At 39.6% G+C, this 58,869-nt stretch overlaps 6 protein-coding genes and 2 non-coding genes across 9 annotated transcripts; 1 reads left to right on the top strand and 7 right to left on the bottom strand.

Annotated features, from left to right (window-relative positions):
* The first annotated feature begins 4,969 nt into the window (after positions 1-4,969).
* abhd11 (abhydrolase domain containing 11) lies at positions 4,970-13,754 on the top strand. The gene is made up of 6 exons (XM_022219835.2): positions 4,970-5,244; positions 7,301-7,436; positions 7,798-7,971; positions 8,182-8,352; positions 8,894-9,075; positions 11,716-13,754. The coding sequence occupies exons 1-6, from the start codon at positions 5,117-5,119 to the stop codon at positions 11,849-11,851; spliced, it is 927 nt and encodes a 308-aa protein (XP_022075527.1). The 5' UTR covers positions 4,970-5,116; the 3' UTR covers positions 11,852-13,754.
* Positions 13,755-13,824: 70 nt separating this feature from the next.
* bicdl2l (bicaudal-D-related protein 2-like) lies at positions 13,825-21,321 on the bottom strand. Its single transcript, XM_022219839.2, has 7 exons — positions 21,206-21,321; positions 20,525-21,102; positions 19,794-19,913; positions 19,545-19,703; positions 18,260-18,339; positions 18,023-18,143; positions 13,825-16,655 (listed from the first exon to the last, which is right to left on the bottom strand). Exons 1-7 carry the CDS (start codon positions 21,267-21,269, stop codon positions 16,338-16,340), a joined length of 1,440 nt encoding a protein of 479 aa, XP_022075531.2. The 5' UTR covers positions 21,270-21,321; the 3' UTR covers positions 13,825-16,337.
* Positions 21,322-29,511: 8,190 nt separating this feature from the next.
* On the bottom strand, positions 29,512-35,375 carry sumf2 (sulfatase modifying factor 2). Of its 2 annotated transcripts, none has more exons than XM_022219841.2 (9): positions 35,190-35,375; positions 34,960-35,116; positions 34,763-34,877; positions 32,277-32,321; positions 31,715-31,865; positions 30,738-30,793; positions 30,244-30,328; positions 29,904-30,045; positions 29,512-29,802 (listed from the first exon to the last, which is right to left on the bottom strand). In XM_022219841.2, exons 1-9 carry the CDS (start codon positions 35,242-35,244, stop codon positions 29,700-29,702), a joined length of 909 nt encoding a protein of 302 aa, XP_022075533.1. In that variant the 5' UTR covers positions 35,245-35,375; the 3' UTR covers positions 29,512-29,699. The 2 variants fall into 2 exon arrangements, with proteins under 2 accessions (XP_022075533.1, XP_051793135.1); XM_051937175.1 differs by having other exon boundaries at positions 34,960-35,107.
* Positions 35,376-36,731: 1,356 nt separating this feature from the next.
* Positions 36,732-44,454, bottom strand: cct6a (chaperonin containing TCP1, subunit 6A (zeta 1)). The gene is made up of 13 exons (XM_022219837.2): positions 44,210-44,454; positions 43,449-43,512; positions 42,776-42,910; positions 42,434-42,607; positions 42,215-42,318; positions 41,862-42,132; positions 40,763-40,845; positions 39,194-39,290; positions 38,948-39,095; positions 38,045-38,178; positions 37,385-37,487; positions 37,209-37,281; positions 36,732-37,120 (listed from the first exon to the last, which is right to left on the bottom strand). The coding sequence occupies exons 1-13, from the start codon at positions 44,344-44,346 to the stop codon at positions 37,048-37,050; spliced, it is 1,596 nt and encodes a 531-aa protein (XP_022075529.1). The 5' UTR covers positions 44,347-44,454; the 3' UTR covers positions 36,732-37,047.
* On the bottom strand, positions 38,282-38,417 carry LOC127530721 (small nucleolar RNA SNORA22). Its single transcript, XR_007937398.1, has one exon. It is a non-coding gene; the product is annotated as a small nucleolar RNA SNORA22 (small nucleolar RNA).
* Positions 40,940-41,076, bottom strand: LOC127530720 (small nucleolar RNA SNORA22). Its single transcript, XR_007937397.1, has one exon. It is a non-coding gene; the product is annotated as a small nucleolar RNA SNORA22 (small nucleolar RNA).
* A 1,260-nt stretch (positions 44,455-45,714) lies between the features above and the next one.
* LOC110969697 (protein NipSnap homolog 2-like) lies at positions 45,715-55,159 on the bottom strand. Its single transcript, XM_051937176.1, has 10 exons — positions 54,976-55,159; positions 52,586-52,713; positions 52,446-52,491; positions 52,239-52,333; positions 50,916-50,986; positions 49,145-49,285; positions 49,006-49,037; positions 48,357-48,451; positions 47,505-47,588; positions 45,715-47,054 (listed from the first exon to the last, which is right to left on the bottom strand). The coding sequence occupies exons 1-10, from the start codon at positions 55,065-55,067 to the stop codon at positions 46,990-46,992; spliced, it is 849 nt and encodes a 282-aa protein (XP_051793136.1). The 5' UTR covers positions 55,068-55,159; the 3' UTR covers positions 45,715-46,989.
* A 739-nt stretch (positions 55,160-55,898) lies between these two features.
* On the bottom strand, positions 55,899-58,046 carry mrps17 (mitochondrial ribosomal protein S17). Its single transcript, XM_022222479.2, has 3 exons — positions 57,945-58,046; positions 57,429-57,570; positions 55,899-56,531 (listed from the first exon to the last, which is right to left on the bottom strand). Exons 2-3 carry the CDS (start codon positions 57,549-57,551, stop codon positions 56,214-56,216), a joined length of 441 nt encoding a protein of 146 aa, XP_022078171.1. The 5' UTR covers positions 57,552-57,570; positions 57,945-58,046; the 3' UTR covers positions 55,899-56,213.
* Between the last annotated feature and the right edge of the window lie 823 nt (positions 58,047-58,869).

The following is a 58,869-nucleotide window of genomic DNA, read 5'->3' as shown; positions in this document are numbered from 1 at the left end:
ACCTGGCGATCGCTCTTTGTTGTGGTCTGTATCCAAATCTCAGGACGCTAGAAATCAAATCTCGTTCCGAAATTGCGCGAGAGCTCGCGCCAAAACACCGCGGTTTTGGTGGGGGGCCAGCTGCCCCATACTTTTTGCTAGCTGAGCTGCTAAGCTGCCTGCCTGGCTAAATACTGGAGCTATGTCGAAAATTCATTTCTCCATCACTCACATGTATGAAATTACATATGGAAACAGACCCCAGGTTGAAAAAAACCGAAGTTCCCCTTTAAAGGAAAAGTCATTCTATTTGCTGATAATTATTTCAGTAGACTGGGTAAGCCTGTGGAGGCAAACTTGGTTTCAGGGTAGTAATTTATGAACGTTAATGCCTTATGCTAAGATTTTTGAGAAATTTAAAAGCAATATATTACAAGAACTTTGCATATTAAAGCTTGACATCAGTTATGTGAAAAATCTAATTGAAGGGATTTTTTTCCTCCCATTGTCTATGATGCTAGACCTAGTGTAATGGATTTATGCTACCATATCAGCAACAACAACTTAAGTCCCAGAGGAATTGTTTTTGAGATGTGATTATTAAATACAGTTTACAAGTTCAAAGGTTTGTTGTGTTACGTCATAATTTTTAGTACCAACCAAGACTCTGTTGAAAAGGTCAGGGGCGTGCGGGGGGGTCGATTGCGATTGCACAGGTGGGCTGGTCTGGTCCAAAAACTCCCGGGCCGAATTCGACTCCCAATCAAGCCCTGATCATGGTGCACCAGTAAAAGCAGAAGTATCCATAAAGCAGAAGTTAAAATATCCCCATAAGCAGAAATCTGTTTCTGATTATTTATGTCAGCATGTTTCTGGAACCATCAGCATTAAACATTTCCTCAGTAGAAAACCTGATCTGGTTGTTTATTCAAAATGTACTCGCTGTAGCGTATTATTTGTTTAAATGAGTACTTTCATTTTTGAGGCACAGAGCTCAATTTTGATGCTAAAAATGTGTTTTTATCCCTGAAACTTTATGTGATGCTATTATGAAGTTACAAAAGCTCAAAATTACTTCAAAGGACAAAAATGTTTCCTGAAATTTATCTTGCAGTCTCACTAACTTGCATAGAATTGATGTGTACTTTGAAGAAATAACAAATGAAAGCACTTTATTTTAAATTCAATGCAGAGCAATCTATTGTAGTTGTTTCACTGTGATATTTCTGCCATGTAAATAAACTAAATCTGCTCGTGTTTCAGTTCTCAACATCATTGCTTGAACTTGAATTATTTGAAAACAATGCAGCAGAAAATGCAATAATTTCCCCATGTAAAATGGTGACTAAAGAATGTTTATGAGTCAATTAGCATCAGAAACACTTGTTCCACATAAAACCTGTATGTCGTGACACAGTGGTGAATAGAATTAAAAATGCACAATCATCAGCCTCTTCCCTTTTCCTCGCCTCCCTGAAACATGTGCTCCCCTGGGCCTCGGTCTCATGCCATCACTATGGTGACAGCTCGCAGCGTGTTTTGTCCCAGAAGACTCATCCCCCATAGCAATGAATGTTCAGAGACGCAGCTCTCCAAACCCTGCGTTGTTGTGTATGACACACAAATACGACGACAAACATGAACTGCACTGATTGTAAACTAGAGTAATGGTAAGAAAGCAGCACAACAAAGACAGAGGTGAAAAAAACACAAAGAAACACAGCAGTGAATTGTAAATTGGAAGCAGAATAAACACAAGAGTGCTTCAGATTCGTTAAGATGTTGTAAATATTGAGTTATGTATGCATGAACAGGCGAGTAAATCTGATTAAAAAAAAATTAGGTTGAACCTCTGAATTTCGGGATATTGAGATTTTTAAAAAATACAATAAACCAGTGGAAATCTGTGAAAATTAATGGTTTTATTTAATAACCCACATGCCACAAAGTATAAAATTGTTGGATAAATACATGTAAGAAAAATAAAATCAAAATACCCAACTCAGCTACTGAAACACTATAATTTTTGCTGTAACACAAAGCAGTCAAATAATGCGGATATCCACAAATCAAAACAGAAACAGTTCTTCTTTGTGAATATGTATCTACTAGACAATGAGTAACCTGTTCAGTCACTGAATGTCAAATCTTCCTGAGAAGCAGCTAAATCATCCTGTTGATAGTCAAGTTTAGCTCACATAGTGACGTTGTGGTGCCACCTAGTGGCTTCACAAAGCAGTGTGTATGTTTGCCTTTGGGTTGGTTCGTTTTAGCTCCTGCTGTATTGAACAAATGCAGTTCAATTTCAAACTAGAATCGTGTTAGTTAGAATGAAAGATTTCAGTGCATGTAGTCATGTGGAAAAAAGAGGAAAAAACTAACGAGTAGAGTCAACGGTTTTTAAAATTAAGAGTTGACTTTTTTTTTTTACCCTGTTACATTTAAACACATAAATTCAGTGTGTGGTTCCTTCTGTTAGTCCTATTGTACAAACACGTGAAGGAACCTGTTTTCTACAATAACAACTTATCAATGTTTTTTTCTGATGGCATCGGCTCTGGCACACTTTTTATGAAGTGGGACATATATAATCAACAAAAACCTAACTATTTTAATAAATTCTATCCTTTATTTTTAACATAGTAGAATAAATATTTGCCGTTCCAACACATAAATGCATGAACGTAATCGATAATGGTCTGATGGTAAGAGCAAGTCAGTAGCAAATCACACGTCTGAGATGCTAATGAGGTTGTCGATATTCTTCCAGAAGGCCTTGGTGAAGTTGTTGGACATTTTGGAGGACAGAATAACAGGGTCGGACACGTCCATCCAGAGCTGTTTGAAACAATTTCTTAGATGGCAAACAGTGGAACTGTGGACCTTCAGATATCTGGGTACAGTCTTGACATGCCAAGAGCCAGTTCTTGTCTTTCTTTCGTCGTCACTGGCATCATATCATTAGAATAAACCTGCATTTTAAGGTGGGCTTTTCTAGTCGCTGGTCAAAGGACTCTCTGTGTGGTGATCACACCATCTGATCATTGTCCTTTAAAGCCACACATGACCAGGGTATGCATTAAAAATTCCTCACCAGTTGAACATCTCAAAGACTTTTTGTGCACAAACTGGCTAAATTTAACCCTTTTTTGAAATATAACCAGAGGAAGATTAGAGTGTTAACTTCTTCTCTCAATGAGAAAGGAAGATAGTACGCTGCATTTATATTTCTGTTCAGTATATGTACAGAATTATTATTTATTTTTACATTGAAGTCTGCTATGTGGGATCGAAGAAAAGATTATATTCTATGTTCCTGTGTTTTGGGTTGTAAACATCCTATTCGTAATATTTACCCACAGACAGCACAGCTGCTTAAAACAGTATTTTATATCTACAGCAGCATGGAGTTTGCATGTTCTCCCTGTGCATGCGTGGGTTTTCTCCGGGCACTCCGGCTTCCTCCCACAATCCAAAAATATGCTGAGGTTAACTGATAACTCTAAATTGCCCGTATGTGTGAATGTGAGTGTGATCGTTTGTCTGTATATGTAGCCCTGCGACAGACTGGCGACCTGTCCAGGGTGTCCCCTGCCTTCACCCGAGTCAGCTGGGATAGGCTCCAGCCCCCCCCCCCCCCCCCCGCGACCCTAGTGAGGATAAAGCGGTGTACAGAGAATGGATGGATGGATATCTACAGCAGAAGTGGCTGCAGTTTCAGAACGGCAACTGTAGGACCATCGTTTGTCACAACAGCGCCACCTGGCAAACTGGATGATCATTTAGCAGATTTGGTCCACCCAAGATTTTCTTTTGGTTTTGAAGCTTTATTACACTCAAATATATCATTCTAACTAATGACTTGTGGTTTTAAAGGTTTATTCCACCCAAAATGCTGCTTACTGTTTTAAACGTTTGTTCCACCCAAATTATGAGTAACAATTTTAAAGATCTGTTCCACCCAAAACACTACGTATTATTTTAAAGGTTTGTTAAATGCAAAATACTGCTTGGTTTGTTCCACCCAAATTGTATTTTCTAACTAATTAATCATAGTTTTAAAGGTTTATTCCACCCAAAATACTGTGTATTGTTTGCTTCAACCTCATAGTACTTTCTAACTAATAAGTCATGGTTTATAAGATTTTTGAGTAAAAGTGTCTGTTTTTCCCCCAAAATACTGCTAACAGTTTTAAAGGCTTGATCCACCCAAAATTCTTCTTACTGGTTTAAAGGCTTGTTCCACCCAGTTACAACTTTCGTCCAAGTTATTATCGCTTTAAAGGTTTATTCCACCCAAAACATTAATAACAATTTTAAAGGCGTGTTACACCCAAAATAGTACTTGCAGTTTTAAAGGTTTGTTCCACTCGAATTGTACTTGCTAGCTAATCAATCACGGTTTTAAAGGTTTATTCCACCCAAACAGTAATTTCTGACTAATGAGTCATGGTTTTAAAGGTTTATTCCGCCCAAATTAGTACTAACAGTTTTAAAGGCTTGTTCCATCCAAAGCACTACTTATAGTTTTAAAGGCTTATTCTACCCAAACAGCACAGGTTTAAAGTTTTTTTTTCTTGTCAGAACTGTACATAACTCTTATTTTTAGCCAGTGTCTGTGCACTAGAAAACGAGGACCCCTCTGAAGTAAGCAAGTGGAGTTCAGAAAAGGTAAGGGTTCTAGACATGCAGCCTCCTCTTCTGCAAACACATGAAACCATAGATATGAAGAGGCGATACGCCAGCCCGCTGTAGCAGCCGGCTAAGGCAGTGGTTCTCAACCCTGTTCCTCAGGACCCCATGTCCTGCATGTTTTAGATGCTTCCCTGCTCCAACACACCTGACTCAAATGATCAGCTCGTCATCAGGCTTCTGCAGAGGCTTGATGTATATGAAATATTTCTATGAACATCCCAACTTAAGGTCAGGATCCTGACAGACCAAACTCAGGGACCCCACTCCGTCCCTTCCTGTGCGTCTGACGTCATGACGCAGCATCAGCTGTTGACACTCCTCCGTGTCGACCTCCGGGCTGCTCCGCTCTGCATGTTCACCCTCCGGCTCTCCGCTGTCACCGTGGCCGTTTCGACACGCACATGCTGGTTGTCCACCGCCCGGTAACGGACCGTGTGCTGCCATGAGCGCTTTGTGTCGCCTGATTCAGAGAGGGCTGCTGAGCGGCCGGCCGTCGTGCCGTTTGTTCGCCGGACAGCAGGATGTGTGCTGCGGGGTGGCTCCCCTGGTCCGGGCAGCCAGCTCATCCAGGTACCGCTGCTAGCTGCCCGGCTAACTGATGCCCTCTGTCCGCTGAGCTGTAGCGAGGCGCTGTGCCGTTCGGTGTCAATGTGTCTATTGTGAAACGAAAGAACTAGTAGTTTAACCTTTACAAATTGTCACCTTGTCGTGTTTTTGTATTTTATTGTATTTTTACTGAAAACTCTTTACGTAAATGACATTCAGGCGGCTGGTTAGCAAAGCGATTAATCAGCTCCTGAGCAGATTTCAGATAGCAGCTCTGCTCTGTATCTCATATTTATTTATATAATCTGGTTCTGCAGCTAAATAAGACGAGCATTGCTGTCATATTGGGTGTAGGATATGTTGTGCTACGTGTAAGCTCAGTTGTGTTAATCAGTAAGCCTAACTACAATTAATGCTTTACAAGTAGACCTGCAACAATTAATGATTAATCGTATCTGTTTTGGCAATGAATCATCGGTTAGATTTTTTTTTAGTATAAAATATCAGATTGCAGTTTTCAAAATGCAAATCTTTTCTATTTTTTATCTTCAGTGACAGTAAAATTAATCTTTAGGTTGTGAAATAAACAAAACATTTGTTAGCTTATTGGGCTTTGGGAAACACTATTTTCAGACATATACATCAAGCAGCTACTAGTGAGAATAAACAACACATAATTCAAAAAAATTGTTACTTGCAGCCCTGTTTACCATATGATACTTCATTACAAAGTCCTGATTAATAGTTTTTGTTGAAACCCTGTTAGACTAGCAGTGGGGGTGTAGATTTCTTTATGTTTTCAAATTGCGAAATTTTGAAGAAAAAATAAATGTAAGACATAAACTATCGAGCCCCTAGAATATTCTTGAATGTAGTCATTTTTCAAGCAAATCTGAGAAATATTTGCTGGTTCTGGCTATTTAATTGTAAATATTTGGGGGATTTCTCTGATTTACATATTTCTTTTTCTGATTTGAGGGCTTTTGAAAGAGATCCCCTCTGACTCTGAGACCTTACAAAGTGTGTTTTTCACATTTTATGGACTGAATAACCAAATTAATAATTTAACAAATGATAAACAGACGAGTCAATGATTGAATTAATGTAGGCCCGCGGTAGCCTTTCTGTCTCTGAATGCAATGACTTCACAAGGCCTGAATCAGGGCTATTGTGTTGCATTGTTTGATTGTGTAGAGGGTCCTGAAAGTGTTTCCTCTTGTGTCGCACCTGCAGTAGTACTGAACCGTTAATTGATTTCAAAATTAAATGTGAAAGAAAGAAATTAGACAAACTCAACGGCTGCAACAACAGATATATGTTAAGCAGCATGTCTGATAAAGGTTTTAAACTGTTGTTTCAATGGATTTAGAAATTCTTGCCATGCTCCTTGTGTGACAGTCATGGCTTTGATTGTAAGTTGTGTAGCAATGCCCCGTCACATATTTTAGATCCACGATACAGTGAATATCGAACTGTAGGTCAGAAAGATCCCCGTTAGATATTCACCCAAATTGTTACGCCCTAATGACAACAGCTGTTTTCTTGCCTTTATTGAGAAGTTTAAATCATAAAAACATATCAAAACATCTTTCCATCTGCAATTTTACATTAGTTATGGTACAATTTAAAATCACACTGCAATAAAATGATTACCAATTACTTTTTTATGAACACATTTGTATAATACCAAGTAAAATGTTGTGTTTTTACATCAAAGGTGACTTAAACTTAGTGTATTTTTGCCTTTATGTCGCCTGTGCTGTACCAGCAGGTGGAAGCACAACAGTTTCCACCCAGTAAGTCACAAATTACTGAACGATGCTGCCTCTGCATTCTCCTCTTTGAATAATATCCCCTGAAATCCTGTTTGAACGGGGCATATGTCAGATTAGAAAAACTAGATGCTCTGCAAATTCTTTTTCTCTGTGAGTTGAAGCATTTCTGCTCCCTGATAGTCTAATCAGTTGGAGTTTTATCTCTTAGATTTACCGTTCCTGTCTGAGTAGAGACATTATTCTTGGCGGAAATGTAGCTGAGGAGGTTGTTACTAATCAACATGAATGTTTTTTTTTTCCTGCAGCCCGGTCAGCTTGACCTATGATGTCTTTGACGGGAAGGGAGAGAGCACTCCCTTGGTGTTTCTACACGGGCTTTTTGGCAGTAAATCTAACTTCCACTCGATAGCGAAGTCCTTGGTGCAGCGTACAGGCCGAAAGGTAATGCAACGATGAAGAAATCACACCTGTCTGCTGCTACATTACAGATAATTCATCCCTGTTTCTTGCAGTCTGCAGCCTGACAATAACTGTCCTACAAAAGCAGGCTTGGGAATGTACAATCAGCTCTGTGTTCCCTGTCATTTGATAGACTTATTCAACAATCCGTACTGTTGTAATAAACACTGTTAGACAATCTGCCCCTGGGAGTGTTTTGAAGAAACTCATCACCTTGCCTGCACAGTAGAGCCTTTGTCTGTTCTGTCACCTTCCAAACGATAAAGCTGACATACAAGTTTGTTGTTTTTTGTTGCCTTCTTTTCCCCGTTCCAAGTGTCCTAACTGTCCTTTGTCCAGTTAGGTGCTGACTGTAGATGCCCGTAACCATGGTAACAGCCCTCACAGTCCCGTGCTGACCTATGAAGCGATGACCAGCGATTTAAAACACCTCCTCGCCCAGCTGCGCATCGAGAAGTGCGTCCTCATCGGCCACAGTATGGGAGGAAAGACAGCCATGACGACGGCTCTGATGCAGGTCAGCCTCCGCCAAATGTCACCATGAATTTATCATGACCATATAGTCTCCTCACTGGGCGTCACCTGACCTTTCTCACTGTGCATTTCAGTCCTGTTAATCATCCTCCTCTGACTCTCATGCTGCAGCTCGTCGTGTTTCCATGTTGTCATTGGGCTCTTATTGTACATCTTCTCCGACCTGCTCACCTCAGTCTGTCTCTGTTTGCAGCCTGGTTTAGTGGAGGGGTTGGTGGTCGTGGACATCAGTCCAGCCCAGACCTCCGCACGCACCAACTTCTACCAGTACATCCAGGCAATGCAGGACGTGAAGATCTCCGTTGACATCCCTCGGTCTACTGCCAGGCGGATGGCTGAGGATCAGCTGCGCAGTTTGGTCAAGGTCAGCAGTGCTTTCTGATATTAAACCATTTAGTATCTCTAAATAAAGAAAACCATTTTTTTCAGAAAATCCATTAGTTTGTCATGAGTTTGCTTCATTTTTTTGTCATGTAGGTTCCTGTAGCTGATATTAAACTTGCAATAGCTGATCTTTTGGGCCACTTGAGGCAGCAATAATGCTTTAAAAAGTTAATGTGGCAAACTTGTTAGCTACCAGCTACCTTTTTGGACCATTTAAAGTTATTTAAAGTTTCTAGTTGTGTTTCTGGACCCTTGATGAACGCCTAGGTAGTGACTCTCTTTTAGCTCTGTTTTGGTCTCAACCTCTCATCCAACCTTAAGGAAACTGACTCCCTAGCTGCTACAGACTCAGTGTCAGAAATGATGCAGTCAGTTATTTTGAGTTTTTTGCTGATATATTGCTTCCTTCTGTCTGTAAATGGCTCTACGGAGTGAACAATAATTCCCTTCCCATATGAGCAGTCAGTAGTTAAACTTGAATTTAAATTAGTGTGGTCATCTTATGTCCGTCCTTCCCTCAGGAGCACTCAGTGCGTCAGTTCCTTCTGACTAACCTGGTGGAGCAGAACGGACACTACGCCTGGAGAGTCAACTTGGAGGCCATCTCAGCGCACCTTGATGACATCATGAGTTTCCCCAACTTTGACAGCGCCTATGAGGGACCTACGCTGTTTTTGGGTGGAGCCAGTTCTGCTTATATCAGGTATAACAACAGACCTCCAGTGATTGTTTCTGTAGAGACAGGAACATGAGCCTAAAACACTCAGCTTCTTATTATAGCATTAATATACTTTTGAATTTGCAGTACTTGCCAGTAAATTTCCTTTAAAAAAATAATAATGGAGAATAATTTTCTGTAGTCATCTATAATTATTCCCAGGGTGGGTGAACGACAAATAATTCCCGGATGCTTGGAATAATCCTGTAGTATTATAGGATTAATCTAGTTCTCTCATCATTTGATTGAAACCTGGTGGCTGTGGAGATGATGTGAGTGAAAACATTTTCCTGTTCAGTAAACCAGTCTGAGGTGAGTTGAGCTATGTAATATGATGTGTTTTCCTGCTGAAAGTAGCCATTAGAACGAGATGGTCCACTGTGTTCATAAAGGGACGGACATGGGCAGCAGCAGTACTCAGGTCTGTGGTGTTTATTGACTGATTTGGCATTAAGAGGTCCAAAGTGTGCCAAGAAAATATCCCCCACCGCCGCCTCCAGCCTGGATTGTTGGTACGAGGCAGGATGGATCCACGGTTTCATGCTGTTTACACCAGATCCTGACCATCTGAATGTCACAGTGCAAATCCAGACTCAGACCAGGCCATCTCTAGCTGGAGCTCATCTACTTCTTGAAGCTTGAACCAGTCTGAGGATTCTTTGGAAACTCGAGAGATGGTTGTGCTTGAAAATTCTTGCAGATCAGTGGTTTCTGAAATACTCAAACCATGTCCAAAGTGGATTATTTCTTTATTTGGTAGGGACGTTGCACATTAATGAACGCCCATTTGTTCAGAAATGGGCGTAAATATGCCAGATTATAGCACAAAGTCACTTTAATCATCTTTCTTTCCCATTCTCATGGTTGGTTTGATCTTCAGATCTCTGTTGCCATGCTTACACTGACTGAATGTATTATTTTTTTTGTTTGCCTGATTAGATATTTGCTTTAACAAACACTTGAACAGTTGTCACTTTGACCTCTTGTGGAACACAATGTACATAGTCTTATCTCATTTTTGATTATGGCCATTGCACTTAAACAGATTTGTTCTGTGCAAATGGCCTTCAGTTAATATTATTATGTTGTTACGTACTCACATACCTCATGAGAACCGAGGAAAAGAAAGTGCCTTTCAATTGAACTTTTTTTTGTGTGATTTCCTGCCTTTTTGGAGCTAAAGTAACAGCCCATAACTTAGAATTATATATACATATATATTTTACTAAAAATCCACTGTAGTTGACAACAGAACGATTTTACCGTAAAAAAACGAAAACAGAACAGGAAAACTTTGAAATCAGAATAAGCTGACAAGAAAACAAAATGTCAATCCGTTTTCTCATGAAATTTTAAGAGACTAAACAAAATAACAATAGTGTTAAATTTAAGAGGTTGAAGGAAATATAGTTTGAAATTAATTACTTTACATAGAAAATACATTCAGCATGTTAATGACCCCACAAAGAAATGTGTTTTGGGCCAGAAATTCGAATGTAGACAAAGAACTAGCATGCTAGTTAGCTATTAGCTAGCCCCATTAAATCGTTCTCGTGCCCATTACAGTTGACATTTACAAAGGGGGCTATTATTTTTCCTGACAAACAATTTAACTGACCTCTGACTCCAATTTAGAATTCCCAGCATGTGCTTAAACAAGAAAATATATGATTGTCATAAGTAAAACAACGACCTCTTATTTGATTCAACTTTTCTCCTTTCCTGGCAGTCTCATTTTTTCTCGGCACGAAAACAAAGTTCCCCTCTTCCCATCCAATTACATGAGACATTATTAGAAAGATCAGGACATCCTGTACTGAGCACATCAGGATTTAGTGGGGTAGCTCAAATTAGTCAACAATACAGATCAGAAACAAATGCCCATTAGAGGACATAAATAAATGGACTGGACCTGACCTGATGAGCCATAACCCTGAGCCTGAGGTTTACATTAAGTTTACTGTATTCTGTTAGTTTCTGTTTCTATGCAGCATTTCACTCAATTAAAAATATTTCAAACACAAGCAGCGCTAACATTGCATATATACATGTGTCAATCTGCAGCAGGTGAATGAACTACAAACATATGGTGAAGTGAACATTAATCACACGTGTCCACATCTGGAATGCAAACTAATGTGATGTATATTTACAGAGAAGCATGAGGGGAGAAAAAAAATGTTTTTTTAAAATGAATCAGTCTGCTGAATTGAATTTAAAAATTAAATTTTTTTGGCAAAAAAATAGCTAAATTAAATAAATATGAAAGAAGATGAAAACACATTTGTGAAAATGTATATTGTGTTAACCCATGATATGACAGTTTTTTAAATATATACTCAATGGACAGATTTTTTTTGCCTTTGTTTAAGAGGATGCAGTGAAGACGGACAAATGCGGGAAATTGAATGACGGGTGAAAAATTTCCAGAGTTGATCAGAGGATGTTGATCTTACATGGCTTTAAACTCAATTAAATGCGCCCATGAAGAATTATTTTAGCCTTTAAAATCCATTTTGATCAACATTGAGCAATCTTTAATATCGCATGTGTGTATGATTTTGTTTTTTCCGCGTCTTTTGCCCTATTTAACCCTCTTTCTCCTCGTCTTCGTTCCTGGTCCAGCTCTGAGGATTACCCAGAAATCCAGAGGCTGTTCCCCAACGCTGACATCCAGTACATCCCAGACGCGAGCCACTGGATTCATGCAGACAAACCCTTAGATTTCATCAGCTCCATCATCTCCTTCCTTCAGTCCTAGCTGCCTCCAGCCTTCGCCTCAGAACTTTTTTTTCCAAAGCTCAGCACCTCTGAGCGTTTGCAAGTCGAAAACCGAAGGTGAGAATTCAGCAGCTTCAGCGAGAACGAGCGGAGTCATTAGTGATGCTAATATTTGCCAACACTGGACCAAACTCACCCTTTTACAGCAGTCAGTTCTTACCTTTTAGCAGTATCAGCTTTAGTGTAGTGTAGGTGAACTTTTGTTTTGTTTAGTCTCTCTGCCAGACAGGTAGTGTTACTAGATTGGCTGGTTTGTAGATGTGAATATTAAGTAGATGGTAGCAACGACAATATCTCCAGTTTAACATAACGGGGCTGTTTTTGGAGGCGACATACTAATCCAAAGAAACTCTGATTTGCACAGTGCTTTCTTTATGTTGACACATTTATGCCAGTATAGTAGAAAAATGGCTTTAGGTCAAGTACAATCAGGCTGCTGAAGTGAACCAGCATCGAGATCGCTGTTTAGATATGAAAGTTGTGACAGCGCTGCAATGAAACGAAGCTGTTTATCTGAGGAGTTCTTCTTGGAGACGAATGTGCAAAGCAGAAATCGTGTCAGGAGTTTGGAGCTCTGCGCTGAGGCTGCAATACAGACTTGATGTGTACAGATGGCTTGCCGTAGGAGGTTATTTTAATATTTATAATAGTGGTATATTCAGTATTGTGGGCAGGAAAGCGCCCTCTCCTCTGTATCTGCTGTATGTCATTAAGGAGGTTGGTTACAGTGTCACTACTCCAGCTCATCAGGAGCGCTGGTTATATTTTTATGCCAATAAAATCATGTATCAAAACCAAGCTGAAACTTTCATGCAGTATCAGCACAAACTGTTTCCTGACAGTCTCAGGTTACAACTGGATATGCTAGTTATTATACACTTATCCTATTCTTTTGTCTGTCTGGCAACAAGCCGTAGTATCGTCGTTGTGTCTTTGTATTTGGTCAGTCCGGTTAGTGTTTTGATGAAACAATGTTTTACCAGTTTATTATCTGTGTCTCACTTACTCTTTACAAATATGGCGCAAGGCTCTATGGGTATCTCACAAATATATGCTGCAACACTGTATGTTGTTCTCTAACCGTAATAGTGTTAATATCCTTTTTGTTTCAATGGGTTACAAAAGTACGGTCCAGTAGTGAAACTGCCATCTGTGTGAACAAGCAGGGTGTTGTTGATTTGTATGTGCCTCTTTTACTGAGAGCTCTTTTCCATTTCTGTAAACCTTTATAACAAAAAAAGAAACTTAGAACTATCTGTAGACTTTAGATTGGCAGCTGGGTTGCCAGTTCTGAATTTTCTCACAAGGAGGCTTAACAGTTGAGGCGCTAGATGTTTACTACAGTCAGTGTTTTTTGTTCGTTTGATGTCCATACAGAAGTCTAAAAAGGCTTTAAATAATAAGATTCCAGTTGCGTGAGACTCTCTTTTTATAAAACGGAGAGTCGCCCCTTCATCCTCCTTCAACCGCAAGACGGATCCGTCTTGTTGCACAATGTGAATAAATTGTCGGGGGCTCGGGTTGTGCTGACGTTTGAATGCAGGTGGTTCTTCTGCACTGCTGCAGAAAATTATAAGCAAAAGGAGACACTGTCGACAGTATAGAAAAAGTTGTTTTAAGACTGTAATCATCTGTCAGGATTGTATATTGTTTCACTATGAGCATGCCTTTTCTTGTCATCAGGTGCGACTTTGCTGTGCTACGTATGTCTGTTTGTTAAACATGTTGCTGCAGTGGTGGCACTCATCCTAGATAATGGCATATGTATAAAAAAATATATATATATACATTTTAAATGTGTGCGAGATGCATATAAAAGTGGAATATATATTGTTGAAAATGATATTATACAATAAAATAGCCAAACGATGCAACAAAGTTTATTTTTCTTTCTTTTGTGGTGATGTGAACGTCACAAAATCCACTACAGTCTGACTCAGAGATTTAAAAGAGTTTGTGTATAAGAATTCCATTTATTTACAAGTAACAAATATTAAGGTCAATAAGTCATTTAAGTGTTACAATTTTAAACATTTACGTGGTATATTCACAATCCATTATACTTCATACATACATGAAGTATGTTTCCCAAGAAAATATATAACATTTCCTCCCGACATGTTTTCAAATATGAAAAATACTCTGCTTTAACCCTCCTGTTGTCTTTGTTTACAGGCACCAAAAAATATTGTTTCCTTGTCTGAAAAAAATCCAAAAATTTAGCAAAACAATTCCCCAAATTTCAGAATATTTGCAAAACCTTCAGGACGAAAATTCCAATAATTCATGAAAAGTTTTATTTTTTAAAAAATCACCCAAATTTGGCAAGAAAATTCATATATTTTCAAAAAAATTAGTAAAAATCTTCCAAAAAAAATCCTACAAATATTTAAAGTGATTACATATATATCAGTAAAACTTCTAATATTTTCTTTAAGAACATTCACAAAAAATCAAATTTTGCTAGATTTTGGTTGATTTTTTTTGTGTGAATATTTCTTAAGAAATATTTTTAACATTTCTTTTTCCACCAAAAAATGTTCAAAGATTTTGCAAAAGTGTTGAAAATGTGGACATTAGAAGCTTGACTGTGGAAATATTTTTTCTTTTTCCACATTTTCAAACTTTAAACCGGGTCAATTTGGACTAGCAGGACAACAGGAGGGTTAGTAATATTGTGCGTGATACGGTTTTTCCACAAAGGAAGTTCAGTTACTTTATTAAAATGGCATCTTTGCCTCGCTCCGCACTGAGACATCCAGAATCTATGAATATGCAAATATAGTTTATTGTACAAGTGTGACCGCCAGACACAAGAAGTCTCCTAATCCAATGAAAAGTTCCTTGTTACCTCCGCCAAGGAGGTTATGTGACACCCGGCGTTTGTGTGTCTGTCTGTCTGTCTGTCTGTTAACAAGATAACTCAAAAATGCATGCTCAGATTCAAATGAAATTTTCAGGGGATGTAGACTATGATAAGAGGAAGAGCTGATTTATTTTTGGTGGCAATCCGGAAAGGATCCTGGATTCTGGATCACTTTGAATTTTTTAGTATGTGGTCCAAAATATGACAAAAACATCATAGGTTAGTATGTCGTCCAACAAGTTGGAGCAAGGTGTCCAGATAGCTCAACTGGTTAAGAAGGTGATTCATAAACAGAACTGTGTCAGAGATGCAGGTTTAATTCCAGCTCATGATCCTTTACTGCATGGGTTTCCTGTTTTCCTCTCTCCATGTTGATTAATTAAGAATGGAATAAAATTGTTCATGAAAATATATGTCTTATGTTTCCATGAAAATACAATACAATACTTCAATTTCTAAATTGTACATAAATGTATGTGAATACAATGTTCCATGGGAATGTCAATATCCTTGGCGGAGGTCTGCGCTCTCTGAGTCATAGTTTGGTATGTTGTCCAAAATGTAACTGAAACGTCGTAGTTTAGTTTGTCATCCAAAATGTGACAAAAACATCATAGTTTAGCATGTTGTCCAAAAAATGACATAAACGTCATATTTTAGTATGTCATCCAAAATGTAAAAAAAGTCATAGTTTAGTATGTCGTCCAAAATGTGACATAATCGTCATAGTTTAGTATGTCGTCCACAATGTAAAAAAAGTCATAGTTTAGTATGTCGTCCAAAATGTCACCAAAAACGTCATAGTTTAGTATGTCGTCCACAATGTAAAAAAAAGTCATAGTTTAGTATGTCGTCCAAAATGTGACATAATCGTCATAGTTTAGTATGTGGTCTAAAATGTGAGAAAAAAGTCATAGTTTAGTGTGTCGTCCAAAATGTCACCAAAAACGTCATAGTTTAGTATGTTGTCCAAAAAATGACATAAACGTCATATTTTAGTATGTCATCCAAAATGTCACCAAAAACGTCATAGTTTAGTATGTCGTCCACAATGTAAAAAAAGTCATAGTTTAGTGTGTCGTCCAAAATGTGACATAATCGTCATAGTTTAGTATGTGGTCTAAAATGTGAGAAAAAAGTCATAGTTTAGTATGTCGTCCAAAATTTCAGTAAAATGTCATATTTTCGTATGTTGTCCAAAATGTCACCAAAAATGTCATAGTTTAGTATGTCGTCCAAAATGTTCTAAATCGTATATAAATGTATGTGAATACAATGTTCCATGGGAATGTCAATATCCTTGGCGGAGGTCTGCGCTCTCTGAGTGCTTTTCTAGTCTTATGTTTGTGCACTGAAGTATTTCCACATCGCCGGCTACATATTAGTGCATGGATGTTTTCCAACTAGTTATGTTGTCACAAAAAACTGCTCACATGCAGGTTAAACTCAGATTTTAAGTGAAGCTTCCCCCTTCAGCAGATAAATGTAAAAACAACCTTTGAGTGTTAAACATGATTCAGTAAGGGACGGTAAGAAGCACTTTTATGACTGAAGAGCGACTTTAAGTAGATGTAAGTGTGCACTCAGTGTCAGCACTGTGTTAATCAAGTGACACGTTCCGGAAGCCGTCATCTTCCCGACCGAACTCTGAATCCTGGTCTGCTTGACGGCTGCTCTTGCCCCTCCTCGGCTTCCACCTGAGGCTGGAAGGAGGCGTGCTGGGAGCCGGAGCAGCAGATCTGGAGATTTGCTTCGTGTTGGTAGTGGGAGGGGTTGACGTGGACAGAAGGAAGTTGGATGGCCGCTGGATGGGTTTGTTGCCTCTCCTGAGGATGCCTAAACGAGAACTCTTCTTCTGAGCCTGCTCTGCCTGCTGCTGACTCTGTAGCTGCTGCTGGAGGATCCTCTGAACGTCCTCCTGAGGTGCATCAAGATTAAAAAAACAAAACAGGCTGTCAGGAAATGAAAAAAATACCTGGTATAAAAAAAATCTGCAAATCTACAGTCATGTGTGAGGAAACGTGGCAAAGAAGCGAGAAAACGTGATGATGAGCCAGATTTGAAACCCGTGGGAATGTGACCTAGTTTACATTTATCAAGTCTGTGGATGTTTTTGCTGACAAGATGAAGTTTTTAAAATATAAAATTGTCATAAATAATGGATTTAATGCTTTAGTGACAAACCTGCCATTGATTCGGGGCTTTAGTTTTCACATTGCAATCAACTCACTAACAGAATTAACATGGATGTTTATGAATCATGGATGAAAGTTATTATCTTATGTCTTACTCGCCCTTCATGTTATTCTGGATAGTATATCTTAAAAAGTTATAGTTTAAGCCGATAAGTATTTATTGTTGCACTAATTTATCAAGTTTTGTTTTTGACTACATCATCTCATTCTTTAAATTCCTTAGTTTATGGTGAAAGAAGGTATGCCAGTTATGTATTATATTGGGGAGAGATGAAATGTCAAGTGATTACAGCTAACAAAAAATACTTTTTGAAAAAGGGGGGAAAAAACTGTCACATTGTTGCAATTGTGTGCAACTGCTTGACTGAAATACGGTGAGATGGTACAAAGAAAGATCCATCCCCACATTGCAGCTTTACTAAAAACTATTAGAATACAACAGTTATCAAGAAGATGGAGCTGGTATCGATTCTAATAATACAATTTCACTTTTACTAGAATATAGGCAGATTATCATTTTAAGGGAAGATGCATTTTCAGATGACTCCATAAGTAGTAAGTCAGAAAAATACGACAATCCAGAGAAAGATCTGACACTACATTTTGTGTTTTGTGTCACATTGGGGCAGTAAAATATAAGCAAACATCATATTTGTCTCTTTTCTGTAGGTTAGGGGGAAGAGAAATCTGTTTGTATTTGGAGTGCAAAGCTTAAACAGACACTGCTGCTCTCAACAGTAAACTTGACAAAACTTGCAGTGTGCCGTGTAGTTTCAGTTCGACGCTGCAGGGAGGCCGGTGCTCAGCAGAAGAACACACAGGCCCGAGGCCAAAACACTGTAGCAGGATACCAGCTGGCTTCAACGGCTGTATGTGCTGAATGTAATGTGAGTGAATTTTAATTGTAGTTTGGACCGTGTGTGTTTCACGGTTCAACACCTTCTGAAAGCAGCGTCTGCTTAACACTCATTATATATGGGTGTGGGTGCGTGTGGGTGCCCTACTTTTCCAGATTTCTCTGGCTGATTTCCATATGTTCCTCACATCTCCATTTCACTCTGCTGAAACAGTAAAGCTAGCTCAGGTTTACCTTCCAGGCCTCGACCTCCAACGACAGCTCCAGACGTTTCTGCACAGCCTCCAGCAGCTGGTTGTTCAGTGCCATCAGCTCCGTCTTACTCCGAAGCAGCTCGGCCTCCATCGCTTTCTTCCTGCACAGCGGAACAGAAAAAATGACACATTGCTCAAAATAGATGCTTCCTTTTATTTCTCCCTAAATCTTGATTCATTCTGTTATTTAGAGGCATGTGACTGTGTGTAAACTCACTTCTCTATGGCTTCATCTCTGTCCCACAAGGCCTGCTGCAGAATAGCACTCTCCTCTCCCTTTTTTCCAGGTTTTATTTCCTGAATAGACAAATAAGCAGATGTGGCAGGTTATGTAATGGCACAACTCTTGTTGTTCTTCTTCAACCTCAGTCGCGTCACTCTGTTTTATCTTTATTTTAATACTCACATCTAATCCATGTTTTGGTTGCACACCTTGTGACTTTCTCTAAATGTCTGACGAGCATTCCGTAAATACCAGAGACACTTACTGACACTGTCACCTGGAAACTTGTCAGGCCACTTAGCTGAGCTCTGACGCCAGGGTGGAGGAAATGCTGACCTTTTCTCAAGAAAACAATGAAGAAAGTGCTTCATTAGGAGGGTGCAGAGGCCTCCCACGTGAATATTAATATCTGTGAACAAGCCTCGAGGCAAAGCGGTAAACTCCAAGACTGAAAATGAAGCTAAAAGCTGCTGCTCCTCAAATGACCTCTTCAGCCTAGCTCCAAAAGTGAGTCTATTCTGATAGACTCCTAAGTTAAAATGACCAACCTTACGATAAGTAAAGTTGTATTAAGGCCTAAAGCTATGCAAAATTAACAGACTGGCTGCTGGTTGGTGTCGTCAAAGGACAACTCCTGGCCCAAAGACGCTGTCATGGTCCAACTCAAGCTCCATGTCTTTGTTCTTTTTTTGAGGAACCAGGAGTTTTGAGTTGTTGCCACGTTACCGAGTTCCAAAATTATAATTCAAGAAAGCTACAGGTAATACTCTTGAGGGCTCATCCGCCATTACAAATCCTATGCTCAGGGCTAGATTTAATAAACTACCTTGAAAAATACTGCAGCTCCTTTTACTCATGTCAAGTTAATATAATTTAGGCTGCTCAGTGGTCTAATGATTAATTTAAGCTATAATACTAATCTACACTGTTGGGTGTCAGTTCTAGTTTCCTCCCACATTTCCTGTTTGTATTATTCATGCCATCATTAGTAAAGGCGAGGATACAAAGGCATTTTTGAAAAGAGCTAAAATTTGATATATCAACTAGAAATTGAAAATAAAACTTGGATATCCCTCAGGATTAATAAAGTATCTATCTATCTATCTATCTATCTATCTATCTATCTATCTATGAAAACGATTTCTCACCTTTGTCACTTGAACCACCACTAGTATGAGCAAAGCAAACATTCCTCTGAACAACATGCCCACTAAAATCAACTCAAAGCTAAGGAAATGGTGAGCAGCTTTATTTGAGTGCATGCAGGTGTTGCCCTGACCTGTTTGGTTTGGCTGATGGCCAGTTTGCGAGCCACATTCTGCAGCTGTGCCAGAGCAGCGTCCAGGCAGTTTTCCCCTTCAGACGGCTCCGGTTGGCTGGACTCCGGCTCCGTCAGCGGGTGGAGCAGCCTCAGAATGGACAGAACCTCTTCTGTGACCTGGATTGGAAATGAGTAGAAATAAGGTGTAATAAACCTGAAGAGCTCCGCAGATGTTTGCTGTGTCTTGGTAATGTGTGCAGTCTTTACCCTCTCTCTGTGTTGACTCCAGCCTGATCCCTCTCTTTTCTCCTGTAGTTTGTCCACCTGGGCTTTCAGCTTGATGCTTCTCCTCCGAGACAGCTCCACTTCTCTGCGTACTTCTTTAAGCTGCAGTGAATTATAACAATAAAAAGGCACATAGCCATGTTTTTCTGTGAAGACTATCACACGCCCGCACACAAAAAGCCCAACTTCATTACATTTTAACACTATGTAAACAGAAACTGCTAATCTAGATTCCTGGGTGAAACTGTGGACAAGAAATCCAGTCGTACTGGATGAGAAGTCAGCAAGCATGCACACATGAATGCTTTACAAGAAACGTGCACAAAGACACCCGAGTAATAAAGCTGTTAACAAAGTGTTTCGGACAAAACATTTTATACCAACAGTGTTCCCATTTTCACACTCATGACTACAAATCAAACCCTGTAGTTATCAGGTGATAAAGTGTGACCTCTAAAGTCATTTATCACCACTGCAAGCTGTTCTCTGACATCAGTGTCACAGATACTTTAATCACACTTTATTAAGCAGCGGGGCAAGATTCTTGAACTTGAATCGTTCATTTTGTGCCTGCTGTATGTGTTTGGTGTACTGCTAAGCAACAGCTGAGACTGTCTCCTCCCAGTATTACAGGTTTCATTGTTTGATTAGACTGTTTGCAGCAGAACAGATTTCAACACATATACAACACAATAAAGAGATTGTTTCCCTACCGTTTCAGAGACGTGTCCCAGAGTTCTGCGTCTGCCAAGTGGCTTGCCATTTTTCAGCAGGTCTGGTAAGGTCCCGTCAAAGAAGGCCCTCTGGAAGGGGCTCCTATCTTCACCAGTCAAAGCTCTCGTAGAGTCTCTTGTCCCGTCTGAGGTCAGCTCACCTGAGCTGTCTTTCTCCTCGGACTGTGAGGTGCTGCTGTCATCGTCGGCGCTCTCCCCTTCACCGACATCATTCAAATTCATCTCAGAGAGAACGCTTGAGGTGGTGAATCCCGGCAGAGCAGCAAAGGTTTCTTCTTGCAGGCCATCAGAAACCAAATCCTGTTCATTTCCAGCTTCCTCTGGATCTCCTGGTTCTCTTTTAGTCGCAGAGTCTTTTGGATCCATTTCTGTTAGCACAACAGTTGGTCGCTGAGATGTAGTTTTACTCCTGAGGGAGCCCACCTGTGTTTCATCCACTACTTGTAGAGGTGATACGAGCTGTGCGATGCCGAGGTATCGAGGTCGCAGCCTCTGATTCAGGACGGAGAAAGCCTGAGAGTAATCCATGATCAGCTCGGCAGAATCAGTTGAACCATCTGCAGATAATGTCAGTGATGAATAATCTTGAAGAGCAAGAAGTAGACAGTAAAACAAGAAGGAGGGAGCACAAGAGACAGAATGCCACTGAACCTGTTTTACCTGAACATCTTCGCAGTGTCACACCATGACATGATGTGATGTCAGTTGGAGGCTGTGGCTTCATGTGGTCCGTCTGCGCGTTCTTCCTTCTTTTCAGTCGTTACACAAACACATGACGTGGAAGCATACCAGAGCAGCAGGGAAACAAAGGGAGGAGGACTGCTAATGCTTTGATGTTATCAGATTATTGTGGCTTGACGTATGATTCCTACTTTAAAACGCTGAAGTTTTTATCAGCAAAGTAAAACGCGCAGGTCAGAAAGATTGTGAAGGGAGAAAACAGTCAAAATAATTTAAAGGCAGTCTAAAGGAAGTGAATGCTGTATAAAGTCAGAATCACACTTATGATTAGTCATCAGTTTATTTTTGGTAAAGAAATGCTTCGGGGGAAAACACCAGTTAGTCTTTTCGTGTAGCTGAGGGTACTTTTAGCGTCAAACCTCCTACATACATGAGCAGAGATGAGTCAGCAACCAATGGAATCAAGTTGGCAATCTTAGGGTGAACATTACTGTAATTGCACAAGTTGTTTCCTGGTTGTTTTCTTATTTCAGAAGGTAGTCTAATTCAGACAGCGACAAATCAGTCTAGTTTCTGTCTTAATGCAGCACCAGGAAGTGGTTTATAGTTGTGTGTTTTCCTTGCCAGTGTCCCTCTAAAAGCTGTGCACCAAACTCTGTGTACACTCCTTTTAGCTAGAAGTAGGTCGCCTTTGAATAAGAGAATAATTACACAGGTTGACCAAGTCTTCTGGGTAAAACTGTTTTTCTCTAATGACATCTAGAATAATTAAAATTTTATCATAAATAGGTCAAACCTAAACAAATAAACACTGGCGTCAGTATTAATAGATCAAGTTCCACTGCATTGTTTTTCTTCAGTGCGACAAACATGTCTTAGCACGTAATTTAATCTCATGATCACGTCAAGACCTTTCTCTAAACTCCTGCAGAGTAGCAGAATGAGAACATACCACGCATTCCTGGGGTTGTTATTTTATGAATATTAGTCAATAGTAAGATGGATTATGGAATATCTCTGCAAGACAATGAAATAGGAAGAGAATACATTTTTAAAATAATAAAAACAGGTTAATTTATATTCAAAACTACTGATTTCATCTCTTTGTCCTATATTATTTTAGCTCATTTCTGTCCTCTATTTAATTGTACTTAAATCCTACTTTACATTGTCTCCTAATATAATCTTGTATTTATTTATATTTATCTTAAGCTAACACACTTACGTGCTACACATGGAAACTTTCTTTGCCCAACTCCTTTGTAGCACTCAGAGTTTCTCAGAGGAGTTTTTTGACATTTGGGGAAATCTGCATATTTCCTATCTTGCTTCAGGTTGGATGAGAAGATGAGTAACAAGGTAACAAAACAAAAAAATATGTAATCAGATTACTGATATATTTAGTAAAAAAGACAGATAGATAGTTTCATGATCTTTAGAGACGTTTACATGTCGGAGTGAAAAATTCCATTAAATAAACTGAAAGTTCTACCTTATAGGCAGGTGTCATTAACACAAATTTGTTCTCCGGTGAAGTTGTATCAAGATGGAAGTCAAAAGAGTTGAGATATCTGCTCTCCTTCATGCTGGCCACAAAAAAGTCTGACAGAGCCAAGCAGCTGAACATCAGCCGGATGACCGTCCACAGAGTCGCTAGAGACCTGGCAGCGCTTCTTCTCGCATAGCCGAGCCACATTTGGCTTGAGGGAGGAAGCAGTTAAGACCCTCAGTAGGGCTTGAAGATGCTCATCAGTAAGTCTGGACCTGTACTTGGACTTAGTAGTTCAAGGTGGAGAAGAGCTTTTCGCACAAGTATGTGCTCCCAAAAAGGCACATGGTCCTCTTGAACATTTGGGAAAGCTCAGGGAAGCTGGGGGTCAATTCTCTCAAAAATTGTCCAAGCTTGTCTGTTTTTCCACTCACCTCCCTGAACTTGGCTTTGAGTTCAGAATTGCACTGCAGGTCAATGAGCTCCATCTGAAGCACAGGAGGGGCATCTTGCACATCAAAGGAGAATGGGTCAGCAAAAATTTGAAATGTGGCTCTGTGCGTCTTGAAGCCTGCAAATCTGTGATCAAATTCGTCCTGTAGCTTCAAAATGACCTCAACATACTTCTCACCACTGAATGGTGTGCCTGCATCCACAAGTGCCTTGCATGCTGGGAAATGCCAAAGGTTTGTCTGCGAGAGCTGGGCTTTCCATAACACAAGTTTTGTGGAGAATGCTCTCACGTTGTCATAGGCAGCACTGACAAGTTGTCCCTGGCCTTGTAACTTCTTGTTCAGTACATTAAGCTCATGTGTGATATCAACAAGAAAAGCTAAGTCCATAAGCCATTTGGGATCACTTAGCACAGGAACAGCCACCACATCCTTCTCCATGAAGGCTTTCACTTCTGCTCTCAACTCAAAAAATCTCTTCAATGGATTTCCCCTGCTGAGCCAACGTACATCGGTGAAGTAGAGCACATCCCCATATTCTGACTCCATTTCCTCTAAAAAAGCACGGAACCTTCTGTGCTTCAAGCCCCTGGATCTGATTTGGTTGATGCAGGGAGGTTGATGCAACGACAGACATCACATTGTCAAACTTCAGGCATCTGCTGCAAAGGGCCTGCTGATGGATAATGCAGTGCAGAGCTATGGCCTCCTCCACACTCTCCTCTTCCATTTTTTTGGAACAAGTGCCACCAGTCCATTTTTCCTCCCTGTCATTGATGGGGCTCCATCGGTTGTTATTCCAACAATGCACTGCTTTCAAATAAATTTTGCAGTTGTACACGTCACAACTGAACAGATTTTGTTTTCAAGTGTAATACATAACAAAAAGTGTAACCAAAGTAAATAAATTATGATAATTTCACCAAAGTGCATAAAATGCCAGAAAAATGTAAACAGAAAATGGGACCGTTGCGTAATAACACTAAAAACTAGTGGTGTGCGATACTGCAAGATTTGATATTGATCCGATACCAAGTAAATACAGGGCCCTGCGCATTGCAAGTTCATGGCACCCATCTGGTCCCACCTGGTTGCTTAACAAGAGATATTTACCGACGTTCCCTGAACGCCTCACAGCGCAGACTATGGTACATGCTGTTCAGTAGCTGAGTGATCAGACCACCGTGAGAGCAAAATGTACTTAAATTTACTTATTTAAAAGAGTCAGATGAAGTGTCCTCATTTCAGATTAGTCCAATATGACAGCGATTGATTTTGTCCATATGCTGTTTTCTGTGAGCCGAGAAAACAGCACACGTCAGTGCGCTACGTCTTTTAAAAGGGGAGCGCATTTTTACATTTTAAAGGCCGCGGTCAGTCTGATCCGTCACGGCCGCTGCAGGTGATCTGTATGAATGAGATGAGTTGCAGAACGTGACCGCGCTCCGCGGATCGCCGTGAGCGCCGGCGCGTTCCCCCCTCTACTGCCGCCCCTCCGGGAGCCTGTCTCTCCCCTCCCTCTCCGGTTGTGAGTTTTTGGCCAGTGTTGGCATTATAGTAACTTGGTATTCATTCTGTGAATAAAACTGTCTGTCCCGCTCAGCAGCAACGTAAGCTAATGTGGCGAGGTCGCAACAAGCCTGGCCGATGTCCCGCCCTCAAGAGCCATATACCCCACTGTGATTGGTAGATTCGTTCAGCTCCGCGCACAACACTGAAAAGTGTCATTCACATCAAACTTGCGGGCCGCACAGTTGGCCCGTGGGCCGCGAGTTTGAGACCCCTGTAGTAGAGCATGTCTTCCAAAAACCTTAATATTATAGTATGTCAACCTAAAAACATCATAGCTCTAAAAACGTCATAGTATAGCATGTCGTCCAAAAACTGTCATAGTATAGCGTGTCGTCCAAAAACTGTCATAGTGTAGCGTGTCGCTCTAAAAACGTCATAGGATAGCATGTCGCTCTAAAAACGTCATAGTATAGCATGTCGCTCTAAAAACGTCATATTATGGCATGTCGTCCAAAAAATGTCATACTATAGCATGTCATCAAAAAAAAGTCATAGTGTAGTATGTCACTCTAAAAACGTCATAGGATAGCATGTCACCCTAAAATCATCAAAGGATAGCATGTTACCCTAAAAGCGTCATAGATCATGTCTTCCAAAAACTTCATATTATAGTATGTCGACCTAAAAACATCATAGCTCTATCATAGTATAGCATGTCACTCTAAAAACATCATATTGTAGCATGTCGTCCAAAAAACGTCATAGTATGGCATGTCTTCCAAAAACCGTCATAGTATAGTATGTCGCTCTAAAAACGTCATAGGATAGCATGTCGCCCTAAAATCGTCAAAGGATAGCATGTCGCCCTAAAAGCGTCATAGTAGAGCATGTCTTCCAAAAAACTTAATATTATAGTATGTCAACCTAAAAACATCATAGCTCTAAAAACGTCATAGTATAGCATGTCGTCCACAAACTGTCATAGTGTAGCGTGTCGCTCTAAAAACGTCATAGGATAGCATGTCGTCCAAAAAACATCATGGTATAGCATGTCGCTCTAAAAACGTCATAGTATAGCATGTCGTCCACAAAAAGTCATAGTATAGCATGTTGCTCTAAAAACGTCGTAGTATAGCATGTCGTCCACAAAAAGTCCTAGTATAGCATGTTGCTCTAAAAACGTCGTAGTATAGCATGTCGTCCACAAAAAGTCATAGTATGGCATGTTGCTCTAAAAACGTCGTAGTATAGCATGTCGTCCACAAAAAGTCATAGTATGGCATGTTGCTCTAAAAACGTCGTAGTATAGCATGTCGTCCACAAAAAGTCATAGTATGGCATGTTGCTCTAAAAACGTCGTAGTATAGCATGTCGTCCACAAAAGTCCTAGTATAGCATGTTGCTCTAAAAACGTCGTAGTATAGCATGTCGCCCTAAAAGCGTCATAGTAGAGCATGTCTCCCAAAAAACTTCATATTATAGTATGTCGCCCTAAAAACATCATAGCTCTATAAACATCATAGTATAGCATGTCACTCTAAAAACGCCATACAATAGCATGTCATCCAAAAAATGTTGTTCTATTCCAGCTGTCTGAAGTAGGTGAGGAGCAACACAAAGACAGTCCAAATGCTGGTTTCCAGAGGATTAGACAAGTATTTATTTAAAAGAGTAAGTTTACAACACAACATGTGAGGGGGTTAATTGCAAATGGGTGTTAGTAAAATAAAAATAAATCAGCAGAACTAAAAGTGAACTTCATGTTGACATTGATGGGCATTCCAACCATGAACAAAGTAAAAGATAATCAATACGAAAAAAAAAAACACCTCTTCCTGTTCACCTCTTAAAACCCAAAAACACACCACAGTAGCACCCTAAACTAAAACCACCAATGGTTTCTCTGTTTTCCCTTCTGGACAATTCAAAGGTCCCTCTCTATCTCCCCACACATCCACCAACCACTGGAACACATCTCCAAAGTTCTGCCCCTCAGAAGAAGTGCCGCCAGATGAAGGAGCCTTTTGAGAGGCAGCTGGCATCGTGATTGGACTGTACTTTGGTCTGATCCAATCCAGCTTCAGAGACGGCAGGCGGGACGAGTCAACGGAGGCCGGGTGGACGAAGGCATGCAGCTGAGTACAATCCAGAAAACAACAGAGGAGGAGTGCAGCTACCCAGGGCCAGAACAAACAGAGTAGCATAGTTTGTCTCTAGAAAACATCATATTATAGCCTTCGGTAGGAAAAAAAACGCCATCATATACATTGTATATTGTACAAATAACAAATCAAAGGAAAGAGACATACATTGTAGAATTGTAGTAATTCTGGGCTGACTGATTTACTGATTATCAGTGTCTTATTTTTTACTGATTTACGGTAATAAATAAATTTAAAAATGGCGCTACTTTGGCTCTAAACGTTTATCTACCTGTGGTCGCTCTGTCTTCTGGAGTAATTTGATTGGTTATATGTCACGGATAAAATTCCTTTAAGCAGTACGATGTCATCACTGCTCTGGACAAGGATGCCATGATGAGTATGATCTACGCGTAGCTGGAGAACCCGGTGAAGTTTGAGAAGTTTCATGGCATTAATAACACCCTGAACACAGAGATTGTCCCGAAGTCCGACCACAAAGAGGAGGAGGAGACTCACATCCTCATTGTGAAGGGCTTCCTGCTTTACACCTACAGGCCTTTGATCGACGTGCTAAACCAACGCTACTTCATTTCCATCCCATATTAAGAATGCAAAAAGAGGAGGAGCTCTAGGAAGTCCACGGTGCCAGACCCCCCCTGGCCTGTTCCATGGCCATGTCTGGACCATGGACCTGCAACACAAGAAGATCTGCTCACTGTGAAAGATTACTGAGAGCAGCTTTTTGTGATTTCTATGCAGAACACTATGATGTTTGCTGAGCTGTGCACTATTAAATGACTTAAGAATATGGAATATTGCTGCTGTTTATTATTGTTCTCAGGTTTACTATTAAATGTACAGAGTGCTACTTATTGTATTTTATTGTATTTTAAAATTGACATTACTGCACAGAACATTTCAGATTATTTTACCACAGATCAAAGGTACAGATTGTTGTTCACTGTGTGTTGGGTAGTACTCATTTTGATTTAGACTGATTAGCATAAAAAAACCAATGATGTTTCTGGTTTACAGCTGAGAACTAGTTGCTAAAGATACAGAATATTATTTCTTATTTTAGGTGCGATAATTGTCAGTAAACATTCTAAGAAGTGGAAAATGACAGGGTTGTATATAGTGCTGTTCTTGCACAACATTTGTCACTTAACTGCCCTCAGGATCCTGTCATTGAGCTTACAGGTTTTACATAACAGGCAGATGCTGCAGCTGATGATGCTGTAATTCACAAAAACAAGGAAACAAGTCCATCATAATTTGAATGTTAACAGTCCAAAATGTAAAGGTCATATACAGCTTTCCTATTGGGTTAAAGAGCCAAAAAAAAAAAAACAAACATGAAAAATACTTTGTAAAAGCAGCTTTCATTTTTTCTTACAACTTTTCGGTACCCCCCCAAAATATCTGTTGTACCCCCTGGTATCATAAAGCAGCACTGTTTTAGCTTTTAGGGCAAGTTATTTGAAAATTTGAGCATGTTTATAAGAAGAAAGAAAGGAAAAGAAACCCTCCAAAAGGGGAGATGTACCACACAAAGCTACAAATGTCTCTGAAAAAGCCTGAGTTTTAGATGAATCAGAAAGACATGTCTTATTTTTATACATTCCTTAAATGACAGACATTAGAACCCTTCTATTTTATTTACTAAAGAGGCATTAATTTCTCTCTACAAACACGGCAAAAACAAACCATCAGATGCTAAAATCATACCAGGGAAATGATAAGTTCTGTTTTAAGAAAATTTTTTGAACTGACCCATGTTGGTTTTAAAAAAAAGCTGACTGTTCTGAGACAGATGGCTACAAATGTCAGCATTTGTAATTTTTACACCTGAATTCATGGTTACGATAATTATCAACTTTACATATATTTTTGTAAACCAATCAAATGCAACTACGGCATCCCAAAAATGTGCTGCCTGTGCACTTTGCTGCAGAGTGAAAATAAAAATTCAGTTCAAATGTGGTCTCAAAATGAAAACTGAGAAACGCAGAAACTCTGCAGAGACTTGTGCTCAGTGAAAACATGAGGCTGTTCCGGTGGACTGATTTCTTTTGAAAAATGTGTAAATTTAAAGTAGGTGTCCTTACATCTGTATGAATTGCAAACTGTTCCTATTGGATCAGTGTTACGAGAACAAAAGTTTCCACTCGTGTTTTGCTTTGTGGACATCTTTAGCCTTGAAAAAATCAGTGCCAATTAAAGACTGTTTCACTCTACTGCCTCAATGTTTGTTTGTGTGACGAGTAAAAAGTAACAGAAAGAAACTTTACTTGAAACTCAAAACAAAACTAGAGTTTGGATAAAATGTCTCTTCTGTTTTGTGTAGCAGAATGAGTCCAATCAGTCGGCCGCTCGCCATGAGAAAGTAAACAAAAAGCCAGAGACAGAATTAAAGAAGCTGTGACTAAACTAAAGAGCTGATTTACTCTCCAGTCACATAAAACGCCCAACAAAAGACAGATCACCCAATGAGCAGAAGGAAGACAACCAATGCTGGCAGGCAAAGTGTCCTGTTTCTTCCATCCAGTGAATAAATTCAATGAGACATTTAATCAAGTCTCTTTAGTTGGGCTTTAAAATTACACGGATGAGCTTCAAGTTGTTTATAGAAATGAAAAACAATAAACGCTACTTTTTTTTTAATGAAAGTCATTTATTTCTTAAAAGTTATGGATTTGTATGTTTGCTTTTATTCTTTAAAAAAAAAACAAAAAAAAACAAGTTCTCCACAGGAGACATACAGTTTGTTTCTGTGCTCACTTGATCCCTTACATTTTCTTGTGGTCAACTTTAATTTCAAATGAATCACTGCTGGTTCAAATGAATGAACTTGCTTATTATTTTTCTGCCTCTAACTATAATTCTGCTTTGTCTTTTTTCTTCCCTTGCTTCTGCCCATCGCTGGCAGCACATCTGAATCCGAGGTTGTCAGAGGCAGAGTCGGGAGTGTTGCCCATCCTGCAGGACACAGAATCACAACCATCAGTCAATCAAGAAGAAAGTGTTCAAGTTCTGAGTCTGATAAAAAAAAAAAAAAAAAAAGGTTTCCTACCACTCACCTGGTTGTGATTCGAGCCTTGTGATTGGCTGATCCGTCCACCGTGTCGATCCAGGAGGCGCCACGCAGCACATACATCGGCCTCGCTGCTGGAAAGGGTGTGGACGTCCACTCCCACGTGTTTCCCATCATGTCATACAGCCCTGCAACAACAATCAACACTGTGATTGTAATATTATTAGACACAACAATCAACCTTCAGAATATTTCAGGTTTCTTTAACCTCAGAGAGACATGAGAGGATGATTTTTTTTTGCATTCAACTTAAGGCATTTATTTTACCATGCAGTACTTTTATCATCTCATTAATGTTTTGGGTTTTTTTTTTATTTTTTTTTTACCATAGCTGTTCTGTGGAGGAAAGGCCGTTACAGGAGCGGTGCCATGGTAACCATCCTCTGCAGTGTCTCCATCTGGAAACAATCCCTAAAACGTGCAGAAAAACCACCAGCTCGTTATTACAAATCAGGCTTTTTTCACAAAGATTTTTCTTGCAAAAGAATGAATGTCTGTCTACAGCATCTATTATTATTCACTGAAATAATGAGCAAAGTCAATGCTTATTTTCAGTACTAATACTACTAACACAATGACTTGAAACTCGAACAAAATGACTCAAAACTTGAACAAAATGACTCCAAACAACATACATTTGCCCAATAGATAGGTAGGTTTTAATGATCCAAACTATTTTGCTGCCAAAATTGTATATTTATCCTGAGGAAGTATGCATAAATAAGTAGAAATTTTTCGCATCAGACATGTCGTCAAAGCCTTGTATGAGAACAACAAACTACTAATGCTGCTGCAGTGTGCTTCATCATAGCCGACTGACCTGCCACAGGTTGGTTCTGTTGGTCTGGAACTTGTTCCCCCATGGATAAGTCCGACCTGGAGCATGAAGGGCGGCAAACAACAAAATTAAAATTCCCACGTTCATGATCGTGAAAAGTAGTTTTCCCTCTTTTGTGAAGATACTTAAAGTGTGTTTGTCTAAAACTCTGCCGAAAATATACTTTACAGTTGTTTGCTAATGAAACCCAAAAAAGGTCATTCTTCTTTGATATAACAAATAATTTCTGAGATAATTCTTTTAAAATGCCCTTCAACCCACTTCCAGCAGTTTTGTTTTTCAAATTCTCTGCCTGTTTTACCTGCAGTATCTTTGAAATTATTAAAGATAAAAGTCTGAAATTTTCATTTTTGTTTCACAATGTGCCATTCTGTAATACTGGACAAGTAGATCAAAAAATTCTGTGATTATTGGTGAGAAGAGATGAGAAATAAATAAAGCTATTATGGAAATTTGAGCACACGTTCACAAAACATTATTTTCATTTAACCTTCATAAATGATTGAAGGGGCATGCTATGTGCTAAAAAAAAAAAAAAACAACTCCAGAAGACTTTTTCTAAAATTATGGGCATATTGGACTGATATGGGCATGTTTCTGGTGTTTATCTTTAATAAGTAGTGAGAAATTATCATCAAAACACAAATTAAAATTGTAATGTGTAAAAAATGTGCTGTAAGTGGGTCGACAAGCAAATTTATCTTGGATGGTACTTCATACATCAATCTAAAATTTCACAGATACCATTTCAGATATCCACAGTTTATGGTAAGAAAATACAAGCAGATAAGAGACAGATGAGCAGAAGCCCTCCAATCATGTGAGATGGAATGAATCAACAGATCAACTCACCAAAAGCATCAACACAAAACAACACCAAGTTCTCCTTCTGCTAAATCTATTATGAAGACAGCATATTTCATATTGCTCATGCTTTCAGATTCTAACTGTGGCTCTACCTTGCAGCCCTCCACGTGCAGCCCACTCCCACTCCTCCTCCGTCGGCAGCCTCTTGCCCTTCCACTGGCAGAAGGCCTGAGCGTCGTTCCAGCTCACCTGAACCACCGGGAAGTCCAGGCGCTCCCGGATACCTGAACCGGGCCCTGCAGGCTGAACAGTGGGGGAGGAAGAGGCAGGTACTGTATGATGAGAGTTACAAACAAACTTCCTGAGATTATTTCTGCACTTGTAATGGAAGCAGGTAAACGCCCTCAACCAGCTGACTGTAAAAGAAGTACAAGTTTTTAGCAAATTGAGGGACTTCACACAAATCAAGCAGAATTTAAAAGTGGAAATCAATAAGTCGGTAGTGTGATGTGTGTCTGGTTGAGGGAGACATGAGAAGGAGTTTAGAGGGGAAAGAGAAAAACAAGAAGAAGAAGCTGGCCAGGTCTGACTATTAAAGGCTCTAGTCAGCCCCAGATCAGCTGATGGGTGGCTGCTCCAAGTTCTAACCACGGGTGTGTTCAATAAACAAATTAAGAAGGAGGTCAGCACGACAGGAAGACATAAAACTCTCACCTGTCTCCAAAACACTCGCTCTATGGGCAACCACCAGGGAGCAGACTGGATGGAAAAGATGAAAAAATGAGTCAAAAGTTGTTCACAAGACAGTTAGAAAAAAGGGCCGCTGGTATCATTAAAGTCTAATAAATGCTCTGCAGCAGTGCAGTATTTGTAGCAGATATTTTAAATTTCATAGCATGTCAAAGAATCCTAAGTGCTTCAGTGGAACACAACTGGACTTTTCTTTATTTCTGAGGCTTTCTCAGTTGTGACTAACTGGTTGGGAGTCACAGGTATTTAATCTCATTTCCAAATCCCCTGGCTACTCGACCATTAACAACCCATGACTCACATGTCTCAAGATGTGAATGGTTATGAAACTGCCTGGTGAGGGATGATTCAGTGTTAACGGTGGTGAAACTGTCCAGGGAGGACCCTCAAGACTGCATACTAAGCACCATAGACCCCTGATCTGTTTTACCTCCACTCCTCTCTCAGACCATCTTCTGTGTCCAGAATGTGAACATTTTGTCCTCAAAGAAGTTTTTTTTTCATGTGATTTGACTCTACAGCTGTACAATTTCATTTAGCAGATGCTTTTATCAAAACGACATACATATGAGAGTAGATACAACACGAGCAAGGATCTAGTCAGGAGAAAACAACCTGGATAAGAGTCATAAAACAAGTTGGAGTGTGATAATAGCACTGTGGTGTCTACAGGGAGCGCAGGCATAATAGGACACTTGTTGTTTATGTTTTTGCAGCCTGTCAAGTCTAAAGTTGTTCAGTAAAGAGCTAACATTTTCTTAAAGATCCAGAGGAGCGCTGCAGATCGAACAGAGTTTGGTAACTCTTTCCACCACCAGGAAACCACAGAGAGGAGAAGAGTCTAGCTATCGACCGGCCCCGTTGTGGTGGTTGAATCGGGCGTTTTATGTTGGCCGAGCGTAGTGATCGAAAGGAAGTGTGGACCTGAATGAGAGGGTTCAGGTAGGAGGGAGCTGCTTTCATTGTAGTTTTAAATGCGTGTCAGAGTTTTGAATTTTATGCAGGCAGCAACTGGAAGCCAGTGAAGCAATCTGAACACCAGTCTGTTTTTGGCTGTTTGAAAACCAGACATGCTGCTGCATTCTGGATCATCTGCAGAGGTTTGACCGTGCATGAAGGGAGGCCTGCCAGTCAGGAGTCACAGTAGTCGATATTACGAGAGCCAGTACCAGGAGTTGTGCCGCATGCTGCTCCTTACTAGTCTGTTAGAACTAAGGAGGCCTTTTGGATGAGAGACAGAAAGTCTTCTAGAACCAAAAACCAACACCAAAAAACAGAGTCCAGGTACCTTCTACTGCTGCTCTTAGGATTACCATGCCATGGCGTACTGAGAATCTATATACAGTCAAGCCCAGAATTATTCATACCCCTAGCAAATTTTCATTATTTACTGTTAGTCAACTAGCAAGTCTTTGTGATTGGAAATGACACAGACGTTTCCCAAAAGACAATAAGATGATGTACAGAAGGCATCATGGTGAAAAAAAAAATTCTCAGCTTTTATTTACATCTAAATGGTTGTATTTATATAGCACTTTTATCCAAAGCGCTTTACATGATGATATGTCACATTCACCCATTCACACACACTGATGGCAGGAGCTGCCATGCAAGGTGCTAACCACAACCCATAAGGAGCAATTAGGGGTTTGGTATCTTGCTCAGGGACACCTCAACATTAGCTCGACGGGCCAAGGATCAAACCAACAACCTTCCAGTTACAAGACGGCCACTCTACCCACTGAGCCATGCCGCCCCCATGTGCAGCCCACTTTTACATCTAAAAGTAACTTTAAGTTAAAATTTGCTAGGGGTATATGAATAATTTCAGGCTTGACTGTAGATGTACTGCCAAATTCAGTGAAACTGCCCTGTAACTTTTAATTACTTACTTGAGCTCAAATATCTGAATATTCAAAGATAATAATGTAAAACAAGGCAGGAAAATCTTCGGATGTTAGAAACTGCAAATGAATGAATGCTATCCATCCATCCATCCTCTATACACCACTTTATCCTCACTAGGGTTGCGGGGGGTGCTGGAGCCTATCCCAGCTGACTCGGGTGAAGGCAGGGGACACCCTGGACAGGTCACCAGTCTGTCACAGGGCTACATATACAGACAAACAATCACACTCACACCTACGGGCAATTTAGAATAATCAATTAACCTCAGCATGTTTTTGGACTGTGGGAGGAAGCCGGAGTACCTGGAGAAAACCCACGCATGCACAGCGAGAACATGCAAACTCCATGCAGAAAGATCCCAGGCCCACCCTGGGATTTGAACCAGAGATCTTCTTGCTGCAAGGCGAAAGTGCTAACCACTACTCCACTGTGCAGCACAGTGAATGCTATAATTTATGAATTACTGGCAAATTAGTATCAGGCTATCAAGAAAGTAATCTGATTTATTTACAAAAATGAGAGAGAAACATAAATCCCAGTACCTCAATCCTCTGAGTGACCTTCTTTTTCAGCTCATCTGACACAAAGTCCTGAAACACAAAACTCCAGCCAAATGTCTCAGCTTCAGTTTTGTACTTCTGTGCTCTCACAAAGTCTCTGGAATGAAAGCCGCATCACTGGCTCAGTTATATCAACTCTTCATCATCCATTTTATTATCTGGGTTTACGGTGTTGTTACCTGAAGTCACTATTGGTGACAGGGTATTTGTCCATTTTAAAAGGCTGCACTTGGACCTCCTTGGTGGGAGACTCTCCGTCTCTGCCGTCCTCTGCGCTGGTTCCCATCAGCATCTTTCCTCCGGGGATGTTCAGCATATCCTCTGCAGCTGTCAGGACTAAATAATAAAAATAAACATCTAAAGAAGTCATTTTAATTCAATGTTCATATATTGGTTTGGGAGCTCTTACCCGCCACTGACAGGAAAAACACAGCGAATATCCAGGACGCCATTTTAACGTTCATAGTTTCTTTAATGCTAACATTAATCAGAAAATAAGCTTAAACTTAAATATACAAGTTTTAACTTCTCAAACTTCGATTTTCTGGCAACATTTTTTGTCGTTTCTGTCGGATATGTTTCACTGTTGCAACGGTTCAACCACAAAGAGGTTCCGTGTAAACTAAAGTTCCGCCTGAAAACCGGAACACGAGATTCATTCATTTACTCTTTTTAAAAAAAAATTTCCGTTAAGTTTAACTTTATGCCACACAAAGCCGTTGATTTGTTGGATCGTCGAAATCCGCTAAATTATATCCACGAGTCATTTTGTAAAAGTTTTGTGAGAAAAATTATAAGTTCTGCTAAAATGTTTTAGAAGGATCCGAACTATAGGACATTTTTTGGGATTCAACAGTTATACAAAAGTATTCAGATGCTTCAGTTTCGATTGCAAATACAACCATGTAAAAATACTCCGCATTAAATAAAAAGGTCTGCTTGAGAATAACACTTAAATGGGAAAAAAGTTGGAGCCGCAAAATATGATTAAAGTTTGATTCTCCTTATGACAATTTAATTATTTGTAATAAAGCTGGCTCCTCACATATTCAATAGAAGAGGAAAGAAAAAACATGTTCTGATGCACAAAGTGCATTTTTATTTATTCTCTAACCTTTGATTAGAGATCAGTGATATATTAGATTATTTTAACATTTATTGAAATAAGCCATTGTCAGAAGTGTAAAGCAAAAAAAACCCTCAAGCTTGTGGAACTGTTAAAACTCATAAGTATCCAAAAATGTGACCCTAAATATTCAGTTTCTTGTAAAAAGCCAGAAATGCTGAAAACTCACTGGTTAAAACAATGTGTGGCATTTTAAAAGACTTGCTCCATCTTCCATTGTGTAAAAATCTTCATGATGAAAGTAACTGAAGTAATCAAATAATGGCAGAAAGTACAAGATCTCCTCCTGATATGTAGAGTTGGAGAATAAAGTAGCTTAAAACAGAATTGCTTTAGCAAAGTACAGGTTCCTCTATAGTTTCTTTCCACCATTTATTTTGAGATTTTGAGTTTTAGACAGACGAGTGGGTTCATGAGTTTGTGCAATGTTCACTGGTGAAATATTCAAATAAAATACTTATGTATTAGGTATTTAAAAAGACAATGGATTTTTTTTCCCTTACCGACTCATTGTGTGAAGACTTCATTTTAATATTCGCTGGGAATAAGTTTAGCACCTCCAGCTTTTATCAGTGCATATTACATGAGCCTGTTTGTGTAAAATCCTCAGATACCAGTTTGTGCTTTTTAGAGTCGAATAAAGTACAATATTTCCCTGTGGGACACCAGAAAATTGAACCACCTTCATGTAAATGTACTTAAACTACATTCTACCGCAGTTTGTACTTTACTGTAAGTACAGCTTCATTTTCAAGTATTTAAAATGGAAAGGGCACCCAGCTGAATTTCATGAATCCATTCCCTCTTCAAAGAAAAACAACCAAATCTTTTCAAGAGCCGAGAAAACCTTTAATGGATAGAAACAAAACTGAGTGGCAGAGGTCAGTGCTTTGAACAAAATCTCATAAATAAACCAATCATTTTGGAGGGAGGCGTTGACAAATCCATGAAAAAGAATCCATGACTAGCATAACAATGATTTGTGACAGACGCTGTGATGGATGCCGAGGATGTTTGCAGCGGACTGTCCATCAGACTGGGGTGCTTCAGAGTGCCGGGAGCAGGAACACGTTGACTGAACCGTCAGGTAAACAACTATCCCTGTGAGCATGGTAACAGCTGCAGCTTCTTGATGCGACCTTTAACCTTTCAGAGAAGACATTCCAGCTCGCATGATCTCGTCCACCAACAGGATGTTGCTGGCGATCACCGTGCTGTGAAAAAAACACAGAGCGATGTTTAGAGGCCGATGAGGACGAATCAAAATACTCCACTGGTCTCGTATAGTTTGAATAATCTCACCATGAATGGAGAAGCTGCTTCTTGACGCTGTAATTATCCCAAACACCAGCTTCTCCTGCCACCATCGGTTCCCCTGAAAAACAAAAAACGAGCATGAGATTCTGTCATTTCATTGCCGTTTTGGCCGTAAACCTTCGCTGAAGAGACTAAAGTTCTCAGCACTTTAGAATTCTGACCTGTGCTGAGGTCGACTCCGACGAGCTGACCAGACTCTTTGTACTCCGTCTGCAGCTTCAGCAGGGTCTCTTGTGGATCATAACCAGAGTTCTGGGCCAAAACCTGCAAAGAAAGACACAGAAAATGAATTAGTTTTACAAATTTTCCCATCTAATGAATACCTTCTGCAGGAGGACAACAAATAATATTGAATTTTTGTTAGAAATTAGAATGATGTCAAGATTAAATGCTCTTTATGATTTCAAACTACTGTACAAGTGTCTGACTGTGAACTCATACAACCCAATGTACTCAGTAAATTTCCATGAATAACTTTGACCATGAAAATATAGCAAGTTGGTTTTGCCAGCTGGCTGCTCAGAAGCTGATCATACCGCTGTGAAACAAACGTCCTGTAACTCCTGGTAATGTAACTTGTTTCTGTGAATGTATAAAAGCTAAACTGTTCCTTTATATTGTCAGTCATTGCCCAAACTATGAATGTTTTATTTGAACAAAGTTGATTCCTTGTGCTAGTAAAACATTCACTTTGACTTGAGAGATGACTGAGTATTAATTTGGAGAAGCCAGGAGTCCACTGAAGTGTTTTCCTCACAGTTTTCTACGGGCATAAGGACACCAAACACTAAAAGCCTGGGAGCAGCGTAAAAATCCCTCACCTTGGGGATGACGAGGAGAGCATCTGCAAACGCCTGGACTCCCAGCTGGGCTCTGCCTTTCACGTTGGGCTTGTGTTTCACCAGAGCGTCTGCCACAGCGACCTCGAATGCACCTGCACCGGACACAACGCTTCCTGAAGAGACAAAAAGAAAAACTCAATTCGACTGCCTCGCCTCAGGGAGGAAATAACAGCAGGTTTACAACAAAACGAATTACTGTCTCCAAGAAACACGGGAGAATGTTCTGATCAACTGAATACATGTAGGAGAGACAAAACTCTTCTAATGCAGAGGAAAAGATCAGAGTTAGTGTAGCACAGACATTATAGGCCAGAGAGAGCCACGTTAGCATCTCTGGGTGTTCGCTGTGCAAAGAGAGAAACTGCATTATACCTAAAATACATAAACTGACCAAAATGTCAGTTACCAGTTCTATTACGTTACCTGAGAAAAGATGAGTCGAGTAAAGAGAAAGTGGCCTCAAATGCATTTGTAGGTAAGCACAGATAATAAAAGACTGAGTGCATTCAAAGATCTTTTCTCTGGACTGTACACATAATATTTGGATAGTCAATTCTAAAAGAGCTTCAGAGCCACTTTAAACTGTAAAACCAACATACAGATGATAATTATGTTAAGATAACAGTAAATTTACAACTTTAAAAACTGATCTTTTTCATGAATGATAAAACGTTGTCAAGCTGACTGCAGTAAGAGGAAAAATAAAACCATAATGTCGATACTATTGAGAACTCCAAATGGGATTTAAATTAATAACACTGTTGGAAAAACAAAACAACGCTTGACTTTTGACCAAATCGCTTTTCAAGCCCGTTCCAGTAAATGGTTCTACTGAAGTGATTTAAACAGACGACCACAGCACGTCCACTCAAAGCATCTTACCATCTTCAATAGCGTTCTTGACTGCCCGCAGACCATCCCTTACTGCGTCTTTGATCTGTGTGAGGGTGTGTTTGTTGGGTCCCTTCACCAGCAGGGTCACTGAGCGAGGGTTTCCACACTTCTCAATGAACGTGTATTTCTCTTCTCCCTGCAAACAGCATCAGAGAAAATTACAAATCCTGCCTGAACATAAACTTTTCAGGTTTAAAAGACGAAGAAATAGCCAGAAGAACACCAGCTACTCACCAGTGTGTGTTCATAAACCAGCCCAGCCTGTCCTAAACACTCCAGTGTGAGGTCATCAACTGAATTCATGGCGATGCCACCGCAAGCGAGAGTCAGCCTGCCAAAGGAACAACAAACCGAGCATAATTCAGCTTCCTCATTTGATTAATGACTTAATTGAAAAAACAACACATAGCTGAGTGTCTGTTTCCTGATTCCACATTATATAACCGAGGTCTACTGAAAGTACCACACCTATGGCTCTTTGACAGTGAATTTATCAAAAGCGATAATGAAGTTTGAGCACTGAAACGCTGAGATGAGTGCACAGTGGTCTCGCCAACTCTTACGGAAGTGTGCCATCCAGAGGTACGAAGTTTCCTTGTTGTTGTGTAACATGCATCCTGTGCTCGTCACTAAACACCAATTTATTCTTTCTGAAAATGTCTGACATAAAATTAACCTTCTACTGAAATCTGCTGGTTTCCTCTGAAGCTTCTGCAGACGTCCATTACAGCCCAACATGTGTGACTGTCCACCCTGCCAGCATGTCGACTGTCGCATGTGCAACGAAGACAAACGTTGCTCAAAATAAATGACGGTACAAGGAGATTCTTGGTCATCCAAACTTTTAGAGTTCATTATTCAAAGAGTTGTAAATAAAGCGGTCGCTGCCACACTTTAGAGAAGCTTTGATTTGAACCTGATCACAAACACAGTAGGAAGTTCTAGATTCAGTACACGTCTGAAAAATCCACTGATACGAGTATCTCTGTAAGTAGAACCGCCCTGTTTGATTTAATATGTTTGATATGAGAGGCATTGTGAACATATTAAGAACAGAAAGCAAGCACTGAACATCAGACTGCACACATGGACAAGGAAAGTATCAACTAATGTTACAGCTGGAAGGATAAAGAGTGTGACCAGGCTGAAGGGTGCCCCCTGGTGGCTTAGCAGGAGATATATGCTAATGACAATGAGAGCTGTGCAGGTAGTCACAGTTCTGAAGGTAATGAGTCTAGGGCTGCAACTAATGACGCGTCGACTAATCGTCTGAGCACGATACGTCATCAAAAGTGGAAGTGAGCGCGCAATAACAGAAATCACCACCCGACCGAAGCGCGGAACACGGACGGACATCGGCACTGCATCGTGCATATATTACGTATGCACGAAGCAGCACGGACATCCGCGATCTATCGTAAACACGGATGTCAGCGTTTACTATACAGCTGTATCTAAACGCGGACATCCGCCCTGCACCGTGCATACGTAATACATGCACGATGCACCGCCGATGTCCGTCCGTGTTCCGTGCTCCGGTTGGACGCTGATTTCTGTTGCATTGCGCGCTCACCCTCCGTTTTTGATGACGTATCGTGCTCAAACGATTAGTTGACGTGCCGTTAGTTGCAGCCCTAAATGAGTCAGTCGTTCATAACAAGCTTGTTTTGTAAAATTTCCCCATTTACACTATTTCAGACATCGAAGTAAATTCTGCACAGGCATCCACAGTAAAAAACTAACATCTCAATATAAATGAAGCCCAATTCTACCTGTAACATGGAAAATATACTCATTTCTTACCTCTCCATGTTCCTCCTCTTTGCCCTGCGCAGAGCAACAATGCCTTCCTTGGCGAGGGCGTCCAGGGAAAATGGGTCGATACCCTACAGCATTCAGAGAAAAAAACAAAGAGAAAAAGTTAATTTATGATCACCAAATCTGGAAATAATTCACTTATGTCGCTTTTAGTTACGTAAAGATTATTCTGATCCGCTGAATACATGTAGGGGAGGAACAAGCTCTCCTAATGCAGAGGTACAGATCAGAGTTACTGTAGCACAGTTAGAAAAGACCAGGGAGAGCCACGGTAGCATCCTTGGGTGTTCACTGTGCACATAACAGAAGCAGTTCAGCTTTTATTTTAACATAAAATGGTGTGTTATAAGGCTGGACCGGGATATCCAAACATCCGAATATTTGGATTGTAAAGTAAATATAAAGTAAAATACTAGATTGTTCATTGTTCTTTTTTATTTTCTCTTATTTTTGTAATATTTTGTCTTGTTTTTGTCTGACTTTTGTCGTTTCTCATGTTTGTCATTTTGTTTCTTGTTTTTGTCATTTTGTGTTTTGCGCATTATTTGTCGCATTGTTTCACGTTTTTGTCATTTTTTGTCTCATTTGTCCGTTTTTTTGTTTCTGTGATATTTTGTCACTCTTTTGTGTCGTTAGTCAAATTTTTTTGTCATTTTGTTTCTTGCTTTGGACGTTTGCGTCTCATTTTTGTAATATTTTGTCCTTTTTAAAGTAAAATATCATATTGTTCAGTTCCAGACACCCATGACTAAAGGTTTTGTGCCTTTATAGACACTGATCTGTAAGTTGTTATGTGTAAATGATGAACTGAGGCATAATGTTGTTAAAGTTGAATTTCTTTTTCTTAAAAAATTTCAGGTTCTTCATAATGTTTTGTAAAAAGATAATTCCTTAAATTTGAATACTTTCAGAATGTTTTTTACACAAAAACAAAGGAAACATTTGGAGTTGTGGGTATTTATAGGTTATTATTATGCTGTGATTTTACTGGTCCGGCCCACTAGAGACCAAATCAGGGTGAATGTGGCCTTGAACTAGAATGAGTTTGACACCCCTGCTCTACAGCATTACTCCTCTTTCATACCTTCTGGTTAATGACGACAAATCCCTTTTCCCCGTTGGGACAAACTTTGTTCTTCAGGGCGATGATCTTTTGCACTCGGTCCTCGATGAACTTCCTCTCTGCAGCCACAAGCTTCTCCCTCTCCTCGGCACTCTTGTAGAAGAAGCCAGAGTTGACCTCCGTCTTTTCGTACTCCAAAGAGACGTTGCACGTCAGCACGTAGGCGTCCTCCACCCTCTTCTTCATGTCTGGGTGTCGGGCGCCGTGGTCCAGCACCAAACCTCTGATCAGTCTGAGGAAGAAAGACGCAGCGTTTTAGATTTCACCATGAAGAGACAAAGAACCTTCTGTTCGGCATCTGTATTAAGACTCACTGTGTGTCGCAGTCGGTCTTGTGCTTCATCTCCATGATTTCCACCATGTACAGGTCGATGGGTTCGTTGGGTTTAGCGATGGCAAGGACAGCATCTACCACAGCCTGCAGACAATTTAAGGTTAAAGCGTCTATATTAAGAGTTCCTCGTTTGGGTTATGTGATGAATATAATCAGCCTCAGCTCTGCCTACGCCGAGCTCTGTTCTCCAAAGTCTCACCTCGGTGAGCAGGTCTGCCAGCTCTGTGTGGACCTTGGTCCTGAGGGAGGTACGTGCGACATTGATGAGAGTCTCTCTGTCCATTTCCCGAGTCACTTTGACATCCTCCAGAACAGCCAAGGCTTTCTCTTTCGCTGCCTCAAAGCCCTCAGCGATGATTCGTGGATGAAGACCCTGCAGAACAGAATCAAAAGGAAGTTATAGACAGAGATCACTTCCATTTAGGAGCAAATTGAGCTGCAAAATTCCAAACTAATCCATCGCATGAATATAATGTCCCCCCATGAACAGTGCTGATGTACAGGCCTGTGATTTTTGCACTCTGAAGGGTTTGTGTTTTACCTCCGACACGTAGAGGTCAGCCTGTTTCAGCAGTTCACCGATGATGAGGACGTTGGAGGTGGTTCCATCTCCTGTGATGTCATCCTGCGCCGTGGCGACCTTAGCAATCAGTGAAGCTGTCGGGTGTTGGATTTGCTGCAAGAAAAACAGGTTGACAAGGAGATTAAAAACACAGCAGCAATAAAAAATAAATAAGATCATCACAGTGACCGCTGGGTTGCACTACTTTCACTACCAATTAACATGGAGAATATTTTATTGACAAGTAAGTTAATTTTTTGATCAACGTGTCAAAAAACAATCATGAAAAAATTATGCCAAACACAATTTAAAACTATTTTTTCTCCAATCATATTACAATTTAATCATCTCTTCTGAGCACATAGGACAATTGTCAAGTGCTGCATGAGCTCCAAAACATAACCAGACATGGGCAGACCGACATGCAGCTCTAAAGTATTGCAGTTTCATTCCCAGTATTTCCATTAAGTTATTTAATTACAGATATAACAGACTATTGCTGCCATTTTTTGACATTAAAACAGGCTTGGGTCGCATCCACATACATCAGGGGTGTGGTCACTCTCATTGTCACCAAAAAAGGTACAACAATCAGAGCAAAACAGTTCATAGACAGAATAAACGTCTCATCGAACAGCTCTAACTTCCTTACCATCTCATGTAACAAGACGTTTCCATCTTTGGTCAGCTTTATGTCTCCGGCTCCAGACACCAGCCTGCGGGTCCAAACAGCCACAGAAGGGTTAATGTTGACTGGGCACAGAAAAAAGCTGCTTCACTACAACCTAAAGCCGGCTTCGGCTTGTGTACAGTTTGTCCACAATGAGCAACGGAAAGTGGCAGTTTTTAGCCCATCACAGCTTGTTCATTAACGACAGTGTGCAGTTTGTTCACCAACTGACATGTAGAGATTATAAGCGTTAGCTTTTATCTGCATGACTCCTTTAATTATCCGGCTGGTTTGTCGCTAAGCAGCAACTAACATTAACATGTTAGCAGTAATCATGTATGTCAGTCGCTAAGTAGTCCCACTAGTTAACGTTAGAGCAAAGTTAACTTCTTGATTCAGACTTGTGCGACGTCAACGTGAGCTAGCATAAGCCGCTAGCCGCCTGATGCTAACATGCTAATGTTAGCTCGGCGGTTGTCAGACGGATGATGACGATGACTGGGCAGGGCAACGTGCGCCGGGAAAATCCGCTAAGCAGGGGAAGGCCTCGGGTGAATAAACTGTGGTATAGTTTAGTACTCTGTAAAAACAAACGGGGGATTTTAAATTTTAAGCACACGGACTCTTGTGGTGACAAACTGCGATCTGCGCCGACACTCTGCCGGCGAATTACGGCTAATGTTAGCCACTTAGCAAAGTTAGCATAGCACGCGTGCTGCACAAAGGGCTCCGGCGGCACTCACATCTTCATGGTCCCTTTCGGTCCCAGGTTGCTCCGCAGCACGTCCTGCAGCCCCCGGGCGGCACTGATATTGACCGCCAGGGCGGCCTGGGCCCTGGCCACCTCTGCTTTTGGGTTCAGCGCTTTTACGGCAGCCATGGCGAAGCAGCACAACCAGCGAAGTAACAGTAGAAAGTCTCGCCGGCAGGGAGTCCGCTCTGCTCGGGCTCGGACGCTCTCGAAAGGAGAGTCGCTTTCCAGAAGGCTCCAACACGTGTTCTGCTGATGCCTTCAGGGAACCAGTCGAGGCTCGGACATTCCGCTTCTCCAAACTGCTCCTTCGCAGTAATACAAAACAGTTGTGATTTTGCACCCTCTCATAGAGATATATGGGCTTTAGAGTGACTCAGCTTCCTCAAAAGAGACGTGAAAGCAGCATCAGTGTTGATGTAAATTCAAGGTGAGAAACACTACAGTGAGTAGCAATGTTCGATGGCCTTTTTGAATAGCAAAATACAAACATATTAAAAAGGAACTATCATCAAAATATTAAATCGCTCCTCTGAACTCAAGTAGCTTTTTTAAATCAAAGAAATGTGTGCATACTTAAATTTCCTTTTTTCTTTTCTGATATATTTTGTAGTCAATTCCTCCCATTGTATTTCATTAAAAAGATAGAAAAAATAAATACTGACAAATTCCATCATTACAGGCAATGTTAGCCTGAGTCACAAGCAAACATAAAACACATAAAACACATCCCAAATATATAATAATTAGACAAAACTGTGTTGCACTGAGAAGTGTTTTGAATCCAAAAATTAAATTATATAAAATATAGTTTGACTTCTTTTTTAAAAAGTGCTTGTTAGTGATGGTGATTGTTGTTTTTCTGATTCTGAGATGTTGTTGTAGTGTTCTTTCTGGTCTCCTCTCCTCTTTTACTCTTGGTTTTATGTTTCTGTTTGAATTTCACTTAAACTTGTTTTCTCCTTTTAGCGTTAAGAAATGCATTCCATTTATTATCAGAAGACTCAGAGGACGGTGATATAAAAACATTTCTCACTACTGCATTTAGAACATCCATAGAGAGCAGTTAAGATATGTGAATAATTTCCTGAGGGACAGAAAAAAAAACACAGATCTGGGGTTCTCTCCTCAGATACCCAGGTCTAAGGGGTTGTGAGATTTCCGACATACCATGAAGGCAGCGTCAGTCACACCTAAAACGACGCACCTACCGGTCAAGTCGCGTCACTTCTCAGTGTCTGATATGGAAATAGATCAGTTCAATGTTTTTTTTTTATTCCTATACTGTTTCAACTCAGGAACACTTTATAAAGAGTTGTGTTTGCACTCCTGGATTTCTACCTCTTTCTTTACTGTGAGTGATAGTTCCTACAAATGTAATAAAGCAGGTTTCAGCTAAATTTATTTTACTCCTGGGTGACACCTGCAAAACAAAAAACCCCGAACATAGAACAGAGTGAAAGCTAAAGTCGTTATCTGATAAAAGGAGTCCAAGACTTTCTTTCTGTTTTCATCAGAAGTTTAATTAAATATGTACAACTAATCTTAAAGCACTGCATTTTACAATTACCACACTGAGATGTCACTCCCCTCTTGTCCACTTATTAAAGCGACAGACAGTTTTAGAAGACCCCACGCATTTACAGACACAGGAGTGACCACATCTCTGGCTCGGTCAATAAACCCGCTACGTTTATCTACAATCTGACCGTTTAAAAAACACATTAATCTCAGTTAGAGCACACAATCACCCGGCTGACAGTAACTGGTTGATACAGGGACAGGCCAAACCAGACGGTGTACAGCAGTTTGAAATGTAAATACTGATTAGAAAATGTTTCTGATTGCAGTACAACTAATCATTTTAATCATCTTGTCCTCCTCTTCACAGCTGAGAGTCAGAAGTGTCATGATGTTAGAATCAGAGGTTGGTTTAATAGAGACAAATGTGTTCTGAATCAGTTTCTAGCTTCTGCTCTGTGATCATTTGAGTGCATCTTCATAACAGAGTTATGAACTTCTTTACAGTCTGTACTATCAGCTGACTGGATCAAAGCCATGTAAACATAAAACATTATCTGGAGTGGACACATGACGGACTTCTAATCCAAGTTGGAGTCTGATTATGGCACCAAATCACAAGCTCTAAAATTATCTTTACTGTCAATTACAGAACACAGATTTGTAAACCGCACGTTTCTCTGTGAAACCAACCATCACCTGCAACATTTCATATTTAAAGATCCTTATCCACTTCTTACTGACTTCTGGGTGCAGCATTTTTTGTCGTGAATTACAGAGGCAGTTACTTTTGTCTAATCTGAAGTCTAGTGCAACAAATATTGGTCACTATTTTTTCTTAATTTAAGACATTTTTTGCTGGTTTTGTGACCAGCACTCAAACACTGAGAACACTAGTTTCATAAATTTATCATGAGAAAAGAAAATAAGACAAGAAATTTAAAATCTGACCCTTTAAATGACAGTCAGTGAAGAGGAGGACGAGCCAAATTATAAACCGTCTACACACACGGATCAGTAACACGATAACTGCTGTAACAGGGGCAGTTTGGTGAAAATCATTTTGACCTCATTATCTGAAAAAGAGCCCACGCAGAAAAGTGGAGAAAAGAAACAAAGAAAGGAAACAAAAACAGAAAGGTGTTTTATGTTAGGCCGACATCCCTGGCAGTGCACACTCTGAAGGTTGTAACACTACAGATCAGTGTAATAGATGCAGCGGCTGCTGAGTCTTTCTCTCCATGTCTGCCGTTACTTCAAGGGCGAAGTCTTCATGGGAATCATTATTCTAGACTCCATGTGTTGAATAAGAGGGACTGTGGAGGAGTCACAAACAACAGATTTCAGGAACGTACACTGTAGTAACCCAGACAAACAACTTAATGTCTATTAAATTAGTTGATATTTTGTGAGTATGAGTTACCTTATCAAAAGCAGAAGTGAGTGCGCTGAGCAACAGAAATAACCATCCAGGTGAAACACTGAATGTCTGCACTATATCGTAAAAGTGGATGTCTGTCCGTGTTCAGCGCTCCGCTCGGACAGGTATTTCTGTTGCAAAGTGCGCTCTCTTCTGCTTTTGGTGACTTAATGTGCTTAGAGGATTCATCGATAGTTACAACCCTAAAATGTATTAAAATGACAGCAAATTAAGATCACATCACCAACATGGCACAAACCCACTTGCAAATGATGCTTAATAATGTTGTCCAGAGCTGTCAGAAAGGTACAAAAAAGAAGAGATTAGAAAGGAAACTAAAACTTACCTGTGTAATAAACAACCTCATCCCAGCCTTCACGCTGCCAGGCTGCATTTCTGGTGTCTTCTCTGGACTGCAGATCTTTGTAAGCTGAAATTAACACAAGAGTTAATTTAAATGGTTAACACTCAAATCCACACATTGTACCTAAAGGATCACCTCTATGAGCTAAAAGCGCGTTTCCTGAAGTCACACTGATACTTGGTGGTTGACGGCTGCACTACAGGTTTCACAGGAGTGAATGGTTTTAAGTTTAAACTGTGGATCCTGTGATTTAGCCTTAACCATAAGAATGGAGTCAATGTGGAATTTGATGTTGAATAGAAGACTAAAGCAGATTTTTACAATACAAAAACAAAGCAAGGCAAGTCTGACATTTAGGCAAATTTATCAGTCGTTACTAACATAGATGTTACAACAAATATGTAAAGTATTGATACAGAATGTGCACAAATCTGGAACACTTGTGTTGTTCTCCCAGTTAGTGTAAGCCCACCTTCAAATATCAACCAAATCTTCCTGAACACACTAAATAAGACACTACTGAGGAATGCATGCATTAAATAGTTCAACAGCAAAATAACATGTTGACTTTGAGGGACAGGAGACGACACAAAATCCCCTAAACTTGATACTGTGTGGGCGCAAATGTTCAGAATATTTGATGAAGCGGGCCATAATGGTCAGATATCAAGTGGGTGCACGATTTGAAGAAAAAAAAAACAACAAAAAACAGTCACTGGCAAACTGAAATACATTACATTTGATGCATTTATAAATGTACTTCACACTCTAAAGGTTACCTTATGTATGTATTTTTCTCTACAATTATCAGGACAGCTCATTTATCTTGCTCACCCCATAAGTGGTGAACAGTGTAGAGGTTTCCAATCTGAGAGAAAAAGCCTCCCACAGCCTCATGGTTCTGCTGGCGAATCTCGATGGCACGAGCCCTGCAAAGCACCGAAGATCACACATGAAGGGAACAAACAGCTCATTATCACCAGGTTGGACCAATTAAACCCCCAGCGAAGAAATTTAACCAAACCAGCAATCACCAATGTCTAAATAATTTCTTTCAGGTCAGAACATCACATTTTCAGGATTGTTTTAATCCTCCCAGCAGGTTTGGTTTTTATCACATTAACGGGCAGATTTCCCAGCTACAATCAGTTTAATCAGAAACATACTTATATTAAATGCAGGGCAAACAGGTCATTTATGCTTGAAATTGATAATTAAGGTGTGTTATATCTGGTCATGCTTAGGAGTCATGCATTGATTGTGTTGCCAGAAAGTACCGTTCACTCATATTCACCTGCAACAATCTGGAAAACCAATAAAATAGTCGTGAGGATATTTTATAAAAGGCACATCATAATGGTAAGTCTGCAGTTAGCACAAAATAGAAACTTTGTGAGCTTCTCAGGCTAATTTAAAAATAAATCCTGTGTGCTGACTTTTTATTCTACATGTTAAAATCAAACAGAAAGAAGTTATGCCTCACCAGTAGTTTCCCCACTCAATCATCGTTCCTGGCTGGAAAAGGAAAGTGAAGATGGACAGTCGGTTATCCGACTGTTCACTAAAGCAACAACAAAACATGTATATACACAACAGGAGGAAGCTGGTGAAACTTCAGTTACCCTGAGCTGGTATGATCGGAGTTCATAGATGTTGGGTCCTGGACGAGGGACGGGTTCGTTCCAGAAACTGAACTCGCGCAGCAGCTGGTTCCTGCGAGACAGCAGCATCTTTCCTCTCTCATTCCTGTAGTCCATAAACACCTACAGCAACGACAAAGCAAAGGAACGAAGCACTCAGTAAACACGGCTTCAGCCAGCAACTCCATGGCAAAATACATCTGTAAAATATTTAATCACGACAATAAAGTCAGCTAGACTGTTGTCAGAACACAAAACCACGTCTTCTGATGAGAAGGTATAATAACAGCTGCAGAGACATTTAAGAGTGCACAAATCTGTTTTGGGTGATCAGCATCCAGTCACAAAACACAAAAATCAACTTGTGCCAATTAAAGCACATGAATACATTCTTCTAAGATGTAAAGTAATTTGACTTAGTATATGGTTATTGTCTGAAACTTATGAGATGGTGTGCAACTTGAAAATGAAAAGTTCATGTTGTTTGAAAAACATTTTATGTCTGAAATCTGTCAGTGTTTGTGATCAGTAACGGCTGCATTTTACATTTTAAATGCTACTCTATGAGTGACGTCAATATGGTCAAGGAGCTTAAGATAGATTTAAAGTGGCAATCTTGAAGATTTCAGCTCTTGTTCTCTTTGGTGATCAGCAGGTGTATTTTTGAACTTGACTTTCTAGCGATCCAAACAGTGTCACACATGAAAGCCAAAAGAGGACAAAACCTTATGCCCACTTTACACAAGTGAGTTAGAAAAAAAAAAGAGTCTGTGGTATGAGCTCCATCTACATGGATTATGTTCACTGTGTCATTTCTTACTTCAGAACAGTGTTACTTTTTTAGCTGTCGGTTAAAAAATAACGCTCCTCTATGAGCTCCATCTCTAGCAGAAAAACAACTGCTGGCTGATGAAACAGGTAATTAACTGCACATGACTCATAATTTAGTCCTGGAATGTTGCCACAAACAACCACTTTGTGCAAATGCAAGGACTTTCAAATATATTCAGCAGTGAGTCACAGGCTGAGTCACCATCGTGTTACCTCATTGGACAATAAAAAGGGCTTCAAAGTCCCCTTTCATTCATTGATTAGAACCCTAAAACCTCCTCTCTGTGTCTCAGTTACACATTTTAGTTTGTCTTATTAAAATATTCTCCTCAAAATGGCTCATATGTAATTCTGCACCCCTACATCTTCCAGAATATGCAGGTCTATGAAGCTTCAACCACTTTTTCATCCACCGCTTCACCGCTAGCTGCAGCTCAAGCACACCAGCTCACCTAAGACTCTGATAAAACTGCTGTGGTGTTCACCAGAGGCTGTCTTTAACAGACATGTTATGAATCTTTGAAAGTCTTCAAGATTGCCAGTACAAATAAATTTGCAATTTACAAACACTGTAGTAATATTTATTCTGAATTATGTTATTTTTCTCATTTTGCAATAAGTTTGTTGAATCCTTTAAACTTGAAAAAGGAAAAACAAAGAATTACTCATTAATTTAGACAGGATCAGTTGCCTTATGTCTACTTACCTTACTTACAGCACATAACTAACTTTTTGTGAAGCTCTAAAGATATCTTCATTAAAATTACAATCACAACAAAGAGCTGGAGGATCACAGATAAAGATGGTGAAACACATGGATGGAGGAAAGGTCTGTGGATCTAACTTGAGGGGTGCGCTGCCAGGAACGGCGGCCTGCAGTCACCAACTGCCAGCAAACAGATCTAATCCGAGCACCCGTTACCTTATTCTGCCTGAGTTTGTTCATGACTTCGGTGAGAGCCGGGTATCCTCCCCGATATCTCCACAGGTGAACTAGAATAGAAGGAGCAGAAGAGCCAAAAATAATGCAGCTCTCGAACAGACCTTGCAGTGTTCTTCCTTCACATTAGCATCTGTAGTTAATTTTGTCTCGACACCACCTGTGATGTGGAGATCCAGTCTATAGGCCATGAATCTCTGGTCAACATGACAGGAAATTACATCATGTTACCGCTACAATTACATCTCATAAAATGTGAGAACGTGCTGCAGGGAAAACACATAAAAGACCGCTAGAACATGTTTATACGCTTCGTGTTTTAGGGAAATGAGAGACAACTTCCTTTTCAAGAAGCTGAAAAGCCTTTACTCTGTCAATACAATCTATAAATGTTTCTATTAAACCTGAGTATCATAAATTCCACCACAGTGCAGACAAACACATTGAATCCAGTGATCAAATTTAAAACTAAATACACAAAACATCTACAAAAAAAACGATAATTTATAATAGTTACACCAAAAGAGCACCCTGGGTTTAGATTCTCTTTCCTAACATCACTGCACTGTGACATTAGAGACAGCTGAGGAATGACAAATGTCACCACAAGGACAAGATGGACAGCAGCCAGGAGAAGTGCAATGCAGCCACGGCTATAATTAGCTAAAATAGAAAAACTGTGAAAGTGCTGGTTTGGTTCACTGAGGAGGAGACTAACTGGAGTGCTGTCAGGACATTTCTGTCTTTATATCCTTGGAGTCAAGCATGAGATAACAAGAGATACACAGTTTGTAAAATGCTGCACGCTTCATGCTATTCTGAATCTGCAGCAACAAACTTAAAGGACATGCATCCATCGATTCAGTTGAGTTCAACTTTAAAGCTTAAAAAAAAAGGTACACGTTACAATATTATATTTGTGGTTATTCATTTAGCTGAATAAATTGTGCTGAATTTATTTACAAAAAAACGTCAGAAAACTGTGAAAAATATTTGTCAGCATGTCCTTAAAGCCAAAGGTAAATTTAAAAACTGAAGCCAAAAATGTTATTCAATTACACATAGAACACAAAAGCAAAGAATCCCAACATTTGAGAAGCTATAACTGTTGTAATCACTGACAACATAAATCATAGTTGTCAATTTAACTTTGTAATAAAATCCTCTTGTGTGTCTTGCATTTGTCAGTGAAATAATGTTTGCAATAAAGGGCATTTAGTTTGATTTAACAAGACATTCATCATTCAGCTGTGGGCAATTCAAATGCAGGTTTACAAAGTGTTGTAGATTGCTGCATCCTCTTACCTGCCTGGTCCTGCTCTCCATACCAGGTGTTCCAGGTTCCCACGAGCTCACAAGGGTATTCAGAGTCGGCGTGAATCGAAGGCAAGACGTCCTCACTAAGGAAACACAAACAAATGTACGGAAATGCAAAATATCTGCACGGTTTACAAATTAAACGCTTTCACAAGGTATCTGAATGAAGTCAATTAAGGAAGAAGAATTTCTTACCAAAGTCCATTGTAAGCATCAAGGCACTCTGGCTTGACATTGTGAACTGCAAGAAACAAACACGAGCAGAAAACAAATCATTTAACAGATTTATTCCCGATCAGGACCATCTTTATATAGGAAATCTCATCGGCACATACACTGGATTTTGTACAGATTGTTGTCCTCTTTCTTGGCGAGCAGATGAGAGTGAGCATCTTTTCTCGGGTCGACCTTCCTAACAAAGAGAGATTTGAACCAGCTGTCTTCCCTGAATGCTGAGAGGCTCCTGTGGGAGAAACAAAACACAAAAGTTAGACACAACCGGTATTTCTTCTGCTACACAATGCAGCAATTAAACACCAACAGAAAAGCTGTCCAACTGTGTTTGCTACTTTACAGCCTTGAGTGCACTTTATGGTTTTGCACCCGCTGTGTAATGTTTTCCTGCCTTTAGGTCTCCAGGTGAACGTGTTTTTATTGCATTCCTTCTTCTTTCAATAATGTTGAATCTTTTCTATTATTTTCCTTTGTATGAATGCTAGCTTTGTGGACGTCACTGAACGTTATTCAAAATGCTTTAAAGGCAAAAAAAGTCGTAAAAATCTAATTAAAAAGTACAGACAAGTTAAATAAAGTGCACAGAGATGAACAGAATAATTAAAATTAAAAGAGGCAAAAGTGACAAAAAAGGCATGTAAGAGATAAAGTGAACAATAAAATAGAAAAGAAATTAATTAAAATAAAGTGAATAAAAGTGCTGAAAAGTTAAATAAAAGTACAGAAAGTTTAGAGCCGACTTTATAAAAACAGCCATTAATTAAAATCAATGGAGAAAAGAACAGTCTTCAGCTTATTGTTAAAAGTAGCTGCATTTGGGGCAAATCTAAGTTCCAGAAGGAGCTGATTCAAGCAGTTCGCAGCATAATGGCTAAACACTATTTCACTTTGTTTGGTCTGAACTCTGGAGGACACTAACTGACCAGTCAATACAGAACTTAAGAGAACTTCCAGGCTTGTTTTCTGCAAAGATATTCTGTATATACTTTGGTCCCAAAACTAATAAATGGCTAACTGATATATTAGCGTATATGACTGCAGACAGAAAACAAGAAAATTAAGTATAGAAATTTTAAATATCTGTGCCTCCATGATGACCTAAGTTTATTAATTTACAGACAAAAGCCCTTCTTGTAATTCTTGTATATTAAAGGGATCATTATCAAAAAGATGTATGCTGTGCGTTTGTGTTGGACAGAGTCCATTGGCTCATCTACAATACCCTTCAAAAGTTTGAGGTCACTTAGAAATGTCCTTAGTTTTAAAAGAGAAGTAGTTTTTTCAATGAAGATAACACTAAATTAATCAGAAATACAGTCTTGACAATGTTAATGTGGTAAATGACTATTCTAGCTAGAAATGGCCGATTTTTAATGGAATATCTACATAAAGGTACAGATGAGCATTTCCAGCAACCATCACTCCTGTGTTCTAATTACAGAATTTGTGAGTTTTCATGGAAAACATGAAACAGTCTGGGTGGCCCCAAACTTTTGAACAGTAGTGTATATACAGTTTTAAACCTTTCAAATGTCCTTATCAATATCAGCCTCAAAAGTCTAGCACTGATCACAAAATACTGTTGCACCTGTAATTGTTATGCCTTTAATGCACAGTACAGAATTCACCTGCCATGACATGTGCTTGCCTCCTTCATTAGACTCAGGTCAGTGGCATTGCACATGTTGAAACTGTTAACTTGTAAATGATGGTGGCAGCAAACTTTGAGGAAATCCTTTAAGACCACCTCAGTCCTGCAGCTCAGAGGCCAGCAGCAGAGAGGCTATAAGCTGAACATACTGCACATAACCACAGGATTAGTCTGCATGAATTTCTAAGCAACCTTGCCACATGCACAGCATTTAGTTTTTATGAACTTCATTTTAAAGTGTCAACAACCACAGTTTTGTGTATCAGGAAGCAGTCCACCTCTGATAGTTTTTGTTAACGCAAACACTGAAACACACTGCATTAGCTAGATGCAGCTCAGTTTTATACACATTTCTGCATTTAAAGGACAGTTATACCTACAGTGCAGCTTCATCCAAGACACACACAGTTGCAACAGCGAGGAAACTTAATCATTCACTTATTAGAGCAAGTTGCGCTGTGCAGCAATTCATTGCGTGTTGACCTTGAAGTTGAAGTGGGACCGACAGAAACTCAGTTGTGATTTTGTGTTATTTGATCATATTGCGGCTTAAAGTGTACAAAGTAAACAAGGACAGTTGGGAGCACAAGTTGCTTCACAACTCCGTGATTCTGCAGGGTAAAAAATAGCGGAAAGTGAGCAAGTTTGGAGCTAAAAGGCTAATGCTAGCTACGTTGCACAGATGTAAACGTAGCCAACGTCAATACGTTAGCGTTCACTTTAGCATTAGCTTAGCTAGCATCCTGTAGTTTGTCATTGGTGTGAGCCGAGCTGGAGCTAAACACGGTAAAGTAGCATTTAAACGTCCGCACCGTTAAACGCCTGTTGTAAAACTCTAACCTTAACGTGACGGTGACCGGGCCGTTCGTCTGGAGTCCAGTAGTCGTCCGTTTAAGGCCTTTGCCGACTCTTTGAAGGACTCGGGTCGCCATGTTTCCCTGAAAGCTGTTGTCAGTTGGAGGTTGTTTGACTGCAGCCGCAGTCCGGGCTGTTACCGGAGGAGCTGACGTTAACCCCCCGGTTAACTTTATGGACCGGAATCACTTTGCGTCGTGGAAACACACACACCTGATAACAGCAGCTTATAAAGTATTGACATAACGTTTATTATCCACCTGCTCACTGAAGTAAAGTTCACTCTTGTTGCTGTTTTAATCTGATTTATGGACTTTTAACAACACCTCTGATTTAAACAGCTCTGTAATTTCTCTCCTTAGACTTTACATCTTAAACTAAAACACTGATCTGAATAGTGTCACATTTTCATGATGTGCACTTTATCCTGCAAACATGCACATTTTAAACAATGGGGAAAAAATAGGTCCCCTGCCAGCAAATAAATCAGAATTAAACCTTACTGCAATGAAACTTTTTTTTTTTGCATAAGCATCATGGACTGAGAGGTGGTTACATTTTGATATGACTTCTCATTCAAACAGCTGACTAAAAAGACCATAAACCATGCTTTGTCTAAAAAATATAACCACATGTAAATCCATTTAGGCCATTTGAGCCATGTGTTTACACATATTTATAATACACATGTGAAAATGTATATTCATATAAGCTAAAGATAACGAATGGTTAATAATCAGACAGCTGAAGTTATACTATGTGTGATCTATTCCAGACAGCTCAGGACACAAGATGAGTGAAACATAGAAGGCATGAGGTTTAGCTGTAAATAACATGCAGCTCCTGAATGAGTGGAGAATCAGGCGATGATACACAGGTAGGAAGTATGACACTCACTGGGTAGAGAATCTTATTTAAGTTTCTGCATTCTGCAACCAGTTCATTTTATTTGTACTCTCTGTACAGTGTGTTTGAGACAACATAAAATAACTCAGTGAATGTGGTAGTCTGAAAAACTCTCCACCAGTGTTTCCATTGTCGTTTTATTATAAATTCCTCCAAAATATGCCTTGATTTTAATCTACCCGAGCAGGCAGCAAGGAAATTTCACGTAGGCTCTCCACATATATGCTGTATAATACAATTACTGGATTATAAACTTACATCTACATTAACAGAGTGACACTGAAGCTAGCATTACCGCATGAGAGAACAGTTTGCGATCATGAAGATGGAGTCTCTGCAGGTGGTGATTCGGCTTCACTGCTGGCAGCAGAGATGTTGAGCTCCTGCAGTTTTTCTGATAACGTCGTCTCTTCTTTAAGTGGAAGGTCACTCAAAGACTCCATAAAATCAATTCCTGCAACATTCTTTCCTGTCAGTGGGTCGACCACCCGACCGACTTTATACACTATTTCAGCCAGTTCATGCTTCACGTGTTTGGATTTGGGCTCAGGCAGAGCCTTGAGGAGGACGATGTCTCCCACAGTGCACTGCTGCAAAGCATCATGGGCAAAGTAGGTTTTCCTGTTGTTGTAGTACTGCAGGGAAGGAAAGAGAATAAACTAATTTTAAAAGACAGTAACTATACACCAAAACAACATAGATCTAAAAATACGTAGGATTTAGCTGTCCACAATAAAGTTAATTGTGTTCTCATGTAGACTTAATTACTGTAAACTATTTGTTACTATGTTGTTGGGTACTTGTAATTTTTGTGCAAGATTATTTTCAGTGATCAACAACAGATTAGTTTGACTATTGATCATTTAACGAAAAACAGCAAACATATATTACAAGTTACCACAGCACAGTACTGTACTCCGTCCTACAAGCCAAAAGAAACGTTAACCCAGTGGATTCAATTTAAATAAAACGGTGATGAGCAAAAAGTAAAGTAAAATAATTGTTCACATCTGTGTATCTTTATATGTAATAAGTGTTAAAAAGCGAAAATATCTGCAACGTGTTGTCAAGTGTTGTCTCTTCAAGAAAAAAATGACAGGAAACTATGGTGGTAATAATCTTTTGCAGTAACTGTAGGCAGTGGTTGCTGTTAGAAACCTGAAGCAATAAGAAATATCTTCTAGACATACAGTCTCTCATCTTGTGTTACAGCAGCATTGACACACCAAATTATCTGGCATAAGAAACATAATTTTATTTCTAAAAGTAAGACAATGAAAAAAAAAGGAAGCTCTGTCACTTGTTAAAATTGCATCACACTTGGAATACTCCAAATGCATTTTTACCAGAAAGGTGCCAGGCTTTTAACCACAACCAAGAAATATGATCATACCACTCCTGTTTCAGCCTCTACACACTGGCTCCCAGTGTGTTTTAGGATATCACTCAGCTCTCCCGGCTACACGTTTTTTTAAATTATTATTTTAGAAAAGCATGTACTACTATGCACACTGAATGATCAAGAGACTCGCCTTGAGCAGGTAAGGGTCCAACACCAGCCTTGTGACTCTCACTTTGGCAGTTTTCTGCATTTTGGTCCCTATTACTCTGCCGATGATCCATTTGGCATGGACTGATGCATGCTTAACAGACATGCTGCAAAGTTTTACAGACCTGTAATAAAGAAGACCAAATGAAATCATATTTTACTTTACGTTTTAGTGAAATGTGATACGTTCAGTGACAGTTAGCTCCAGCATTACTAGAGAAACTCTTTAAATCTTTGCGTTGATGATTACATAATGTAAACCAAAGACCTTTTCATTATAACAATTATTAACGTTACCGTCGTAAACGTTTTTCATTTTAAAAGGAAGATTACATAAGGAAACAAAACAGGGGTAATACAGTTAGCTTAGAAGCAGCTAACGTTAGCTTTAACTTCACAATTTAATTCGTACAAAAGTAGGAATGACAAGATCCAGTGACTTCATTTGACATTACCAGAGAATAACAGTGAAGATATGAAGCGAAACATTGTAACTTACAGAAACTAGCGCAATGTTAAAGAAGTAGAAGGTCAAAAATTCCTCAGAAACAGGACTCCTCCATGCTGCTCCAACCGGCTTGTTTTGATGGCGTCACTACGGGTAGCAAGGAGGATAAAAAGCGGAGCAGCGTACTTACAGTTTGATGCACAAGGCAAATTTTATTTTTACAAGCCAACATTTCTCCTGTTGAATTTATACCTAGTCTACAGTATTTTTGTTTTAATGTAATGATTCTTATCCCATCTCATTTAATTGATGTATAATTATTGTTTTCAGTTTCAATATTAAATATGCACAAAATATTTATATCATTCCCAGTGAAAGAACATGTTTTTAACAGTCAATGAAGACATCGATTAAAAACAAAACAAATAAAAATATGAGGAACTGTTCTGTCTTCCTTTTTAATGAACTGAGTGCTTTCTTTTTAATTAAATTGATTGTATTATCAATTTTAGAGTTTAAAATGTGTTTTTTTCTTGTTATTTTTATGTAATAGTACTCAGTTTTGCATGTTAGTTGTTGGTGCATTGTGCATACTTGACTGTATTATTGTTTTACATTACCTGTTTTGTATTATTTGCTTCTTGGTTGTTATTTTTTGTTTTGCCAAAGTTAAAGTCTGACTTCTTTAAAACCACAATTAGATATTTTTTCCTATTTATTTGACTGTAAAATGATGACTATATTTGAAAACATCTCCTGACTAGATGTGTTGCAAAACATCAAGATATCATTATAACACACCTTTTTAAAGTTGGGGTTCCCCTACGAGGTGTCACTACAGCAACAGAAGATTTGCTTACTTCTGCCTACAAGCTGGATTCTTCTGTACAGTTAATGGTTTGCATAAAATAGTGTTGTTCGTTCTTCTACAGAAAAGAATGGAGTCCAAAGCTGAACAATTCTGATGTGACTCATA

This window comes from Acanthochromis polyacanthus, chromosome 17, assembly GCF_021347895.1.
Source record: "Acanthochromis polyacanthus isolate Apoly-LR-REF ecotype Palm Island chromosome 17, KAUST_Apoly_ChrSc, whole genome shotgun sequence".
Classification (NCBI taxonomy): Eukaryota; Metazoa; Chordata; class Actinopteri; family Pomacentridae; genus Acanthochromis; species Acanthochromis polyacanthus.
Note: the sequence above shows the minus strand (reverse complement) of the source record. Positions and strands in the feature narration are given on the sequence as shown.

Coding starts and splice junctions, on each gene's coding strand:
- LOC110969697 (XM_051937176.1), bottom strand. CDS start 55,067: ATGGCGACCCGAGTCCTTCAAAGAGTCGGCAAAGGCCTTAAACGGACG. Junction 50,987..52,238: donor TGGAGAGCAGGACCAGGCAG/GTAAGAGGATGC, acceptor CTTCTATTCTAG/TTCACCTGTGGAGATATCGG. Junction 47,589..48,356: donor CACTGTTCACCACTTATGGG/GTGAGCAAGATA, acceptor TGTTAATTTCAG/CTTACAAAGATCTGCAGTCC.
- sumf2 (XM_022219841.2), bottom strand. CDS start 35,244: ATGAACGTTAAAATGGCGTCCTGGATATTCGCTGTGTTTTTCCTGTCA. Junction 30,329..30,737: donor ACAGAACCAACCTGTGGCAG/GTCAGTCGGCTA, acceptor TGCACGTTTTAG/GGATTGTTTCCAGATGGAGA. Junction 29,803..29,903: donor AAGGCTCGAATCACAACCAG/GTGAGTGGTAGG, acceptor TGTGTCCTGCAG/GATGGGCAACACTCCCGACT.
- mrps17 (XM_022222479.2), bottom strand. CDS start 57,551: ATGTCTGTTAAGCATGCATCAGTCCATGCCAAATGGATCATCGGCAGA. Junction 56,532..57,428: donor TGGACCCTTACCTGCTCAAG/GCGAGTCTCTTG, acceptor CCTTCCCTGCAG/TACTACAACAACAGGAAAAC.
- cct6a (XM_022219837.2), bottom strand. CDS start 44,346: ATGGCTGCCGTAAAAGCGCTGAACCCAAAAGCAGAGGTGGCCAGGGCC. Junction 42,608..42,775: donor CTGACCTCTACGTGTCGGAG/GTAAAACACAAA, acceptor TCTGTTCTGCAG/GGTCTTCATCCACGAATCAT. Junction 37,282..37,384: donor CGGAGTCGACCTCAGCACAG/GTCAGAATTCTA, acceptor TTTGTTTTTCAG/GGGAACCGATGGTGGCAGGA.
- abhd11 (XM_022219835.2), top strand. CDS start 5,117: ATGAGCGCTTTGTGTCGCCTGATTCAGAGAGGGCTGCTGAGCGGCCGG. Junction 7,437..7,797: donor TGCAGCGTACAGGCCGAAAG/GTAATGCAACGA, acceptor TTGTCCAGTTAG/GTGCTGACTGTAGATGCCCG. Junction 7,972..8,181: donor TGACGACGGCTCTGATGCAG/GTCAGCCTCCGC, acceptor CTCTGTTTGCAG/CCTGGTTTAGTGGAGGGGTT.
- bicdl2l (XM_022219839.2), bottom strand. CDS start 21,269: ATGAAGCCACAGCCTCCAACTGACATCACATCATGTCATGGTGTGACA. Junction 19,704..19,793: donor GGAGTCAACACAGAGAGAGG/GTAAAGACTGCA, acceptor TTTCCAATCCAG/GTCACAGAAGAGGTTCTGTC. Junction 16,656..18,022: donor TGGAGGTCGAGGCCTGGAAG/GTAAACCTGAGC, acceptor GATGCACCTCAG/GAGGACGTTCAGAGGATCCT.